At 30.3% G+C, this 72,089-nt stretch overlaps 5 protein-coding genes, 2 long non-coding RNA genes, 1 other non-coding gene and 1 pseudogene across 10 annotated transcripts in view; 5 read left to right on the top strand and 4 right to left on the bottom strand.

The window, feature by feature from the left end:
- The window catches only part of LOC112728058 (uncharacterized protein At5g01610), a 1,937-nt gene extending 525 nt beyond the window's left edge, over nucleotides 1–1,412 (top strand). Inside the window, exons 2-3 of the mRNA XM_025778038.3 lie at nucleotides 515–569; nucleotides 893–1,412. Coding sequence (XP_025633823.1) covers nucleotides 515–569; nucleotides 893–1,263 — 426 coding nt within the window. The 3' untranslated portion in view covers nucleotides 1,264–1,412. The remainder of the gene's footprint in view (nucleotides 1–514; nucleotides 570–892) is intronic.
- Nucleotides 1,413–1,514: 102 nt separating this feature from the next.
- On the bottom strand, nucleotides 1,515–1,585 carry TRNAG-GCC (transfer RNA glycine (anticodon GCC)). Its single transcript has one exon. It is a non-coding gene; the product is annotated as a tRNA-Gly (tRNA).
- Nucleotides 1,586–14,419: 12,834 nt separating this feature from the next.
- LOC112728057 (ferritin-2, chloroplastic) lies at nucleotides 14,420–17,142 on the top strand. The gene is made up of 8 exons (XM_025778037.3): nucleotides 14,420–15,215; nucleotides 15,366–15,449; nucleotides 15,538–15,598; nucleotides 15,902–15,989; nucleotides 16,126–16,187; nucleotides 16,298–16,363; nucleotides 16,574–16,637; nucleotides 16,797–17,142. Exons 1-8 carry the CDS (start codon nucleotides 14,911–14,913, stop codon nucleotides 16,844–16,846), a joined length of 780 nt encoding a protein of 259 aa, XP_025633822.1. The 5' UTR covers nucleotides 14,420–14,910; the 3' UTR covers nucleotides 16,847–17,142.
- A 2,194-nt stretch (nucleotides 17,143–19,336) lies between these two features.
- LOC112728056 (ferritin-3, chloroplastic-like) lies at nucleotides 19,337–24,071 on the top strand (annotated as a pseudogene).
- A 1,918-nt stretch (nucleotides 24,072–25,989) lies between these two features.
- On the bottom strand, nucleotides 25,990–26,931 carry LOC140177207 (uncharacterized). The gene is made up of 2 exons (XR_011869023.1): nucleotides 26,649–26,931; nucleotides 25,990–26,200 (listed from the first exon to the last, which is right to left on the bottom strand). It is a non-coding gene; the product is annotated as an uncharacterized lncRNA (long non-coding RNA).
- Nucleotides 26,932–34,875: 7,944 nt separating this feature from the next.
- Nucleotides 34,876–39,769, bottom strand: LOC112728055 (protein TIC 56, chloroplastic). 2 transcript variants are annotated; one of them, XM_025778036.3, is made up of 6 exons: nucleotides 39,312–39,769; nucleotides 38,544–38,992; nucleotides 37,573–37,770; nucleotides 36,545–36,827; nucleotides 35,927–36,089; nucleotides 34,876–35,354 (listed from the first exon to the last, which is right to left on the bottom strand). In XM_025778036.3, the coding sequence occupies exons 1-6, from the start codon at nucleotides 39,560–39,562 to the stop codon at nucleotides 35,178–35,180; spliced, it is 1,521 nt and encodes a 506-aa protein (XP_025633821.1). In that variant the 5' UTR covers nucleotides 39,563–39,769; the 3' UTR covers nucleotides 34,876–35,177. The 2 variants fall into 2 exon arrangements, with proteins under 2 accessions (XP_025633821.1, XP_072066279.1); XM_072210178.1 differs by having other exon boundaries at nucleotides 38,544–38,988; nucleotides 39,308–39,709.
- A 14,895-nt stretch (nucleotides 39,770–54,664) lies between these two features.
- Nucleotides 54,665–58,789, top strand: LOC112728054 (gamma-interferon-responsive lysosomal thiol protein). 2 transcript variants are annotated; one of them, XM_025778035.2, is made up of 5 exons: nucleotides 54,665–55,037; nucleotides 56,863–56,928; nucleotides 57,117–57,254; nucleotides 58,211–58,303; nucleotides 58,494–58,789. In XM_025778035.2, exons 1-5 carry the CDS (start codon nucleotides 54,720–54,722, stop codon nucleotides 58,629–58,631), a joined length of 753 nt encoding a protein of 250 aa, XP_025633820.1. In that variant the 5' UTR covers nucleotides 54,665–54,719; the 3' UTR covers nucleotides 58,632–58,789. The 2 variants fall into 2 exon arrangements, with proteins under 2 accessions (XP_025633820.1, XP_025633819.1); XM_025778034.3 differs by having other exon boundaries at nucleotides 58,461–58,789.
- Nucleotides 58,790–59,907: 1,118 nt separating this feature from the next.
- LOC112729371 (uncharacterized) lies at nucleotides 59,908–61,360 on the bottom strand. Its single transcript, XR_003166506.3, has 2 exons — nucleotides 60,891–61,360; nucleotides 59,908–60,353 (listed from the first exon to the last, which is right to left on the bottom strand). It is a non-coding gene; the product is annotated as an uncharacterized lncRNA (long non-coding RNA).
- Nucleotides 61,361–65,781: 4,421 nt separating this feature from the next.
- On the top strand, nucleotides 65,782–69,365 carry LOC112729370 (gamma-interferon-responsive lysosomal thiol protein). The gene is made up of 5 exons (XM_025779600.3): nucleotides 65,782–66,180; nucleotides 67,377–67,442; nucleotides 67,600–67,737; nucleotides 68,429–68,521; nucleotides 69,069–69,365. Exons 1-5 carry the CDS (start codon nucleotides 65,869–65,871, stop codon nucleotides 69,147–69,149), a joined length of 690 nt encoding a protein of 229 aa, XP_025635385.1. The 5' UTR covers nucleotides 65,782–65,868; the 3' UTR covers nucleotides 69,150–69,365.
- The last annotated feature ends 2,724 nt before the right edge of the window (nucleotides 69,366–72,089 follow it).

Here is a 72,089-nt window from a genome sequence, read left to right as displayed (position 1 = left end):
AGGTTCTCAGAATTGGTGAAATTGTTTATTAATCTGTGAGAATTGAATTTTGTACTCCTTTTGAAATTAGTCTATTCTATCATTTTGGATCAACAACGGATTTTTATTTGATGACCCTTTATTGGATTTGGATGTCTGAAATTTTCCATTAAATTAAATCCATAGGTGTAATCATGCAGAATATTTGAGCTATAAAATCAATTTTTCAAACAATGTATTTTCTTCTGTTGTAAGTAATCAAAGTTATCTTTTACTTGTAAAAACTAAATTATGTATGATTGATTTAAATATACAAGTTATGGTTTTGAGAAATTCTGTGACTTAATTAGGTTCACGAATTAAGATTATTTTCCTCACCCGCTGTTAAAGAATGCAGCTACATCATAATTGAACATTGAGTTTTCCTTTTTAATAATCCTATTACTGTTTCCATTAGAATACAACAAATGTTTAGGATAATTTTTTTGGCTTGAAGAATGCTTAAATTGACACCTCTTTTTTCATTGATGATTAGTCACTGCAAAGCAGTATTGAAGGAGGAGCAAAATGGTTGGTTAACAAAGTAAAAGGTTTGTAACTCTTTACTTGTTTGACATTAATCATATACACTTGATAACCACCAATAGTCCAATATTTTGATTTTGATGTCTAATTCTGCACTTGTTTACAATCTGATTTTCACAAAAAGTATGTCAATTTTTTCGAGATCCTATTAGATATAAAGGTGATTCTAGTTTTCGACATCAGATGGTTCTATTTGACATAGCACTATTGGTATTCTTCAGAACATTGTTGCATAGATTTAGAATATATATGTCTACTATTCCCATTGATGCTGCAGAAATTCAATTTAAGATTCCTGATTTCTATTTTGATAACATTGCTTCCACAGGATCGGTTCAAAAGCCATTGCCGGAATTGCTAAAGGAGTATGATCTACCAAGTGGACTCTTCCCTAAAGATGCAACAAACTATGAGTTCAATCCAGAGACAGGAAAACTAGTTGTTAACATTCCTCAAGTATGTGAGGTCGGTTACAGGGATCAAACAGTCATGCGATTCTCCACCACGGTGATTGGTCAACTTGGAAAAGGAAAACTAGCTGAGATAGAGGGAATGAAGACAAAAGTAATTATCTGGGTTAAGCTTACCATGGTTTGGACCGACGAATCGAAACTCTACGTGAGTGCTGGCCTAAAGAGAACAAGGAGTAGAGAGGCATATGAGGTTATAAGAAATGGTATTTGTGTAGATAGGTTCTGAGTTACACTAGTTTACTAAAAGGGTTGAGATTATGTAAAAGAAAAAAAAAAAGCATGGTATGTTTGTTCTTGAGGATCATCTTGATTTTCTTTTACATAGATTTTTATTGTAAGTAGGTTCCAAATATAATATATATACATTTCAGATACTGCCCTTGGATGTGAGTGTTGCTGTTTGGTGAAAAACTGAAAATTCTCCTATGGTAAGTTTGTTGGGTTGGAAGGGGGAAAAAACAATAAAGAAAAAATGAATGCACCAGCCGGGAATCGAACCCGGGTCTGTACCGTGGCAGGGTACTATTCTACCACTAGACCACTGGTGCTTCTTGTTGTTAGGCTTGACATTTTAAAATTTTATTGTTTAACTAGTTTGGTGAGAAATTAACATCACTTAATTATAAATAATATTAGAACTTATCTTTTGACTAAACTAATAACTTTTTATGAATTTTGAAATCATTAACCTAATTGTTCAATTGAGATCTTTTGCGACATATATACAAATGTTTTGGACATTAAAAATCAATCATTATATATTTGTTTATAAATATATATATTATTTAAATTATTTTTAATATATATATAATACTTTAATATATATTCTATTTTAGTAATTAATTTTTTGTATGTATATAGTATAACACGGTTGTTTATGATATAAAAAAATTATATAAAATTTGAAAATAATGTGATATTTTAGGTTCATTATTAAACACTCGTTAATGATAATTAGATAAATTAGTTTTTTATTTATTATATTTTATAAGAATGATTCTAAATTTAAAGTTTAGAATTTAAAATTTATGATTCAGAGTTTTAAGATTTAGAGTTTAACATTTAAAATTTAGAAATTAAAATTTAGGTTTTATAGTTTAAAAAATGCTTTTTTTTTTTTGGAAATACATTAAGATTCAATGATATTTTATTATATATTTTGTATAATATAAATACTTATCTATAACACTTTAAAAAGAATATAGTTACATGTTAATTCAAAATAAATAAATAAATTTTGTAGAATCCTGTAAGATTGGTTCAACCGTTTATGTTTTTGATGAAGCCACCTAAAGTCTAACAAATGGGAGAATAGGAGATAAGAGAGAAAGTGAAAGTGGATGAATCCAGAAGAGGAAGATGAAATTATACATGAATGAAGAAATTTCTACAGCATTTTTGAAAGTACATATAATATAATAATAAGAATACAAAAACACTAAAAGGAAAGCTTTGCTGTCACAACCAAAATCTGCGTGCTATGGACAAACACTTGTCTGACCCACTTTTGGCGTTCTTCCACCCCCACTCGCTTACTTTTCTCACTCTCCCAACTTCTCACGGGTTCAATTATTGTGGCCCTTGTATCCTTAGCCTTTTTTTTTCAGAAATTTTTATTTTATGTGGTACTATTTTCATTTCTTAATGTGACGAAAAAATAACCAATTTAAATTACTATAATAATTAATTAATTTAAATAATATTAACACTTTAATTAAATTGAATTTAATTTAATAGTTAATTTATTAATTTATTTAAATAAATATTTTATATCAAACAATAATTTATTAATCGTCAAATTAAAAAATATCATAAAAAAATATCAAAAATTTAAATTTTATTTTATGTATGTAATAATTTATTAACCGACTACAAACTTTAAATAAATCTCGTGAACCCATTGGACTTGGAAATTTGGTGGACAATCAGAAAAAAATATACAAGAGATTATTATTACCATATACAATGATGAAATAATATAGGTTAATTAATTTGTAACACATAATATTAATATAATTTTAGAATATATAATAAAATTATTATTATTAAAGCTTTTTAAATTTTTATTTTAAAAAATATATAATAAATATATTGAAAACCGAAACAATTTTTTTATAACAAATTTTTTCGTAAACACTAAAAAATAATGACAACATATTTAAAAACTTAAACACCAACTTTATTGGGATTTTAAATTATAATGATTAAATTAATTTATTATAAATTTCAGAAATTATAAAATTATAGAAACCAATTTCACCCTTTAATTTACTCTCTTACCTATTTAATCAAATACACCTGGTGGTTATCTTGTCGAAAAAGAAACTATATGTTGCTTGACGGTTCTTAGTTGCTAATTATGGTAGAAAATCACAGAACTTAAATAAGATAGATTTTGACATTCATGTTAGTTCTATATATATCTTTTGCTAGACAAATAAAGAAAATTCAGATTGACTCGCTGCAAATATCGTCCCGTTTAACAATTACTTATCCATTAAGATAAGCACGAAAATGTCTTTTAGATGGTATCGCCAGATTTCTGACAAGGTCGTTGTTTGTTTGATTTAGTCTTATAGGAAGTATGAACAAGTTTTTTTGTATTTTTTTTATATGTTATGTTTCCAAAATTTTATTAAGATATAATGAAAATAATAATAAAATTATTTTGTTTGTTTTTAATTTTTTATCTTCTAATTTTCCTTCGTACTTCATAAAATCTTTTTTAGAAAAAAAAAAAAAACTAATGCAAATGATTCTTTATTTAGATTTTCAATTTCAAAATTCATGTTCTTAGAAAAACATAAACTAAATGACACAAAAAGGCATATTAGTGCGTAATCGGTTGTTTATTTTCATATTCTATTTTTCACTTTGTACTTCATAAAATCTTGAAGAAAACAAAAAAAAACCATCATTTTCAAAATTTGTGTTATATAAAAACATAAATTAAATGAAACAAAAAGACAATTTAGTGAATGTAGAAAATTATATAATCAGATAAAATTATCTAGAAATAATTTAACTAATACAATTAAGGCTCACTCATACTCTTTTAAAAGTTAAATAGTTATTAATAGTAAAAATTGAAAAATAATTTAATACAACTTCAATATTATAAATAAGACAAATATTTTAAACTTCAAAAAGGTGAATAAAATAATTATTCTTAAACAGAGAAAATCTGTTTCAGCATTATATTTTAGGTCTCGCTAACAAATTTTCAGAAAAAAAAAAAAAACTTGTTAAGAACACAAAAAAACAAAATTCTCCTCGAAAACAACAACATTTCTATATTTTTACAAGTGTATATGTATAAGTATTTTTGTAATTACGTTCAATTAAATTAGTACAAGTTTATTAGTGAAAAAAAAAATGCATGCATACATCATCTATCTCTTTGTCTTTTTCAGTCTTTTTTTTACAAAAAATTTTGTATAAAACACAAACTTATGGATATAGGACTTGTCTGAGTGAGTTTTTTAAAAAATTATATTTTTAATGTTTTTTTTATTTTTATAAAAATAAAAATAATTTTATATTTAAATATCTTATTTAAAAATATTTATTTAAAAGATGTTATTGTTTAGATACAAACATATAAAAATACTTTTATAATAATAAAATTATTTAAAAAGACATTCAATCATAAAAGAATTTATTAATAATAATAAAAAAAAGAATTAACTATACTAATTCATTTGATATGATAATTGATCTTTTATAATGTTTTTTATTTTTTACATTGTCCGAACATCTTTTTGTATTAATTTTTTTCATTCATTAATTTCAGAAATTATTAATCTATTATTTATAGTAGTAGCATCATCTTTGTTGGTTTGTAATGAAACAATATCTTTAAATTTTTGTAAAATATTTATGTCACTAGAATCTATCATTCTTCTAAAAAATTATGAAGGATAAAACATGTAATAATGATATCACATTGTGTTTTAAATTTGGCTTTTAATAGCACATTTTATAGTAGGGGCCTGCTACACATACAAGTAAAAAGGCCGTACAAGTTTTACAAGTTATCAGCCAAAACTTCATTAACACGCGCATTAACTCATTTTGAATGGAGCGTAACTACACGCGCCCCACTCAAACGGTTCCTCTTCGTCTTCTTCTTCTTCTTTTTCTCTTCTTCTTCTTCTTCCTCTTCCTCTTCCTCTTCCTCTTCCTCTTCCTCTTCCTCTTCCTCTTCCTCTTCCTCTTCCTCTTCTTCTTCTTCTTCTTCTTCTTCGTTTTTTTTTCGATTTTCATGGTTTCTAAAATTCTTTTTCTTCTTCTTGCTGCACGTTCTTCTTCCTCTTACTCTTCTTCTTCTCCTTTTCTTTCGTTTCTGCACGTTCTTCTTCCTCGTTTTCCTCATTTTCTTCTTCTTCATTTACGTCTTTTCTCTCTATTTTCTCTTTTTTTTTTCGATTTTTCATGGTAAAATCGTTTTTGAAGAAGAAGAAGCAGCAGAAGATGAGGAGGAGAAAGAGAAAGAGTTCTGAATTATGCATAAGATGTACTTCAACGAATTTTGGTTTGGGTGAATTCTTGTAACCGTTTGGGTGTATTTTCTGTAATCCTTTGGGTGTATTTTTGTAATCATTTGGGTGTATTTGAGTGATATCTGACTGATATCTATGGGTGTATCTGACTCATATCTATGGGTGTATCTTACTGATATCTATGGGTGTATTTTTCATTTCAGAAAAAATGGCAGGCAGAAACCAAGCTGAAAAAAATGTAAGAACAAATATATATCTTCGATCAAATCAGTTTTTCATAATAGAAATATATCTAACTCTAATTTTGCTTTGTTTACAGCAAATCAAGGACCTAAAGTGTGCAACCCATCTGTTGAGTGAGAAATTCAGAAATATGAGCGAGGAGAAGTGATGCAATAAGACTGTCCAGGCCATCCTCATTGTTATTGAATCCATTTTGTCAGATAGATTCTAATGATATTGTCACTGATTAATGTAACTGTTATATACTCTTGTAAGAAATTGAACACATGGTGTAAATATATTTGATCCAATTATAAGTAAATTTTTTTTCCATAATTAAACTCTCTCTGGTGTATTCAAAATGTCTGATTTACAGGTACTATAATATGAAGTGGTGATCCAGATAGATTGGAACCCATATATAACGGTCTGCATAGAGATCTGCATAATACACCCAAACACAGACTATAAATACACCCGATAAAAAATTAAATTTACACCTCTGCTGCAGATTTTAACCCAACACTACCAGAAAGCCACTTGTTGTCCACAAGACCAAAATTAATTAAACTCTCTCTGGTGTATTCAAAATGTCTGATTTATAGGTACTATAATATGAAGTGGTGATCTAGATAGATTGAAACTCATATATGACGGTCTGCATAGAGATCTGCATAATACACCCAAACACAGACTATAAATACACCCGATAAAAAATTAAATTTACACCTCTACTGCAAATTTTAACCCAACACTACCTGAAAGCCATTTGTTGTCCACAAGACCAAAATTAATTAAACTCTCTCTGGTGTATTCAAAATGTCTGATTTACAGGTACTATAATATGAAGTGGTGATCCAAAATTCCAAATAGATTGGAACCCATATATGACGGTCTGCATAGAGATCTGCATAATACACCCAAACACAGACTATAAATACACCCGATAAAAAATTAAATTTACACCTCTGCTGCAGATTTTAACCCAACACTACCTGAAAGCCACTTGTTGTCCACAAGACCAAAATTTAGCAGAAAATCATTCCAATTCCTATCAAATGAGTCTTTGCTATTAGGGTTTCATTTTTCCTCTTTGCTACATGTAATCAATTGATTCTTAATCTCGTTTTCCTTCCTATTTGTGCTCCACTTCGCCCTGATTCAGCTGACAATCTGAGGTTGAATCATCTATTATCTTCAAAACGAGTTCAAACTTTGATTTCAGAAACCAGAAAATCGAAAAGAAAACGAAGCTGGAGTTACAGATAGAAGAACTAACGTCAATGACGAAGAACAAACCAATGAGAAAGGAGAAGAAAAGAACGATCGAAAAACCAGGGGAAGACGCGCGAGAAGAAGAACGATGAAATTTGGAAAGAAGGAAAACAAAGAAGGAAACAAATCTTTTAAATTTGGTAGTTATACAAACGCGGGATCTTTGTATAGCGCGTGTAAGTGACGTAGGAGTTGCAACGCGTTTTAGTGGATTAGGCGTTAATGAACTTGTAATAGTTACAAGCCCTAATCGCTTGTATACTGAGCTTTTTCCTTTATAGTATATTCTATCTTACTTTGCATACTCTAAAAGTCTTGTCCTTAAACTTGAATGACAATAGTTAAATTTTTCATGGTTTAATTTAAAATTTGGTACTAGTCTAAATTGTGGAATATGATAATTTGTATGACGATAAAATCTTAAAAATTCTTTAAAAGTTAGATCAACTAAATAATATTTACTTGAAACACATTAAAAAGTATACAAAAACTAAGTTACATATTAAAGTGAAAATTAATGTAACCTCAAAATAAATTTAAATGATATAACTAATCTCAGTTAGATTTAAAAAATTTAACTTTTTTATTCGAAGAGCCTCCACAAAATTTTTTGTATCATGTACAAAGTATTTCTAACTAACTCATATAAATTTAAAACACATTAAAATTATACAACTATTATATTTGTTGTAGTATTTTTTTTTTATATCAATAAATTGCACTTGCTCGTCTTGATGAACATAAATTACTCCATGCATGCTATTTATAATCTCAATACAATCTATTTCCTTTTCTCTTGTTTGACAACATATCATAAGTAGTTGTAATTAGCAATTCCACAACTATAAGAGCTGACTCATAATCTTTTTCATGTCCTTTATATTTAATATTATTATTTGTTTCATAATCATTTATTTTATATAATTTAAATTAACATAAAAAATAAGATAATAAAAAAAATAGTGTTCATAGTGTTATTATTAAGTAAAAATTTTAAAATATAAAATCAAAACACAAAATTAAAGTTCAACTATAAGAATAATAAAGATTCATATAAAAAAAATTTTAAACATAGAATTTAGAAACGATTTACGTCATTCAATTTGAAAAATTCTATTCCTCCAAGTTATTGATTGGAATCGTCACTCAACACAATAAGAGTTTTTTTTTTAATGTGGCTTATCCATTAATCTAACAACTATATTATATGTATATTAAAATCAGTTACTAAAATTAATTATTAGTATAAAATATATATTAAAATATAAATATACATTAAAAATAAATTAAATCACACATATATTTATACATAAATATATTAGCGATTGATTTTAAAATACAAATGACATTTTTGTTAATTTAATGCCCAAATAGAATTGTGAGCTATATAATTTTAGGCCATGTAATTTATGCATGCAACAACTTGATCCAATTTTTTATGGAATAATGATACACTACAAGGGACACGCCGAATAGCGGCGGTTCTTTTAGCGATTTACGGCGGTTTTTAACCGCCACGAAATAAAATTCCAACGGTTCCACAAGCGTTGCCTATTAAGGGGTGGAGATTTGATTTAAATTACTCAATGCAAAATTCAAGGACTTCATCAAAGTTTCTATCTGCTTAAAAGGGCCAATTCGTTAATTAGCAATTAGAACTGAAAAATAGTTTTCTTTTTTTTTTTTAAATGTTACTATTATTACTACTCAATGCATGCATAATGCATGAATTTAAAAGAAAGCTTAAATTAGGAAGGAACTATATTGATTAAAGATTAAACTAATAGAAAGGCAATAATAATAATGTCAAATATTTTCATTAAACTTAGAAGTGGTAAATAGTATATATGATGACACACTTTTTTGAACAGAAACAAGCCATTTTCAAGTATAATTATAAACAAATTAAATAAAGGCATAACCTCATCTCTAAAAGCTTCAACTTGATGCTTTCCTAAGTCGAGCATTAAGGCCTTCAAAATATCTTCTTCTTTTTCAATGAGGAAACGACGCAACCATTTGAGTTGTGATTCTTTCCATGATACTTTCTTTGTCTCTCCACTCCCATAATACTCCTTCATATCATTCATAAAATATTGCATTAAGCATAATAATGAATAAACCAAGCATAATCAATCTTTTGATAAACTCATAACCACACCATCAATGATACCCTTCAACATATACTAATTTCAAATAAAATAAAACAATCAAACTAAAACTTTGAAAGAGAAAGAATCACGCAACTGCTTATTAAATCCATGAAAATAAAAGGTTGAGCTCCTCCGCTTTTCACTGAGGAAAACTATCAAACAGTTTGTATGCATATTCCATAAAAACAACAAAATGCACAAGATAACAAGTTTATGCTATATCTAAGATTCTGGGAATAGAAAACAGAGTCAAGGATATGGTACTGTGAGCAGGTGGGAACTGCGCGGAGGATGATGGTAGCTACAAACTGCATAGAGGGCGATTGCGACTGTGACTGCGGGGAAGACCATGACTACGTGAAGTGAGATCTGTAACACACAAGACAACAATGGATCAATGTCGGCAAGAAAGGGCAAGAGAGAGGAAAGGAGGGCAGAGGGTACAGGGGGATGAAGAGCTCACAGCGCACAATAGGAAAGAGGGAAAGGAGGCACCGACTGCAAGAAAATAGAGAGGCAGAGATGAACTAAGGCACTATGGCAGGGGTGTGGGTGGGTGGGAGGAATAAGGGTGATAGAGGATCAAGAAGGGCACAATGAGGCTGCGGCGGATGATGACCTTGCAGTGCAAGAGGGATTCAGAAAAGAGAGCCGCGCTAATGCAAAGCAATGCAGAATCTTCTGGGCCTTCCACTTTTGAGCTTCAGAACACACAACACAACAACACTACAACACTGCACACAGAGCATGTTCGTCTTTAGTTTTCTGCTTCATGTCAGCATACCCACCACTCATTTGCTCTTATGCCTATTCATTTCAATCTTCCAATGTTTCTTCCTTTCTGTTCTCTCTGATTCCGCTCTGAAAAAAACCAACTTTGGCAGATCAAAACTCATCTGGGTCATGTAAAGTTTGAGCTTTTTTTAAGGAACTTAAAAAGAAAAAAGGGATAATAAAAAATAGAATCTAGTGGAGCTAATAACCTGTACTCAGTTGATGATGAGTTTAGAATTGGACAATTCAAATCGGACAATTCAAATCGGATAGAATGCAGGAATATATTTTCAGCAAGGAAACAACTAATGAACCATTTATCTTGAGGTCAACAACTAAGGAAGAAGCAGAGTTACCAGTGAATCTGTCCGGGTTTCGGCAACGGTTGTAACTGGTGGCGGCGTGTTTGACGGCGACCTCCTCTCCCCTTTCGGCTCCTCCCAACGGCGGCACTATCAATGGCAGCAGCAAAAAACCCTAATGGCGACTGGAACAGGGTGCGACGGCGACGGCCTTGACCCCAATCGACGGCAGCCACGATGACAGAGAAGGACGGTGCGAGAACAGACCTCCTCCTTCTCCCCTGGGTTCATCGTCTTCTGCTTCTCCTTCCCTTTTCGTCGTTCTTCTCCTTCGTGAGCGCGCGCTCTCCCTCTCTTCTCGAACGCACTCTCTCTCTTCGGCTTCAATGGCGACGACGGCAAGCTTAGTGGTGGCGGCAGTGGCAAGACGCGACGGTGTAGACCCGTGATGAGGACGACGACGGCGCTGGCTTCGCGGTGAGCTGATGCGGTCTCCCTCTCTCTTTGCAGTTCTTTCTCTTGCGGTTCTGGCTTTCCGACGGCACGTCAACGCGACGGTGGCGGCGGCGGCGAACTCAGCAGCGCCGGCCCAACTCCTTCCTCCCTTTCCTCTCCTTCTCCGTTTCTCCCTCTCTTCTCTTAACATTTCTTTCTTTCTTTTTTTATTTGTTGAAGCTGCTGAGTGCTGAGTGTTGTGTTTTTGGGAAAGAGGAATTAAAATATCGCCAAAAAAATTAGGTTAGCAGCGTTTTTTTTTTAAATTTGTGGCAAAATCAAATCAAATAGCTGCTCTTCCCGTGTTTACTATTAAAACTGCTGGAAATCCATCAGATAGCGACTATTATCAAAACAGCTGCTAATTGTGTGCCGCTATCTTCCGCTTTTGTAGTAGTGTGACCATCTTTCTTAGTTACAGCTTTTGACTCCACACCAACTAAAATAAGATCAAGCAAATTCTGTAATTTAGATATTATTCCAACTCATTTCTCAATTTTTTTTATCAGAAGTCTTTCTTCTTTTTTTTCTAGTAGGACTTTGAATAATTGTGTAATTAGTAATGTCTTCTTCGACTAATTTATTTGTACAATTAATGTCACTTTTACTTTTAAAATTCTCATTATTCTAAGAGAAGTACTAGAGGACAGCACTTTTGTTAAATTCAGGCCAACACTTAACCATCAAAAGGAAATTGAATGATTTTACACTATACGATGCAATCTCACACCATTAAAAACATCATTGATGGCTAAAAACCACAAAATCTACTGGCTCCTAGACTTTCTCTTATTCTAATTATTAAATTATTTGGGGTCGAAATCTTTTGATAGTGTCCAAGCACCATAACCAATAGCTATGATGTCTTTAAAACATTGTTTAAGATTATCTAAAGATTTAAGATCTTCATTATTAAACTTAACAAATTTTGGATTAGTTTATTTAAAATATTCAAAAGAATAAATATAAAAAGATCTCTAATAAATTTCAAAAATAAAATTAACTTATGAATTATTTTATAACAAAATTAACATACCTTAATTTTATTAGTTCACCAAAATTCAAAAGTTGACTTTTTTTTTTCATAATTCCAACTAAGACTAGTCTATTATCCAACTAATTTAGTTTATAATTAAAAATAAAATTTAAAAATATTTCATCTATATTTTTTAATTGTCTATGCACATATTGAAATTTTATTCTTTTTCTATTTTTTTTAGATTTTTTAATTAATTTTATTGAAATATTTATTAAGCTTATTACCCATTCATATCTCTTCTATATAGATAGTCAAAAATATTTAAGTGTTTCAATTATTCCATTTTTCTTTTATATTTTTTACTTTTTTTTAATTTATTATATCTTTATTTTTAATATTCACTTCACTAAGACTTCTTCTTAAATTTGATTTTAGAGTTTTATTATTTAAATTACAAATTACATTAAATTTTATAATATATAAAATTAATGGAACAAATTATACTGTAAATAATAATAATGAATATAATAACAAACTAAATAAAAATAAAGTAATATAATAACAAACCAAATAAAAATTGTGAACAATAATAGCACATATGATAACAAAAAAAAGTAAAAGAAAGAACAATAATAGTAATGTGAAGAATGCTGCATACTGTATATGTAAATGAGCTAAAATGAACTATAGTACAAGAATGAGGATTTTTTTATTTAAATTAAATAAATATAATATTTATCGATTTAAATAAACGTGAAAGAATTTACTAAAATGCGTAGTTAGTCATATTTGGAATACAGTGGATAACTTCTAAAAATAGTCACATTTTGGATGCACTGTAATACGAAGTCTGAGAGTCATATCTCGCGTGCATCCAAGATATGAACATTAGCGCATTTCGAATACACTGTATCTGAGATATGTTTATATTCTAATATGGAACAGTGCATCCGAGATACGTGCGAAGATGCAGGAAGGGAGCAATACATCCTAGATATATAAAAACTGAAAAGTATATTAATTTAAAATAATAAAAAATTAATTAAAAAAGTTTCTTCTCTTTATTTTAAAATAATTAAATATTATATTTTATATATATTTTTAAAATTAATTTGATATATTATCAATTTAAAGAATATTAATAGGTAGACAATATTCTTTTTTGGAAAAGTCTAGGGGCCAGGAACTTTTGTGTTTTCTGGCCAGCACTTAACCATCAAAATAAAAGTGCGTGATTTCTCACCATTAGATGTAATCTCACACCATTAAAAACACTATTGATGGCCAATTGATGGTTACAAAACACCAAAATTGCTGGCCTCCTAGCATTCCTCTTCTTTTTTATCTTAACCATTTTTTTTAAAAAACTAATAATTTTACTTATATTTAGACAATTAAATTTGGTTATTTTTAAAAAATATATTATATATGAATATTTATTAATGTTGATTTGTTTATTTATTTATTTTTATTTTTGATATTTATATTAAGATAAATATTATTTCATGTTAAATTTAATAATATAATTTTTTTGTCATAAATTTTAATGAAAATATTTTTTATTTTTTTAATTCTTTTATTTTTATTATTAGAAATTTATCAAACACACTAAAAAATTTAAGATATTTATTAAAAAAATATTTTTCTATTAACTTAATAATACTCAAACAAACACATAATATACAAATTTTTACATATCACATACAAATTTTTGCACATAACATACAAATTTTTGCTGTAAATATATTTTGTTAATTAAGTAAGTCAATGTTTTAGGTATATGGTCTTTCAAAAATATTATGTGATGCACATCAAAATTTATGTATTATGCACTAAGATTTTTGTGTTGTACACCAAAATTAATGTGATGTACATATTTTTTAGTATAATATACAAATTTTTGCATATTGTACACAAATTTTTGCACATTACACACAAAATTAGCTGCGAATGTAATTTGTTAGTTGGGCAAGTCAATATTCTAGATATATAACCTTTTAAAAATTTCTATGTTGCACGTCAAAATTTCTATGTCATGTACTAGAATTTTTGTGTTGTACACTAAAATTTATGTGATTGTATATTTTATTGGTTAGGTATTAATGTTTTGAATATATATTTTTTTAAAATTTTTTGTATTGTATATTAAAATTTGTGTATTATACATTAAAATTTATGTTTTGTGTATAAAAATTTGGTGTTCTAATTTTTTAAATATTTATAGAAAAAAAATAAAAAGATGATAATAATAATAAAAAAAAAGAGAAGGAAAAAGAAATGTCCAGTATATAAAAAAAGAAGCGCCGGAAAATTTGATTAAAAATTTAGTTAAAAAAATATTTGGATGTCTAATTTTATTATATTTTTAATATATTGAAATATATGTAAAAAAAACCTACAACGGTTATGATTGTGGCATTAACAAGTATTTTTAAAGAATTATTAATTTTTCTGATAAACTTTAGAGTGGAAGAAAAATTCTGTTAAGTGTATACTAAAAATTAATTATATATTGTGATAAAAAAACATATTTCGTATGTCTCATATAATTTCTTTTATGTTACTGTTATTAATAATTTTATTATGTTAAAATTAATTATTCTAATAATTAGTTAATTATTTAATTAAAGATATATACATTTTTTCATCTTAAATAATTTGATAGCTGAATTTTTTTCATGCACTTAGAATTTTTGTCGAAGAGATAATGCTACTTTCATTTTTTTTTTCCTTTAGAGAAGCATTATTTTAGTAGTATACAAAAAAATTGAACTTCAAATCTGAAATAAAAAAAAAAGCAAGAAATTGTTGAGCCGTTGAGAGCGCGAGTGAGATAGAATAACCCGGTGGAGCGCGTGGAGGTCGCTGAACCGAACATTTGATCTGTTTCGTGGTGGCAACGTGGAAAGGATATTTCCATTGATTCCACATTCACACTGGATAGGGCCACGAGCCCGCCACACGCCCCAACTCCCCAACAAATCTCAACCCTCCACGTGTATCTCAATCCAACGGTCCATAATTATTCATATTCCTAAAACGCCCTTCAACACCACTACTTATATCCCCTTTACCCCTTCCCCATTTCTTCGCACCACAGAATCTCTTAGAAGCCGCCATTACCACACTCTTCTTCTTCTTCTTCTTCTTCTTCTTCTTCTTCTTCCCGAAATGGCCCTCTCTTGCTCCAAAGTCTCTAGCTTTTCTCTTTCACCTGTTTCTAGTGGTTGCGATGTTTCTGCGAACAGAAAGATCGCAGCTTTGAGCTTCTCTTCTTCTTCTAAGAGTAGGAGCTTCAAGGTTGTTGCAGCCGGGGGCGGCGTTGATGTTCCTTCTAAGCCACTCACTGGTGTGATTTTTGAACCTTTTCAAGAGGTTAAGAGGGATGCTTTTGCTGTTCCTATAACACCAAATGTTTCGTTGGCTCGTCAGAACTACGCTGATGAATCTGAATCCGCTATTAACGAGCAGATTAAGTAAGAATTCTCATGATTTCTCACTTTTGTCTTGTTTTCTACATAGAATTATAGATCTTCTATATTTTTAGAATTTGTACGGCTATCATAATTTGTTGTTGTTATTAATTATTTTTATGATGAGATGATTTATTTGGTGTATGAATGCAGTGTGGAGTACAACGCTTCCTATGTGTACCACTCTTTGTTTGCATACTTTGACAGAGATGACATTGCTCTCAAGGGATTTGCAAAGTAAGTAACTTACATCTGTGAATTCACTTCTTCCGTTTCTCAAATGGGATTTAAATTTGAGTGTATTGTATTTTGTTGAAAATTGCAGGTTCTTTAAGGAATCAAGTGAAGAAGAAAGAGAGCATGCTGAGAAGCTTATAAAGTATCAGGTTGGTGTTGGAACTCTTGGCTTTAAGGATGATTATGTTATGTGTGTTATGTTTTAAATACCTTGGTGGTCAAAATTTTATTGAAAGATCTTTAGGAAAAGGGAGAGAAATGATTATTATCTAACAAAAAGTAATTGATGTTGTATAGTCATATGTCCAAACCATTTTCCTAATGCTCAATTAATTAATTAAGATCGCATACTTAGTGCCTTGAGTGAATTGTTTGAGTTTGCTAGTGTTGTTGGTTACTACTTGGCTCTTAAGATATATGTGTAATGAGATGTGTGATTCTGATTGGTTCAGAATGTTCGCGGTGGTCGGGTGACACTGCATCCCATCACCGGTCCTCCCTCAGAATTTGCACATGCTGAAAAGGGTGATGCACTCTATGGTAATGTTCTCAATAGTCATTTACCTTGATTTTTCTCTGTTTTCAGATTGATACAAATAGTGCTATTAGTTGTGTTCTGCAATATAATTTAATCTTATTTTGTACTTGCTCATTTTCGTTTTTCTGTTTGATACAGCCATGGAATTAGCTTTGTCTTTGGAGAAATTGGTGAATGAAAAGCTTCTTTCTCTTCACAGTGTAATGCCTCTTGTGCCTTTTTGCTCTGAGTTGAATTGTTTTTCAATATGCTGTCACATTATTTTTAAACTCTAGTTCTTAAGGTTAAATCTGTTCTTCATGAATCATAGGTTGCGGACCGTAACAATGATCCACAACTTGCCGACTACATTGAAAGCGAGTTTTTGTATGAGCAGGTATAACTTTGCTGAATTATGTCTACTTGAGATTTCAGGTTAACCAGAACTTGGATCCATAAAAGCACTAGATTTAGAACAAGAAGTGAATAAAATGAAAAATTCTTACATGGGAACAAGCAGAAATTAGGGTGGATTATATTTGCATCATTACAAAGTGTAAAAATTAAATAAGGGTTTGTGTAACATCTTTTGTTTTGGTTGGTACAGGTTAAATCAATCAAGAGGATTGCAGAGTATGTTACTCAATTGAGAATGGTTGGAAAGGGTCATGGTATGCACATAACCTATATAGATAGCTCCACTCACTTTTAAATTGCTTCTAAACATTTTCACACCAAACAGTCTAAGAAGAAATAAAATGTCTAAAGTGAAAAATGCTATGGTGTTGGGTTTCTGACTGAAAGTATGACTCTGCTTTTGTTGCTTGCAGGTGTGTGGCACTTTGATCAAGTTCTTCTCCATGAGGAAGCTCATGTATAATCTTGAACAACTTGCTCTCCGCAACTTGGCACTGTCTAAACTCAACGTTGTGTGTTGTTTCATAGTTGTACGATAGAACTAGTATTTGACTTGCGTAGATGCGTGTGTTATGAGATTTGCTTAAGATATTGATTAGCTTAGTGATCTTTGTATTAATGTAGGAATTATGTGGTTGCTAGTGTCTGTCTAGAAGGCTAGAGAGCCTAGAAGTCAATATTGTGAAAGTATATCTACTTCTACTTTGTAGCTTGCAATTTCATTTTGTTGGAAATAAAAGTGATGTTGTACCGAAAAAAGAGCTTGTTATTTGTATGGTGCAAGTAGAACTATGAATTATGTGATGATTTTTAATTTTCATTCAATGCCAATGATTAGTACATTGGTCTTATCATTAAGAGTATCTTATGAAGACAAAATGATGATGGTGAGATTTGAGAAAGAGATGTTAAACATTAGTAGAAGCTAAATGTTAATTTCTAGTGAAACAGTATTGGGAGAGAGAAATGTCCCTATAGTTCATGAGATGCATAAGAGTGAAGGATTGATCAGGCTTCTTGTTGCATGAGAATTTTCAGCAAACTCCATTGTTGATTCCATATTCCGTGTATTTTTAATATTGAATATCATTGCTATTTTTTATATTATTTACTCTACTATTCAACCTTCAAGTAACTCCTAGCGAAAGTATAAGAAGTTTAAAATTCTTAATTTTGATGGAAAATATTAAAAGCATTTATCTTTGACTTTGTAATTTTCGAATCAAGAATTCTTTGTCTGACCAATTTTATTAATTTACAACTTCTTTACTTAAAACTTAAGAGAATGAAATTGGCCGTTATTATTATAATAAGGCTTTATACTTTCACTCTTACATTTCAAAAATACAAGAGCAAGATATTCTTAAAACTTATATCCATTTAATGAAAAAATTTAACAATCTTGCATTTTAATCAAACATGTCGCTTTTGTAAAAATGTCTTCAGATATCATTTTAACAAGAATTTTTCAATTGAATCCTTTTCTTCTTTTACAAGTTTACCGTAACAGAAACGTTATTTTAAAATATATAAACGCCTATATTCTTTGTCCATATATTTTCTTTGTACCCACGAAGAAGGAGCTTGCATGATCTGGGGGTTGAAGTTTCTTCCACTTACCTAGGGCAATAGATAAGACTAAGGGTTTATGCTCATTCTTATTTGTGGGATGAAATTTTTTTAAAATTTAATTTAATTTTATTTGAGAGTTGAGAATTTTTCGATCTTAATTCTAGTCTCACTTTAAAATTCTCAACCCGACTCAATGTAATTTTATCCACAACAAAATCATTTTTTTTAACCAAACACAATATTTAATTATTTTATAATTTCATAAATATATTAATAAAAAATATATATAAAAAATCTAAATTAAAATTAAAAGTAATAAAATTATAATAAAATTCATGTTTATTCCAAAAATTATTTTAAGTAAGATTTATGAAAAAACAATTATATTATAATATTAATTAAAGTGATTGACTTAGTAGATCTATATATATATTAGGAGTATAAATTTAGGATAAACCTACAATCTTATATGTAGATTAACTAACTTTATTCTAAGCCAATGAGTAATAGCTCAAATGGCATAGTCTCTCCATACTCAATTAAGAAGTTGCAGGTTCGAGTCTCCTATCTTTGATAAAAAAAAAAAAAAAATCTAACTTTATTCTAAATTCAATCTATTTGTAGATCGAGTTACCAATTCTATCCAACCAAATCGAATCGGATTGAATACCCGTGAATAAGACTAGCCTATAACATCATCAAAAAGCATAAGTGTAGGATACATTGACATTAATTAATTAGTAAACAATAATTTTCATATGGCTAACAGAATCTTAGACCTTGATTATGCTTATAAAAAGACTTATAGAAAATATTTTTTTATCCTTTTAAATAAGTAATTACGTAAAATTTTTCACATTTTGATTCTTTATAATTTTAAGAGAGGTCAATTTTTTATAAATTCTCCTTTTATTAGTCTACCTTTTTTTTTTCTTAATATTAGGTGATTGACCCCCCTTAACATCTTAGACTTTTATATCAAAATCTATACAAATTAATCATAAAAATTCTAATATTATATTATAAAATATTTTTTTTTCAAAATTTAAACTAATAAAAAATAGTTTTATTTCTAACATTTTGCTCTGTCCAATGTTACTAGCCGCCCACAACTCTTTTCAACTTGACCATCTCCAACTACCACCTTCTCATTTCCAGGCACATCATCGTCGAGTTATATTCCATTTCCTACCTTTTTTTTCCGTCTAGTGTGCCACCTCCTCCTCTAAACTCAACCTTACCCTAAACCAACAATAATGAAAACAATGACATCAACTCATCTATCACTCCTTAGTTTTTCAATTATTTTATTTTATTAAAATAATTGAATAAAATTTGTCTATAGATTACAAAAAAATTTACTTTACCAAGTATAAAAATAATTTCTCAAAACTTTTTATTTACATTCCATTTTCAAAATGTACAAAAAGAATTATAAGATACCTTTAAATCCTCAACCAAATAATTAGCTGTACATAATCAAAGTGTGTGGTGTTCTACTACTAAACATAAAATAGCATTGCAGCCATTGGCCAAAAATCTTGGTATCCACCACAATCCACAAAGGTCAAAAGATTCCATCTTGTAAAAGACACAATACTTTTGTCTTCTTTATCACTGTCTTTGTTGCCACCACAACATGGACCAGAGATTCTCACTCTTTTCGCTTTCACACCACTTAGACCACGAGATCGCCACACGCCCCTCCCAAACAACCAATCCCAATCGTCCACGTGGCCCTCAAATCCGACGGTTCACATACTAATTCTATTTCCAAAAATGCCCCTCGCCATAACTACTTATATCCTCTTTACCCTTCCCTTGTTCTTCGCCCTCTTCACAGTTCAGACTTCAGAGCTACCTCCATTACCACCCTATCTTCCATTTCCTCTTCCTTTCTCTTATTCAAACCCATTTCCCAATACCCTTTTCATTGTTCTTTCCAAAATCTCCCTTTTTGTCTCCAAAGTTGCTTCTTTTGTTGTTGTTCCCAGAAAGCTTTCAGATTTTTCTTCAAGCTTTGGCTTCTTGAGGGTTTTCGGTGGTGCTGATGCACCTTATGCGCCACTCACTGGTGTGATATTTGAGCCATTTGAAGAGGTGAAGAAAGATGCTCTTGCTGTTCCTCTGACACCAAATGTTTCGTTGGCTCGACAGAACTATGTTGATGAATCTGAATCCGCTATCAATGAGCAGATCAAGTAAGTGATTATTCCCCATAATCAAATCCATCATATTTGTTCTTTTAAGTTTTAATTTTTAGTGTTCTGTTGCGGATCATGATTTTATTCTACTTATATATATAAAATTGTTATCTTACAAAGAGACAATTTTGGTATACATTATAGTTTGGTTATTATCTATTTTGATTTATAATTTTGATTTTATTATTATTATTTTTTTGCTATTTTTCGTCCTGATTTGCTACTAAAATTTTCTCCATTTCAAAAGTAAATATATATTTTTTTTGATACGTTGTAAAATGAATGTAGTTAAACATAAATTTTATGTAAATATATTAATTTCTCAATTCATTAAAAAAATAAATAAAGTGAAGGTTCATTTTTGTCTCTGGATGCAGTGTGGAGTACAATGTTTCCTATGTGTACCACTCCTTGTTTGCATACTTTAACAGAGATGACATTGCTCTCAAGGGTTTTGCAAAGTAAGTAACATGCATCTCTCTGCGTTCACTTCTTCCATTTCTCACATGGGATTTAAATTTGAGTGTATTGTATTTTGTTGAAAATCGTAGGTTCTTTAAGGAATCAAGTGAAGAAGAAAGAAAGCATGCTGAGAAGCTCATGAAATATCAGGGTGTGTTTGGGGAATAGAAAAACTCGTTTGAGCGTCTTGAACGTTCCATTGTTATGTTTGACAACTTGTTGGAATCTCTAACCAAAAAGTGTTTTTACCTCTAAACGTACGTTTATGTGAAGCTAAAATTTCAAGCTTCTACGTTCACGTTGGTAAGAGTAATTACCGTTGGAGGAATTAGGTAAGAAATTTATTCTATATCTATTAATTGTACCCTTCATTTCTTCTATAAAAAATAAAAAGGATGCACATAACTACATAATTTTACAGTAATTTTCTGTATATTCTTTTCTGTACGTTTTTTGTTACAAATTTTTTTTTCAAATTTGTTTTCATCACTGTCAAGGTAAAGATGTTAATTTTTTTATTATTTTTAGTTCTTTCTTTCATATTTTGATTTTTATGTTTTTTATTGTATTTTTTATTTATATGATAAATATTTTTCATATCATTTTTTTTAGTATTCTGATGTTATTTTTTTTAATTTTCTATTGTTATATTTTTATTGTATTTTTTTATTTATATAACAACTATTGTTGATATAAATTTTTATTTTTATTAATTTTTTTGAAATTTTTATTATTTTTTGTTTATATAAATTATTTTTTTCTATCATTTATTGTACTATAATTTTTTTGTTCATATAATATATGTTGTTGGTTGTGATTATTATATACTATGTTTGTATGAATTTTTTTTGTTTTTGTTTTTTATTTTTATTGTACTTCTTACTGTACTTTATTTTTGTTTTTGTTATATACTAATTATAAGTAACAAAAGAGTTATAAATAATAAAAATTTATAATACAAAATGATACTAAATTAAAGAGTACTAACGATACTAAAATAAATTATAAAATATTTTTTTGTTTAATATTATAAAATGTATAGTACTTCCTTTTATATTTTTATTTCTTATTGTTTTTTAGTTCATATGAATTTTTTTATTATTTACTATTCTTTATGTTTAACATGTAAAGTATCTTTTTTATTTTTATTTGACTTTGTTCTTTTTTTATTTTTTATTTATTTTTATCATTGAATTTTTTTAAATATTTTTTTAGTGTTCTAATCTCTCATGTATGTTATTAATTTTTTTATGGTATTCTTATTATTTCTTGTTCATATGAATTCTATTTTTTTCTTTTTTATGCACTGTATTTATATCTTATACGAAGTTTATTTTTATTTTTTTTATTTGATATAGTTCATATAATTTTTTTTATCTTTTATTATATTTCTGTTATTCATATGACATATATGGTTGGTTTTATAAAATTTTTATCGTTTTTTATTTACGTGAATTCTTGTTTTATATTTTATTATATTTTATATTTTATTATACTTTATCTTCCGCAGAAATGGACCGTGTTCGAGATTCAATTAAGGATCAAATTATTAATCACATACAGTAGAAATAATAGTGTTCTTATGTACTAATTTTGTATAAGATATTATTTTTTATGTATTTCATTAGTGCTTTATCTTTTAATTTAATATTTATTAGTGTTTTTATGTATTAAAATATATTTTGTCAATTTTTATATATTACTTTAATTTAGTAAGTAAATATTAACTTTATTATAAAATAAATTAATAAGATTTATTCAAATATCTAAAGTAAAATAATAGAATAATATTTAAAATTATTTTAATTGATGTCTCTTTTAGTAATTTTTCATTTAAAAGTGATTTTGAGTAGTATAATCCAAACAACATTTATTTTACTATAATTCATTTTCACATAAAGATTGCCAAACATAAATCACGTTAACACAAACTTACTTTTCATCAAAATCAAATTTACAAAATCAATACTATGCAAACTCCCATTTGCAAACTGTAATCTAAATACATACTCAGGTTATATTCTCTAAAGTGATGCACTATTATATTGATTCTGGAATGTACTATATTAATCTACTGAGTTTATATAGCAACAGACTAAGAGTAATAAACTACTATACTAGTGTTACATACTTTCTAACGTGTTGAATTATTGAGTTTGATAGTGCCTATAAAACACGAACACTTTTCTGATTTCTCATATTTGCATGTTAGATACATTTTAGATATAATATTTATTAACACTCGTTTGATACACAATGTTTTTTGTCTCCAAACTGTATCTTGATAAAAAAATAAAAAAATTTTTTCCGAACGCTTGAACATTCCTAAATATCATCATATATCATTGTATCCAACCTTATTTTTAACCTATATTCTTAAAATGAGAATTTAAAAAAATATATATTATTAACACAAAAAATATTTTATATAATTAAAAATTATTAAAAATAATAATAAATTTAATTTATATTTTAATATCAATAAAATATCAAAATATTATTATAATTTATCTAAAAAAAAACTTTATATTTTATATATATTCTTCTCTTATAAGAATTTTAAATTCACTAGTCCTCCCTCAGAATTTGCACATGCTCAAAAGGGTGATGTATTGTATGGTGAGTTCTCAATTTTGTTTGCAGATTGACACAAACAATGCTATAAGGTTATCTTATTTAGTTATCCGAATCATTATCTATGCTAATTGTTGATTGTTTGTTTTGTTCTCGTTTACGCTTTAATTCAGCAATGGAATTAGCTCTGGCTTTGGAGAAGTTGGTGAATGAGAAGCTTCTTTATCTTCACAGTGTAAACTATTTTGACCTCAAGCTTTGGTTGAATTGTTTTCTAATGTGAATCACATTATCTTAGGTATGATCAAGTGACTAATGAACTCATGAGTTATACTGTTCTTTATGAATTTATAGGTTGCTGACTGTAACAACGATCCACAATTATGCGACTTCATTGAGAGCGAGTTTTTGGATGAGCAGGTAAAATTCTGCTGAAGTGAAAGGCAATGAATTTAGAACAAGAAATGATGAATAGAACTGAAAATTGTGTTTCACATGAAATTCAGATATGTTGTGGTTGCTCTTGTTTTACTTTTAAGTTTCAACCATTCAGATATGATGTTAATATGATCATATGACTATTTTGAAAATGAGCATGGTTGCATCACTTTTGATAGAGTATATTAAACTAGTGTTTGTAACATCTTTTGTTTTGATTGGCACAGGTTAAAGCAATAAAGAAGATTTCAGAGTATGTGACTCAACTCAGAATGGTTGCCAAGGGTCATGCTATGCATATATATTCCTAGTCAATATTTTTTCTTTTTCATTGAATTTCACTGGCTATTGTTCATTAAATTCCACAAGTTAGCTTCTAATTTTGCCAATAGAAGATGTAATTGAACGAAGAATAAAAAAAAAAATTATTTGTACTTATTTCTGTCTAGTATACTAAATCGACACAAATTTTTTCATTATTCCGTAAGGCGTAAATCATTAAATGCGGGGCTAATTTTTGTAATTATGGAAGTTTAAAATGTGTTATGTTTAATTATGAAAAATTGGTGTGTTTTTTATGGATATGGATATCAAATTTTTTTTAATTGAAATTTTATTTCTCAATATACGCACCGTTAGAAATGGTTACCGAAATGAGCATTGCCAATTCTGAGATGACATCCATGAATTGGATTTACACTCCAAATTAAGGGAGGAGGCCACGAAATGGCATTGGCAGCAGCACGTAAAAAAAGCTGTGCTCTCATTGCGCGAATGGCATACGCGAAATGGAGCATCACCTCTGGCGCCCACGAGTTGGGAGAAATCAGGGCCGGTGGCAGCCAATTGGAGCCAATGCGCAGGAGGAGAATTGAAAAAAAGAATTGAAGATGCAACTAAATTAAAAAGAGTAGCAAGTGAAGAACGCTCGAAGCATAGAGAATTTTTTCAGTGAAATTTATATTCTTCTCGACTTGACCATGACACAATTCTTCAAGTATAATAATATAGTAACATTTATGATACAACTTTTTCTGTCGATTAATTAGGTGATCATTTATATGAATTAATTGATTTGATCTTGTTATGCTAACAGATAATACTGCATAAACAGGAGCCGCATAATTTTAAAGATGAAGATGGGAATTATTTGCTAACTCTTGTGTATTTGGCTCGTGAGAAGAGATCCCAACACCATCACAATTTCAAAGCTGGAGCCATGAACTCCTTGATATAGATTTTTTATAATAATTTCAGTCATCTAATAAAATTCGTGTGTTTAGATAATTTTTTAAGTAATAATTTTAAAAATTAGTTATTTTTATTGATGTAATAATACACGATTAGTTATCTGTCTGTATTAAAATTAAGTGCTAATTTTATTAATCCATAACTATATATATGCTACATTAGTACAAATGATACCAATTTCATTAATGAAACATATTAATTCTTCTTATATTGTACCTAATTAATTAATTGTAGCTAAGGGTGTCATCAGTGATAAGCAATGCGAAGATCGTTCTAAATGTAGATTGTCACATGTACTCAAACAGTTCAGAATCAGTGAGGGATGTTCTTTGCTTTTTGATGGATGAAGAGAAAGGCCATGAAATTGCTTTTGCGCAGTTCCCTCAGAATTTTGACAATATTCTCAAACATGAGATATATAGCAGCACTCTATTAACACTAATTGATGTGAGTCACTCCATCTTCACTAATATAAATAAATTGAAAAACATTTAAATGATTCATTTTTTTCCTGTATTGATTATTATTTCTATTATTATTATGTGAAGGTGGAGATGCATGGTATGGTGCGGATGGTTATGATGCCTTTTGTATATTGGAACATGCTGCTTTCATAGGAGGAATGCTCTATGTGGGATGAAGTTTAGTGTTGAATACAAGAATGACTTATTAAAGAGTGAGATAGACAATTGCATAAAAGTAAACTTGAATGAATTAGAAGTAAAATCAAAGGCTCTAGCAAGTTGCACCTACGAGAAAAACACATTTTGGGGAAAACACACTTGAGGAAAACACACATTGGCTCCAATTCGCTGCTGTCGGCCCTGATTTCTCCCAACTCATGGGCGGCAGAGGTGATGTGCTCCATTTCGCGTATGCCAGTCGCCCAATGAAAGTGCAGCTTTTTTACCTGCTGCTAGTACCATTTCGTGGCCTTTCCCTTTGAGTTGGAGTGTAAACCCAATTCGTAGATGCCACCCCAGAATTGGCGATACGCAGATAACCATTTCTAGTAGTGCTTATGTTGGGAAATAAAGTATTTTCAATATTTATTTATATAAAAAAAGCCCCTTCCATGCCCATATTCCTATTTTGGACCATCTAGAAAAAATTGTATCACTTCATTGCATTCAAAATTCAAGTTGGCCTAAAACATAGAATCAAATATGAAGACTTATTATTGTTCCTTTCCTTGTTGCTACTGCCATACTGAGGAGAGGTAGATTGAATAATTTTCCACATAACTTGTATATCTTCATATTCACCATAAGATTCCATGTCCTTATACAAATTATTAAGAATCCCTTTTCTGTGCCCTGCATGGAGAAAATTTAAAGGATCAAAACTAAATCAGAAATCAATAAATTGGAACAAAACTTTCTTGTTTTTTTACTATTCAAGTTGTCATGTGTACAAAAAAGGTTTTTAAAGTTGTGCTCTTACTGAAATAAAAAATATTTAATTTTACTTTATACTATCTTTTTAGTCTCTAAAATTTGACCATGTACAAATCAATCTCTCTTACATCATCTAATGGTATAGATTATCTAAAATAAATGTATTACTATATTCCATTGAAATTTGAGTTATGTGCAAATCATTCCTTCTTAATTTTCTTGAATATGCAAATTTTAAAGTTTATCTATTCATATATATATATTGCCAACTGAATTATGAGTCATATCTAACAAGAATTCATATGATTATACAAAGTTTCTTTAAAGATGCATAGAAATTTCACATCTAAAGTAACTTGTTGCTTACTCTGAGGTTTGAACCTGAAATGTGAAGTGAGTTTACTACTTAGGATGATAGTCTTTGTTGAAAAGATAGAGAAGCACTTGTTGAAGCAGCATAACCCTTTCTTCCACTTCACCATTTCTTTTCAAAGTACCTACTAACCCTGCTTCTCTTCTTTGCATCTTGACGCCACCATATTTATATTTATATGCACAGCATGCCCTTCATGGAAATATTAATCAAAGGTTATGAGATGAATATAATAAGACAAGGCCTTCATGAGCTTGCTGATTTTAATTTTCGTTTTTTAGCCTTATCAAGTTCTTAAACAAATATTGGATCCTACTATATAGCATCAATTATCGTTAAAGAACTCTGTTGGTTTCGACCATAATAAGGTAGTGATTGAATTTAAATTTATCCATGGCATTTGAATATGTTTGTTGCAGGGGTTAAAGTAAACTAAATAATAAGTAGCATCTAATTTGGATTTTGTTACTTCTTCTTATCTATCTTACCAAATATTCTCAATTTAATAGTATCTAATAGGAATTAAAAATGGGAACCCTGATCAAGTAGTTGGTTGATTTATCTCCAATATGTTTCTACTTGGTTCTTTCTCTATAATATATACTCTAGTGTGTGGCGTGTAACAAAACATACTAACAATTAATTTAATCATGGTAAGTGTATACTAAAATTAATTATTAAAATATATTATAAAATATATATTAAAAATAATTTAAATAATATTTATATTTGTATATAAATATATAATAATAAATTTCATTAATAATTAATTTTAATATATACATAATATTTTTATATTAATTATGGTATGTTAAGAAAGATAATATTCACAGTCATGTTATTGAAAAGAAAGAGAGGAGAAGTACAAATTTAAAAGTGACTTAATTATTATGTTAACATAATCGTTGGTTTAGGTAAATACAATTGGGAGAGTCAGAGTGAGACTGTTCATGAGAACTGTTTTAGGTGAATGGTTTTCTGATTTCTCAACTGCTCACTACTGTGTAGATCTGGCATCTGGGGGTAGAAATGTCAATTTTAATTGACATATAAAACTACTATTATTATTATTATTATTATTATTATTAGGTAGTAGCTTTGCGATTTTTAGCTTAATATAACTATCGATTAAAATTGTTATAGTATCTATTTATTCACATATATATAATATTAGAACTATTTATTATTTTATTAATATTAATTAATATTTTAGTCTAATATTTTTATGTTATATTATTAAAATTTAATATAAAAATATTTTTATTGACTAAATATTTATAAAAATAATAAATTTTATTGATTATTTAACATTGTAATATAATATATATATATATATATGACGTGTTCTAAAGTGGATACCTTTAGTGTGACTATTGTGACTATTGTAACTATATTTTTTGACTCAATACTATTGCAACATGTGACTGTTCTTAAAACTAATCTTGGTAAATGTTTATCTATGGTTTAGAGAAAATTAATCACATTAAGAAAAATCTAGTGAACATAATGAATTCTTAATATATTATTAGATAGTTTTTAATATTATCAGATGTATTTTAGTAAAGTTTATATTTTATAGTTTTTTTATTATCGTATCACTTTTTATTCTTTTATATAATTTTTAGCTTTATATTTTTATCTCTTTTAACTCTTTATTTCTATATAAATCACTCTATATAAGTTACTTTTTATTCTTATTGTTATTTATATTTATTATATAAATCAGTAGTTCATTTCATACGTCTTTTTTATCATTTCTTTCACATAATTTTATGTCTTTTATTCTTTCTCATTCATTTTGCTAATGTTTTATACAATTATTTAATAAATTTAGTTAATGACTATAATTCTTTATTTTAGTTTCTAAACAATTAATTCATTATATATTTGGTGATAAAGTCCTAAAACCTAAAATATATGATGCTGTTACAAATTTTTAAGTCTTTTTTTTTTAAATTTTTTTATCTAATTATGTTCATTAGTTACATATTGTTCTTGTCGCTTAGCTTATATATAGCCTTTTTTCTTTCAATAATTTATATTTTTAATATTATTTAATTATTACAATAATAATAAAAATGCATGATGTTATAATAATTCATGGAAAAATAGATGTTATTTTTAATTATTAAAATATTATATTCATATTTGTATTGCATCTAATAATTTTTTCTTGCATTATAGTATTTAAATATAACAAAGAAGAAAGACAAAAAATAATAAACAAAAATGACTACTTAGAATAAATTTTAATTGAATATATTCATAATTTTATTTCAAATTAAATTTATTTATAATTTTTTTAATTGCATAATAATTAGATTTTATATCAATTTCTATATTTTATAAAAGTACATATTTAATTATTTTATTTTTATGCAATGCTTGGGTATAAACCTAATATATATTAAAAGTAAAGCAAAGATAATTAATTATTAGACATTTGGCATTTTCTAGTTTAAGGAATAAGATTTTTTTTTTTTCTAAACAGCATAGTCTTTTATTTTTTATTATGTTATAATTTTTTTTTATCTCCGTATATATAATTTTCTATCTTTTTTATTAGAAAAAAAACTTACTGCCCTACAGTTATCTCGAAAGATAACGAGGTTCTCAACAAAAAATACACTTTTCGTCTCTTGATATTTATTTTTATAAGACTGATTAGCTCCTCTATTAATATTTTCTTTTTATATTAACGGAATAAGCCTACATAACATGTTAAACTGTTGATTTATCCATTAAGAACTAACTAGAATTGACAAATTCTTTTTTGTTAGGAGTCTCGTTATCTTTTAAGAATAATTGTCAAGACCGTTTTGTTTTTTATATTTTTTGTTACCTTTTTCAAATACATTAGCTAAATAATTTATGGTGTAAAACTAAAAAATATTATTGATTTTTAAATTATTTTTATTTATAAAAATTAAATGAAAAATATATTAGTAATTAACGTGTCACATAAGTATGTTCTGAAAAGAGATCATTGATAAAGGAATTAATCAGTCCCACAAAATTAAATATCAAGGACCGAAAAATGGCTTTTCTTTGTCGAGGGAAAAAATTATCAAAGATCATGATGGATATTCCCCTTTTTACTATGTCAAAGGATTTTTTATTCTCATGTTCTCTAAAGATTTATTTCCTTTTAAATTACTCTATATATTAAAATTTTAATATTATTTCTTTATTTTTTTATAAGTATAAATGTCTCCTATAAGAATTTAATAGATTAGCGATAGGCTTTTACGAAAAATATTTTTTTGTCACTAATTCATCATTAACTAGCAAAAAATTAGTGACGCACTAACAACAAACTTAATAAACGGTCACAAAATAACCGAATTTGAGAATAACGATCGATTATCGAGAGATTCACAAACAAGTTTTTTTTCGCAAATTGAGTTATGTAGCTAAAAAGAGAGCAGAAAAATTTTCTCGCTAATTTGTCACAAAATAATTAGTGAGTGACAATATTCTATCAAATGAGTCACTTGGGGTTTAATCGAATAAAAGTAAAATAGCAAAGGATATTGTTGTCATTGTTTCGTCGCGAGTGTTTGATATATAATTAGCGAGAAACAATTTACACACTAGTTCGTCACTAAATAAAATTTGTGAGAAAATAAGATTTAGTGAGGAACAATCTTCCTAGCTAATTCGTCAAAACAACTTGAAATGCATTTGCGATGGACAATTTCTTAACTAATTTGTCACCAAAGTTTTTATTTTTTAGCGAGCAAGTAGTTTCTCGCTAATTTGTCACATAACATTGTAAAATTCAAAATTAGGATAGCGACAAAAAATAGTCGTCGCTAACTCATCACAAGATAAATCATTCAGCTAGGGAAGTGTTCCTTGCTAATTAGTCGCTAAAGTGGAAATATGGATATTAATGCCTTGGATCTAAGTAGCGAGATATTTGCGACCGTTTAACAACTGACACACTTCGTTCGCTGATTTTAAGTCGCTGATTAGCAGGCGCAATACATTTGTCGCTATGTTGTTGCAATTTTAATTTAGCGAACGACTTGACAACTGCAATCTTGTCGTAGAACAAAAGCTATATCCTACCTATTTTGTAGCAAATTACTCGCTAATCTCATTGAAAATCCGTTGCAGAGTTATAACAAATCCAAAGCTAACCAAGAAAATTTTAGAAGTAACTGGTCGCAATTAAGTCACTAATCAGAAGCTTATTTAACGAGGAACTAGCGACCGCTTAACAACTGATAGACTTTCCTCGCTTATTTCATGTTGCTAAATCTAGCTTCCTCGCAAAGACCCTGGTATATATAGCTCTCTTTAGCCTTCTTTTTTAAGCCCTCCGCCATGGCACAAGTGGCCTCAGATTGCTTCACCCTCTCCCAAGCCTTGGCGAGGTTGAAAGCAAGCGACTCCTTTTCACCCTCCTACTTCTTTTTGACTCCCTCAAAGATGCCACTTCAGTTTGTAGGTCAGCCAAAGTGTATCGAGTGGAATTAAGGGGAGTCTTCTCTAATACCCTCAATAAAACAATACGGCTGTCCAAATTCCACCTCGGACAAGTACTTGAAGATGGTTCTTTATGAAAAAATCATCCATACTAATAAAGTTATGTGAAAGGATGTGTTTTTCACAAAATTCTATACCATCAAAGTCCGGTTCATAGACAGTTGTAGACTCAAAAGTCTTACGCTTTTTAGGCTTAGGCTCAGGAGTAGGGGTGCCAGAGAAATTTTTTGACTACCAGGAAGAGTGGCAGGAGGAGTTGGATCGGGAGTAACTTTAAGGGAGGCAGATGCACCCAAGTCCGACTTGGAAGGAGAAGGAAGGGCGCCTGACTCACCGACTTCTTTTAGTTGAATAGTTCGGGCAACAACATTCTTCCTAACAAAACGAAAAATTTTCATAGCAGCCGGCTTTCCAGCCATTGTTTCTACATGACATCAAAGTCGGATCACATTAGCCCAACAAAACAAAATTGTATCTACAAAATGAAAAGAATGCTACTTAACTCTAATTGGATTTGGCTTGGATTTTCTAAGTATTTATTGGTATTCATATAAGGAGCTCGACCTCAACACTCTTGGAATAAAGCGACTACACTCTCCTCGACCTCATCCAAATTATCCAATTATTCTTAACAACTACATGATTTTTCTCCCAATACAAGCTAAAAAGGGGCTTATCTCTCTCATCCAGAAAGAAAAGTCTGACACCTCAACATATCGAATTTTAAAGAAGTAATTTTTAAAGTCGTGGAAAGAATCATCAAAAAATAGCAAAGACCTTCCTCCCTTGAACAGCCCGGAAAGAGACCTAGCCTTACTTTTTGGAACTAAAAGGTTTGGTAAGAACAAAAAGGTAAAAGAAAATCTTAGAAAAAAGAGGGACGTCAAGTTCACAGCAAATAAGTTGATAAATTTTTAACAAAACCCAAGAGTTAGGGTGAAGTTGGGAAGGAGCAACATTACAGAGATTAAGAATCTCGATTTCAAAGTCGATAAAAGGAAGACTAACTCCCAACTTAGTTAAAAAACAGTCATACACAGACATGAAATGGCACTCTGATTTCTCAAGTCGGAAAAAAACAAATTCTCTCTTCAGGATCGGCAACTACAATTTCGTACTTCCTCTCATCCTCCCGATTTATACACAACCTATGGTGTCTACGAAAGGTCTCAGCATACTCATTATCAATAACAAAAATGACAGAAAGAACAGATACATCTACCCAAGTTAAGTCAAACGGGGCTTTAGACGACATGTTGAGAATTACTGACGGGGACATAAAAGCTATACCTACAATATAATAAAAAGAGATCACTACAAGTCGGCAGGCTAAGTATAACAACATAAACACTTACACAAAATCAAAAGGTTGGGTCGTCATCAACTAAGAACGTTACAGTTCTTACAACCCTTCGTATGCCAAGCAAACATACAAATATGGAAATGGTGTCATCTTCAATGGAAAAAAATGGTACCATTTGGGGCAACATAAAGTGAAACCTCACTCAACTTCACAGTGGCAACAACAAAATTCAAGAAAGAAGCAAATTTTCAAACGAATACGACACATAACCATCAAATGAACGATGAATCATCGCCAAATCAACAAAAATAAATTCCAAATAGAAGTACATTACCAAAAGCACAATCACAGAAGACCAACCTTAATTAGAAAATGAAACGAAGCACAAACAAGCATCAAAACACGAACGTTTCTCTCAAAAGCACGAGCAAAGCTTTCTAAGTCTCATGATAAAAAAATCTTGAACGCAAGAATGGTTGCACGAAAGAATTTGAAAAGGTTGAAAGCGGAAAATTGTTGAGTGCAAACGTTTCAGAAAAAAAAAAGCAAAAAAGAAGAAAGAGAAATGAGTTTGAGTATTTATAAGACACCAGGGACAAAAGAGTAATTTCATGATCCCTCATTTATGGTGCACGGTTACCAAGGTAACCATAGAGTAACGTGCGTGGAACTACGAAAAGACGTAACGTCTCAAATTTTAAAATATGTCGAGTACCCGACCTAGACCCAAGAAAGGCGATTTGTCCGAGTTGATGTTTTAATCCACAAGAAAGCAGTCTGATCTACAAATGCTTGAGTCCGACTTCGTAAAAGCTCGGACTCCAATAGGGGGCACTGTTCATACCCTGGCCCAAAGATATAGCCACACCCAAAATGAATAAAAGTCCACCAAAGAGCGTTGGCCCTATCTACTCCTACCCAATCTCATAGAGGTTAGGCGCAACAACGAACAACTCATTACTACTTATTTAAACAAGTAACTAACTCCTAAGATATCTCCCATTTATCTAGAAATGATATCTCAACAACTTCCTTAAGAAAATGGAACGGTCATCCACCATCAAAGGTGGAACTACTCTAAAAGGTGGTTATCTACTTTACTAGAAATATATTGACACCCTCAGTATATTTAGGACCTGTTCATACCCTGGGTCGAGATGACCGAGCCGGGATGTTCAGTAACAAAGCGATCGACCTCTTTAGGTCAAGCGGACCGAATTCTTTACGAAGAAGTCGGCCAAAGCGACAGGAAAAGCCCAAAGAAGGGCCCAACTCAAGGAATACGACCCAGATCCAAAGGCAGCCCAAGCCGATAGAGACAAGGGCGGTTCCACGGAAGATAAGCTGACCTCAACAAAAGATAAGATAAGATAAGATAATCCAAAGAAGGTCACATCTCACTACTATAAATACACTGAAGCACCCAGGTATAACTCATACTCTGATTCTACAATAAACCTGTTTAATACCCGTGCTAACTTAAGCATCTGAGTCTCTTGCAGGTACCCCCCACCCTCCGGTGACCAAGGATCAGCAGTGCAGCAAGTCCAACAAGTCGGACACAACAGCTCCGGCCGCCACCAGCCAACCGGACACACCATCTCCGACCAATACAGAAGATCTCATCCAAGATCAACCTCCAGTTTCAGGTAACCCTCGGAACAGGACCCAATCTACTAAAAAACCTGCTTTAAACCTTTGTTAATTTAAGCATCAGAGTCCCTTGCAGATACTACACCCCACCTCCTCACGAGAAACTCAAATGGCGGCACCTCGACACCCACGGAAATCAAACGTGATTCCAAAAAGAGTTTGGACCTCACGTTCAGGCCCAAAAGTAACCCCATCTCAGATAAGCCACGCAACATATAATGTGTAAATATATCACATTATATCGAAAATTCGCAAGACATAAATTAATTACAAAGTACACAATATTATATATATTTTATTTGAAAAAAATAATTTCATAACAGTTTTATTGCTAAGAATGATAATTCAAAAAATTCAATTTAATTTAATTATATACCTTGCTGAGAGTAAGCCCTAAAGCTTAACAATCTAAATCTAAAAACCAAAATTTTCCAACAATATCATAATTAAATTTATGGAGAAGTTTGTTGTTGGTGGACAACTTTGGGAAGAAACAACCAAGGCTTTGTTCCTTTGCCGATGATGAATAGATTCCCCATGCAGTCGCAAACTCCTAACCAGTAGCATCCTGGACATGGATGGTGTCAAAACTTCCCTTGTGCTTCTCACGATTCTTGATGACACCAACTCGGTCTGTTGCCAACAAAAGGACCAATATGTTCGACGACAGCATAAAAATTTATTAGAGACCAAATTGTCTGATCTAAAATTCTTTGGAAATTAATTTGGGTGTTTATGCATTTCTCAATTAAGACGAACCATTCTCGTGTATCACTTGCAATGGCTTGACCAACCATCTATATTAAGACATAACATTTTAGAGAGAAATGAGGGAGAGAGAGAGAGAATGAGCATGGCCTCATATCAATGTACCAAAGTATCATTTCAGGTTTCAGCCGAAGCTACAATAACTGGTGACAACTTACACTTTGATTTCCCTTTCCACCCAATATTTGCCTTCTCATTCATGAACTGGGCAAGTGAATTGTTTTTAGCTAACGACCTAACCAGAATCTCTCAAATTAATATGTCGATGTCATGTGAGAGAAGAGACAAGAAGCGACCACTGCAGCTCATCTGCCAAGCTGCCGCCGCCGCCTTTTCTCCGCTTCTCTCTTCTCCAACAGTTTATTGATTCTTGTAATAAAATCTCTCTGAACCTTCTCTGCAATTTTATCAAATCCCGGGAGGTTCCTCACCAAGTTTTCGTACACCTCGTCGTTGAGATCTTCGAATATCTTATATAACCTCTGCAAATAATAAAGCGAAATATCTCACGTTTGAGTAGAAGCTAGTTATTGCAAAAATAGGACTATAGAGATACCAAGACATCACCACAGTCAGGTAATTCAGTAATTGTTCATACAAAGGCAACTAACCGTGATTTTGCATTCTACGGGTTCCAACATTTTGATTTTAGTCCCTATGAAATTTTGTATTGGTTTTGGTCCTTTTATTATATTCTACTTTCTTTTGTTTTTAGTCCTCATTATAAATGTTATCATTATAATTGAATTATGCCAAGACCTTTTTTTCTTGTTTGACATGCTTTTCTATGGATATTTGAATAGTTGATTTTGAAGATGCATCATGCAGCGAAGGGATAGAGGTAACAACCTTCCAAGCTATGAGGGTAGAGAAAGGGAAAAGTTACATTTATGCAAGAAAATATTTTACTTAACCAAGAAAGGATATGATATGAAACACACAAAGTTTGTACTTGGTAAGGCAGGTATCAATCTATAATCATAGTGGGGAAAAGAGTGAAAATACATCAATGTAGATTACTGGCGACTCAAGAAGCTCGGATTAAGATGCATACCATCATGTCCTTATTCCAGTGCTGGATGTATGGCGGACCAGTCTGGAATGAGCCGAGTGGTTCACGGTACCACTGGCCATTAAATGTTATTTGATCCATTGCTTGTTCTATACTCAGAACTTCCCATGGCCTCAAACCTGGAATAATTTTTGCCAACTGCAACCTGTCTCACACAATTATCCATTGTAACCAAACAAATAAAAGACAAATTTGGGAGGCAAGATTTAGCCACAAATTAGTTCGAACCAAGAATTGATTACTATATCCATCTATAATTGATAGAGAACATAGTAAAGTTTCTCGCATTATCTATGACAAAAGCAAGTAAGAAGAAAGATATTACATCATCACTTATTTACAGGCTCATTTGTTTTTGCCTTTTCTGGACCAAAAAATCAATTTCTTTTACAGGGGAAAAATTTTTTTAACCTTTGCCATATTTCTTTAAATTTTCAGCATTTTCGAAAAAGCTAACTAGAGTAGTTTCTAAGAAATATCAATATTCCGTTTTTACTTTTTACGACTATATATAAAAATCAAGTTATAAAATCACTTTTTTTTTCTTTCAAAATAAAAAACGAAGGCACCCTAAATCACATGGTCTCAGCATATGCATACCTAAGATGTCTAGGAATGTACTTGTTGGGCATGTGATCCTCTTCCAAAATAGTGGTGAGTTCAGAGCCACTAGCCCAAAGAAATAGGGCATGACTTGGAATTCTAACTCCTGGCCAAACACCGTCATTAGCTTCTAACACCGCTAAATCACGTCTCTTGCTTTCTATAGCCTCTTCTTGAAGCTGCTTATAAGTCTTCTTTTCAAATCCCTTGAGAGGAACCCATGGCGGTATGCCCTTCTGAAGTTTGTGGAGAAGAGCCGTTGCTGAAGCAGCAAGTCTAACTGAAAAAACAAAAAAGAAAAATACAAACCAAGAATCATTTCCTGTTTTTTAGATGCAAAATGTGATCATTATTCACATGATTGTCTTCAATAGATTGTTCACTTGAATTAGATAGTGAAACCTTTTTAGGAGTATAAGTCAACAAAATCTAGGATAGAATCTAATAGTAAATCAGTTTTACTGGTCTTTCAGTAAAGTATTAAGAAACAGTTATCAAGAAGACAAGAATTTTAGCAAGAGCTAGTTTTAAGTGAGAGCTCTTACTTTAGGGTCCTGAAGCAAACAAGTTTGAAATTCATAAATGGTTTTGGATAACAGTAACCTTATATTCTCAGTTTAAGACACCAATAACTGAGGGACGATAAGACCATCAAAGATAGAGAGGTTGAAAAATAATTGCTCCAATACCGTAATTTTTTTTCGTTTTTCTCTGTGTATGAATATCTGAGAGAAAAAGTCACCACAAGTGTCATTTCTTGTGCTCTGATTAAAATACCCATACAGGTTCAACATCATAATATACATCAATCTGATATCTTTCTCCTAGTGCAAATACTTTACCATGCAGGAATATGTGTTGCACTTTCTACTTCACTAAATTCATCATAACACATGGTGCTACTTTCTTAGCATGCCCAGAAATGGTAAAAATAAAACATACTGATTGTTCACTTTACAATTTACATAATAAACGAGTAAAGGATATATCAGATAAAAGAAGGATAAAGATCAAGACTGTCAGACCTTCCCATGTAGCAATTGCACGCTCCATTCCATAAATCATGTGGATTGGAGCCCACTCATCCATATCTTCGCCCCAAATGAAAGTGTTCTTATCAATAATTCCAGCACCCCAAGCAGTTTTAAGCGTAATTAACTCCAGAGGCCCTCGTGTACGACCTAGCCGGTCCTTATAGTACCATCCACCACTCCTCATGATAACTACATTAAATAGAAAACAAAAAATACAACAAACAACCAACATGGAAGCAATGAGTTGACACACCAATTAAATAATTACGTACAAAGTTTAGAGTTGCATCACGAAACATTCAACAAACAAAAATAGTGTTAACATTATATTCACATCCAACCTTTTTCCATAGCAATTAACAAAGAAAAAAACACAGACAAGTATCTTACATAGTCCTTGTCACTTTTTCGCCAAAACGAAAGCATATAAGGTGGATAGACTTTTCCACAACCAAGGCAAGGTAAACCACAATCAGAGTTTTCCTAACAAGGGATCAACAATTGGAACTGAACCAAAGACCTATTCCTACCAATCAATTTACCAAACCCTCGTTGGCAAGTAGCTTATATATTGTAACACATGCAGGTCCAATCACATATTTCACTAGCAAGAGCAATACTCTGAACCTTATCCAAACCCAAGTTTTGGTTCAATGCTATTTCAACATCATTGATAGTTGCCTAGATCTAAACATATGAATACATGCATAAGCAAATATTTCACAAACACAAACAAAACCCAGAACCTTTCAATCAATGCTATTCAATCCAGTCAATTCAACCATCACTTATTCACAAGCCAAACTTTTTTAACACATCTTTGACTATCTAACACAATCCTCCTCTTTTAACTGAACTCATAACTAATTATGCAAAGATTTGCAATAAAACTAAGATATGTAGAGCTTCTTAGTCTTTTTTACACTACAGAGTACAAAAGTTCCAAACTTTATAAAACTTACAATCATAGTATCGCCTCTCAAGGTTCTTGTACCCAATTGACTGAGCAGCATCACTAGGCCTCCCAGGTGGGTAAGGCCGCTGCCTGAACCCCCACAGCCCAAAGAAGAACTGCCTCGCAAAGTCCCAAAACTTGTCATCGGCCTCGCTATCGGTCTTCAGTGCCTTCCTAGGCATTGGTCGCCCATCGGGGCCAGTGACATGCGGCACTGCCTTCCACACCTCCCAATCCTCCTTGTGGTAAGGTCTCTTGTTCTCCTCCAAATCAAGCTCGTTCATCTTGTCCCTGATCTCCTCGGCTCTCAAGAGAAACTTCATAACAGGGCTATTCTTCAACTTCTCAATCCACTCCTCGTTCTCCCTTATCTCTTCCTCAGTGGGATTCTCCCTCTCCTCCACGTAGGGGTTGAGCTCGTCTTGTTTTAGAATCTTTTCTACTTCCGGAGTGTGCCTATACATATTATCAAACAATGACACTTAATCAAAATTAATCTAAAATTAAAACCATCCATCATTTAACAAAATTAAACTGTTATCAAACAATCACCTTGAGACAGCTATTGAAACAAATAAAAAACAGATTAGTCAGCCAAAATAATCTCCATCCAAACATGCCTCTAACTTAACCCTAAGCTGTCTGAACTAAACTAAGTTAGTTTTACAAGGGTTTAATGCAAGTTACAATCAAAATGTTCCTACACATTCAAACAAAAATGCCACTATTGAGAGAAGTATCTTGAAAATTGAATGAGAAGAGTAAGGGAAGATGCCTGTAATCAGGGATGTTCTCGCATTCCCAGAAGAACTGGTGAGCCATCTGAGTGAAGTGGCCAGGTTCTCCATTGTTGGGCTTCTTGGGCCTTCTGCGGAAGAACCTCGGGAGCCCAATGGCGGCGAAGGGCGGAGAGTTGGCGTTGTGTTCGAAGAATCCAAGGATGTTGAAGTTGACAGCAGGGAGAGGGTTTTGGGGTTTGTTGAACCAGTTGCCACCGAAAGGGTTGAAGTTGTTAATGGAAGCCATTATTATTATTATTATCAGAAGAAGAAGTTTGATTTGATGTTACAACTTCAACGTTACAAATTTGGGAAGTACCATGGAAGAAATGGAATTAGCGCAGAGTGAAGTGAACTAGTGCAGTCGAGACCTGAGAGAGAGTGAGGAAAAAGATTGGATGAAAATAAAATTTAAGATGTATTTTTGGATGAGAAAAAAATAAAAGGAGCGACATCAAATTTTTTAAAATAAAAAAATTAGATAAATAAAAAATAAGAATTTAATTACTTTTTAATTAAAATAATAGAATTTACGCTTAATAAAAATTATAATTAACCTTTTATTTTAAGGGAGACACTCACGTAAGAAAAAATGTCTTTTTTTTAGACACAATCATTCCATCAATTAATGTTTAACATATACAGCATTAGTCAAACTAAAATTTAATAACCGATTAAACTATGTTGTTTTTAGTAAAATTAGACGAATAAATCGATTCGACCAAAAAAAATTAATAAATTAAATTTTAAATTGATCTAAATTAATATTTTTTATAAAAATAATTATAATATTTTTATTATAAAAAATAATTAAAATATTTTTATTATATATTTTAAATTCAAAATACATATTAAGATTTTTAAGAGTTAAACCTCAAAATGATTTTTGAGATTGGAGTTGTGCACTAAACTCATTATTGAGATTCTAATTACACTAATTACATCTCTAAGATTGACAAAAATGCACCACATTAGTCCCGAACTCATTTTTCATTAACGACGTGATGACATGGCTTGATGACATGAGCAGTGACACGTGTCACTCCATAGTTTGACCACGTGTAATGATATGATAATGTGATAACCAGTGATATGTGGCATGCTCATGTGGATGATTGTGCCATGTGTCATAATGTTATTTGGCCGCATGTCCATTTGTGCCACGTGTCGCAATAGTATTCGTCCACGTGTCGTCTATTATGTCATCATTGTAGATGTACCAAATTAGTCTCTCACTTTGCATTAAGTGACTTATTTTATTTCTTGAAATTGAATGTCGTGCATTAAACTAGTCCCTTCACTAGTTTTTTTCTCATTTTTCTATGAATTCAAAATTCTCAATATCTTTGAATGTATTAATTTCAATTATATTTTTTCACACGTTATCCAAATACAACTGTTTTTATAAAATAATTTTTCTTTTATCCTTAACCGCCATCTTAGAGTTGATGCGAAGGCATTTCAAGCATCCTCACTACTATCTCCGACCTTTTTCGTCTATTTATACACAACAAAAACGTGTATTTTGTAAGAACAAAAAAATGTTTATTTTAATTATTAATTTCTTATTAAAAACACATATTTTTTATGAATAAATGTGTCTATTCAATCATATAATTCATTTTTTATAATAACATACTTATATATTACAAAATTTACCAATGTTAAATTATTATAAAAAAATTATATAATTAAAACTAAAATTTTAAAAAAATTTATCAAAGCACTTGTATTAAACGATATATGAAAAAATAGAATTGAAATGAGTGCATTCAAAATATTGAAAATTTTTAAATTTTAAAAAAGATAACAAAAATCTGGTGAAAGAGACTAGTTTGGTGCATGACATTAAATTTTAGGGACTAAAATGAGTCATTTAATGCAAAGTGAACTAATTTAGTGCATCTACAATGATGACATAATGAACGACACGTGAACGAATATTGTTGCAACACATGGCACAAACGGATACGTGGCCAAATAGCATTGTGACATATGGCACAACTATCCATGTCAGCATCCCACATGTCACTAGTCACTAGTCACCATATCATCATATCATTACATGTGGTCAAACCATAGAGTGACACATATCACTAACAACCCACATAATCAAACCATGTCATCAGGTCGTTAATAAAAAATGAGTCAAAAATTAACGTGATGCATTTTTATCAATTCAAAGATGTAATTAGTGCAACTAAAATTTTAGAGACAATTTTAATACACAACGCCAATCTCCGTTACTATTTTAGAGTTTAACTTGAATTTTAAAAAGAAAAAGTTCAGGGCCATCAATTTTTGTATTTTCTGGTCAGCACTTAACTATCAAAACAAAAGTGAGTGATCTTCCACCATTAGATGTAATCTCACACCATTAAAAACACTATTAATAATCAATTAATAATTACAAAACACCAAAATTAGTGGCCTTCTAGCATTTCTCTTTTAAAAATAATGCTTCATCCAATTCATTCGACCCATTAGCCAAAGAGCACAAGCATGCATCTTTTCCATCTTCATTCTACGAAAATTCTCGTCTAAACTGGCTCTTTTGGCATCGCCAAAACAAGGAAGTTACTATAAACTCCATATGCAACTATTATTCAAAGATCCACACAGCTCAGTAAACTCTTATTCAATTAAAATAATCATTACATCGACAGTATCAGTATCCTTACCCATAAGATCAATATTTGACAGAAGTTCAAATGTCCTCTTTCCTAAAAGTTTTGATAAATGAGTTAAGCCAAAGAGTACTAAAATTATTTTTAAAAATAACTCAACTTCAGCTACATGCTAATCCTATCATCCAGTCATTTCTATTAAATTATGAATAAAAAAGGCCAAAACATTCAAACATTTCGATATAAGCAGTCTCACAAATATTAAGATTACTCATAAAATTAAAGTGCAGAACTGTAATCTTTTGCAGAATCAAGATCTTTTACTCAGATAAATCTTTTAGTACACTAATTTTAGCAAAATCAAAATATTTTATAATATAAAAGACAGAGACATTCATTTTATTAAAATTAAACGATAAAAGATAAGGTACAAAAAATTATTGTAGCAAAAAAAATAATTCAATGTGATCGATTGAAATAAAGTAAAACAGGAGAAAAAGAGTATGCAGAATGGAAAAGCGAATTTGTCAGAAGAAGATGACTGCTCTTGGGGTTGGATATGGGTTTCTTGAATCGTTGTAGTGGATTTGCAAGTTTTGTTAAAAAAAAATCGTTTTTTTTTATTTTTAAATTTAAGTTATTAAGTTTTTTTAAATAGTTTAAATAATAAATATTTATATTAAAAATAGCTTATTTATAAGTTATTTTGTATTTAGTTTTTTAATTTTAAAATGCTTATTTTAAAGAAATGTGATAAAAAATATTTTATTATGAGACACATCATTTTTTTTTAATTTTTTCATAAATATTGAAATAGCTTCTTAAAAAGTTATAATTTAATTTTAAAAATTGCATCGAATATTAATATTATTATTTTTATAAATCAAAAACTAAAAAAAATAACTTTTAAAATTTCTCCAACAAACCCCATTGATTTAAGGGCAATGTTACGGCGATGATGCTTATTTTTTTCATCATGTGATGAACTGAGTTGGCATGGTAATAATAAAGACAGTTATAGGGTGAGTACAGGTTGGTTTGGTTTGGATTTATGGTAAAATTAGAACCGAACCGATCAAAATGTAATTGGTTCAGTTTTGTTTGGATTTGCGATTTTTGTACATGTACCCAAACCAAACCAAACCGATTAACAACAGATTGGTTCGGTTCGGGTAATTAGGTATCCGTTGATTTTGAAATTCATAAAAAAACCAAATTTTAATCTTAAAAAATCAACAAGTACAATAAACATGTAACATCAATAGAAATAATTCAAACATGTTAAACACCAAATACATTAAAAACTAAACTCATTAAAATTCAAATATGTTAATAGTGAATAATCATTGTCTAATAAAAAAGTTATATATATTTTTAATTTTTTTATTTAATTAATATATGATCGAATTCGTGAATTTGTTCGGGTTCTGCACTCCCCAAAATCGATACCCGAACCAATTGCTAATAAAGACCATTGGTTTGGTTCAGATTGGACCCAATTATTCGTTAGTTCCAGAACTAATTTAATTAATTCGATTCGAATTTGGACAAATAATCAGATACCCGCTATCCATGTTTACCCCTACATTAGTATAATATCTGATAACATTTATGTTGCTATCAAAGATGTGTCAGGTTAGAAAATTTTTATCTGATTTGACTTTCTTTCCTAACTAGATATAATTGACAACAATTAACTTAATTAACAGTGTTTGTTTGACCACTTTAGTTAATTATGGGGCTGATGGCCCATTATTGATGAGTTCTGAAGATGCACTTATTTATTGGCAAAAAATGTGGAGCGGATATTATAACCCACAACAAAATAAATCACTCAAGAACACGTAATAATAATAATAATAATAATAATAATAATAATAATAATAATAATAATAATAATAATAATAATAATATAGAAAAATAGCGTAGCATACGTAATTGTTATTAATATTATGAATATTGGGGATCTAACAGTTATTATTATATCTTATTTAACTATTTTTTTATTATTTTAAAAAAATCATATTTTTTGAATTGTAAATTTGATGTTATTAAATAAAAATAAAAATAAAAATTTTATAAGTTATTTACCATTTAGAATGTATGAAGTAAAAAAATATAAATTAAATAAAATATGATTAAAAAAATTTAAATTACGTTGTTAAAATGTGCAATAAAAATATAAAATCAAGATAAAAATTTATAAAGTAGTTATTTATAAATAAATGTTATTAAATTTATTTAACAATCAAAGATATTTTATTTGAAAATATTATAGGTTATTCTATTGTGCTTATAATTGAAAATTTTTGTTGAAATAACTTTTGTGTATTTTGATTTTTTTTGAAAAATAAATGTAAATTGTATTGAATTAAATTTTAAATTGAGATAAATATTTTTTGATATTTTAAATTCATAAAAAATAAATAAGAGTGTAACCAGCTATAGAAATGCAATGATAAAAATATACAATATTTTTTTAATTTAAAATATCAAAAAGTATTTATCTCAATTTAAAATTTAATTCAATACAATTTAAATTTATTTTTCAAAATATTCTGAATACAGAGAAGTTATTTTATTAAAAATTTTTAATTATGAACACAATAGAATAATCCATAATATTTTTAAATAAAATAAGAGTTAATACATATATTTTGTTCCATGTATAAGGAGGATTTTTTATTTTTATAAATTAAATAAATGTAATAATTACTAAAATAAATAATTTTAAAAATATTTACCGAAATAAATACCCCTCTTATCTCGTTTATACTGTAAACCAGATACATTATCTAGTTTACAGTGTAAACGAGACAAGAAAGATGTATGTTATTTCGTTTACACATGAGATATATGTATTTTTTTTTAAAAATTTGAAAATAATAAAAAATATTAATAATATTAATAATCCAAACTTTTAGCATGCAATTAGTACATAAAAAAAGTTGATAGAAGAGATTAAAATGGATATGTTTGATCAATTTTAGTCCATTTTAAATGATAAAAATTAACACGTTTACTTGGAAACCATTAAACTACCACTATTAATACGGTATTCACTGTTTAAAATTTTAAAATATAAGTTAAATATACATAATTTATTTAATGACCTAATTAATGCATGTCACTATTCTATTGATGTATAATATAAAATCTTTTTTACTTTAAGTTATATTTTAAATATTTTTATGTACTCTCGTACAACAAAAAAAAATTTTATATGTACTCCCGCACAAAATTATCTCGTTTACAGTGTAAATAAGATAAAAAAAAATATTTATTTCAATAAATATTTTTTAAATTATTTATTTTAATAATTATTACATTTATTTAATTTATAAAAATAAAAAATCTTGGATGCGATCAAAATAACTTTCTAAAAAAATATACTCAAATATGAGTTACTTAAACCACATTTATTTTTTACTTACAAAGATTACTTTATTTATTTTACAATCATGATTTTTTGTCCATCTTTTATTAACCAAGATTGGCACACAAGTTTTATACAAAACTTGTCGGCAAAAATAATTATACATGTAACTTTACAAAATAAGATAAAATATGTATGGACATATACAAAGAGTTTGATTCATATGAGCACCGAATAAGTAAAGTAATTATATTCACATATTACTAATTAAAAAAAGTCCAGAAAATTAACTACAATTTAAGCTAATTTAAGTTAATTTGTTGTGTTTTTAGTTTTAAAATTCGAAAAATTAAAGTTGTTGGAAGTTATTTTTTTTAATAATAAATTTCCTATTTTTCAACTAACTGACTTTAGTTGATTATTTTTTAGTTGGTTTCTTAACAAAACCGAATTAATTAAAATCAAATATTTGAACCAATTATTTATATCATTAGTGAAAAATGTAATATAATAACCACTTTTCAATTACGTTGTAAAATTAAATAACAGTATTGAAAAAAAGATGTGAGGGGGTTGTGATAACTACATATTATGATAATTAATTGATAAGCGTGACTAACAAAAAAATCATAACAGAAAGAGTACGTACTCCGTACTCAAAGAGAATGAGAGAAGGAGAGAGCGGGAATGAGTGTTTGAGGGTAAAACACAGTGAGAATGGTGGCCATGCCGTCGGAAGAAATAAGGGGAAAGTGTAGGTGGGGTGCATCCGGTGCCAAGGAAGGTTTTTCATGAGAGAATTTTTCAAAGTCTACAAAGGTCTCCTTTAGAGATAAAGTCATTGATCCAGAGAAATCGAAGGTCTTTGCACTTGCAGGATGTAGTATAGCGACGGTGGTGGGCAAGTAGGGCGATTCCCAAACTCCATGTGTAAATTTCACACTGAAGAAGCCAAACTTTGCTTGACAGAGCCTTATCGAGAGGCTTTAGTGATCAAGATTCTTGATAAAAATTATAGTTACACAGCTCTTTCACACAAGTTTCGGATGGTTTGGCGCATCAAAGGTGGCTTTGATCTGCTTGATGTGGGGTGGTGAAGATCGTGAGAAGGTTATGCTTGATGGCCCGTGGTTGATTGAGGGGCACTATGTTGCTGTAAAACTGTGGGATATGGATTTTCGGCCATGTGAGCAATCCTTCGGATCTACGCTTGTAAGGGTTCGGATTTCGGGGACTCCCAATCTGGTGCTATCAGGAACAGGTCATGATGCGTATTGCTTCTGCAATAGGAGAGTCCCCATCAAAGTAGACCTAGCCACTAAGTTGGCTGAGAGAGGACGATATGCTCGAGCATGTGTTCAAATAAATTTAGGACTGAGCATATCATTGTGGAAGGCGTAACTCATGTAGTGGAGTATAAAAGTTTAAATTTAATTTGTAATTCTTGTGCACATTATGGTCACGATATGGCACAGTGCTTGGGTAGAGACTCAAGGGAAGGAAAGAGCGCTGATTCCGATGCCACCAAGCCCTGAGACAGTACAACGGCAGTGCCACATCCTGAGCCCAAAATTCATAATTTAAATGAAGTAGAACCTGATGTAGTAGGTGGCGTTACTGGCAAGAATCCTGCACCGAGTTTGCAAGAGGATTTGGAGGCTAATAATTTGAAAGGAAATAACGTTAAGGATGTTTGCATGCATGATGAACCAGGATGGGAGCAAGTTGTGAAGAAAGGTAAAACCAAGTTGGGCCAGAAGCAATCTAACAAGGTCCAAAGAGGCACTCAATCCAGAACCAATTCGGGTAGAGTAATCAGGCCCACCATCCACTTTTCTCACACGGATGGATCCAGCTCCTATCGCGCCGGGGTCGGGTCACGAGTCAAGGTTGGACACATCGCTTCCCGTGTTGGTGAGACGTCGATCTCCTCAACTCGACACACCACAGTGCCTTGCGACTTCTCTCTCCGAAAACGACCAAGGCCGACGTCCCTACAGAGCTCGCATGTTGAGAAGAGTGGAGCCACATCGGGGGAAGCATCGTCATGTCTTCTTGAAGCCGTGAAGGAGAGTGTTACCGTGGCGGTTCCATTGGAGAAGGAAGGCGCATTGCCGACTGTTGCTGCGTCGGTAGGCGGGAATAAGGAGATATTTCATGGAGATCTGGCAAAGACGAAGGTCACGGGAGTCACTTCCGCTGGGCAAGCCTCGGTATGAGGTTGGTGAAGCACTTTGATTTCCTTGTTTTATATTTTTATATTTTATATTATGGATAGTTTAAATATAATAGCTTGGAATATTAGGGGTGTTTCTAATAAGTTAGCCCTGGTGAATTGTAAAGAGCTGGTTAGAAAATTCAAACCTGTAATTTTTATTATGGTTGAAACTCACTGTCCTTTTCAACACTTGAAACTGTTATGGGAAAGACTTGGTTATCACCCTATCAGTATAGTGGAGGTGTCAGGACATAAGGGGGTATCTGGTTCCTTTCTGCAATACAGGGTGTTCACTGCAAATGGGTTGATGCTTTTGATCAGTGTGTTACAGTTGAGATTCAGGTAAATAATGTGATTTGGAGGTGCAGTGGTATCTATGGTAGTCCTTAGTTTAATACCAGAGTTCTGCTATGGGATTATCTTGTTACTCAGTCCTCGTCTTTCTGTGGGCCATGGATTATTCTTGGTGATTTATGAAGTACTATTCTCACATGAATCTAAGGGTTGCCTCTTCTCGAGTCGCCATGCAGATCAGCTTGCTGCCTCTTTAGGAGATAGTGATCTGTTTGACTTGAAGACTATTGGAAGACGATTTTCTTGATACAGAAGGGTTAAAAATGGTGTTGAGGTGGCGAAAAAACTTGACCGGGTTTGTATCAACAATGGATGGTTATCTCTCTTTCCAGAGGCTTATGCAGAAATTTTAAATAGGTTTCAGTCTAATCATTGTCCTATCCTAGTGCGCTGTACAGGTCGTCCCCAACCGAAAAAGAATAGACCTTTTCAGTTTATTACGGCTTGGGCAACTCATCCGGGGTACAGAGATATTGTGAACCAGTCATGGCAGGTTGGCTACAGAGAGATGCATGGCAAGCTTTCAGAAGTGCAGAAGAACTCTTTGGAGTTTAATTCTAAAGTGTTCGGCAACATTTTTATTAGGAAATGCGAATTAGAGAGACAAATTAATTTCCTTCAGAAGCGACTAGAAGTAATGGAAGATTTGTCTATGCGGTAAAAAGAACAACAACTGATTGAGGAATTTAATAACACGCTTGTGCAGGAGGAACTTCTATAGTTTCAGAAATCCAGAGAACAGTGGATAAAATTCGGGGATAGAAATACCAAATTCTTTCATGTCCAGACTCTTGTGCGGAGAAAACATAATAAGATTCATGGTCTCTTTCTTCAAGATGGGGTGTGAGAAACGAACCCAGATATCCTTAGAAGGGAAGCTGAATCCTTTTATAAACGCCTATTCTGCCAGTCGGAGGATGTAGATTTAGGTTGTCTTGGTGATGTGCCGCTGCCTTTCCTGAATGATGAAGCCTATTGTAGCCTCACAGCGCCAGTTACTCTGGAAGAAGTTAAGTCGACTGTTTTCAGTATGCATTCTTTTAAGGCGCTGGGCCCTGATGGGTTCCAAGCTTTCTTCTTTAAAGAATACTGGGAGATTGTTAGTTTTGATGTTTGGACTTTGGTTCGTCATGCGTTTTCTGGTTTGGATATGGATCCAAAGATGATGGAAACTCTTGTGGTTCTTATTCCAAAGGTAGAAAACCCAATTTTCATGAAGGATTTCCGACCTATTAGTCTCTGTAATGTGGTTTACAAAGTTATAACGAAGGTTCTGGTCAATAGACTTCGTCCCCATCTCAAAGAGATTGTTGGGCCCCTTCAAGGAGGGTTTATCCTGGGGAGAGGAACTCCAGACAACATCATTGTAGCATAAAATGTTCTCCATTTCATGAAGAAGACAAAGTTAAAAACAGGCACCCTGGCCTTTAAGATTGATATGGAGAAAGCGTACGACAGAGTGGATTGGGAATTTCTGAAACAAACCCTTGTGAGTTTTGGCTTTCCTCATTTGACAATCAATCTGATTATGCATTGTGTCACTGCTTCCTCCCTGTTTATCCTCTGGAATGGGGATAGATTAAATAGCTTCACTCCGAGTAGGGAGCTTAGACAAGGAGATCCTATATCACCGTATCTGTTTGTGCTGTGTATGGAGAGATTGTCATGTTCTATTAATCAGCAAGTTGATAGGGGCTTGTGGAAGCCGATTGTAGTTTCTAGAGGGGGTCCAAGAATTTCTCATTTGATGTTTCCCGATGATTTGCTTCTTTTCTGTAAAGCCGAAAAACAGCAAGTTCAGACTGTAATGGTAGCTTTGAAAAATTTCTGCAAAGCCTCTGGGATGAAGGTTAATGTGGAGAAATCTAAAGCGCTATGCTCCAGGAATGTTTCAGCGACAAGAAAAGAGATTTTCACTGGAGTGTCCTCCATCAGATTCGTCCAGAACTTAGTCAAGTATTTAGGGGTGAACCTTAATCACTCTCGGGCAAAACGCGCAACTTTCAACGATGTTCTGGACAAGATTCAGGGAAGGCTAGCCAGCTAGAAAGGGAGATTGCTTAATAAGGCGGACAGACTCTGTTTGCTCAACTTGGTAGTGACTGCGATTCCTACTTACCACATGCAGGTATCTTTCTTCCCTAAAGGGGTAACTAATAAGATAGAATCCATGATGCAAAACTTTCTATGGAAAGGTCAAGCTAATGGTAGAGGCTTGAATCTAGTTAACTGGAAAGTGTTGGTCATCCCTAAGAAGTTTGGAGGTCTGGGAATTAGAGATCTTTTTTGTGCTAATATTGCTCTTCTTGGAAAGCTAGTTTGGTAACTTTTTCACCATCCTGACAAGCTATGGGTTCAACTGTTGACGGAGAAATACCATTCTTCTAAGGATGATTGTTTCAGTTGGTCTCGAGGAAGGGGATCTTATGTTTGGAAGAGTATATGTTGAGCTTGGGATATCCTGAAGGAAGGTTTTATTTGGTGCATTGGGGATTTAGAACAGAACTTTTGGTTTTCTAAATGGAGAAGAGAGGGGCGACTGTGTCAGGAGATGGATTATGTTCACATTTCTGATTCGAATCTCAGAATCTTAGATCTTTGGTCATCTGGACAGTAGAACCTTGAGAATATCTATTCTCTTCTACATCAGTCTCTGCAGATAGGGGTGGCAGTGGGGTGGGTAGGGGCGTGTTTTTGCCCTACCCGACCCCGCCCCGCCGTCCTATTACTCATATACTACCCGCCCTGTCACTACCCGCCCCTGTAAAAATTAAATAACATTTTAATTGTTACATATTCATATATAAATTAAGACAAAAATTTAAAATTCATGCATAAATTAAAATACAAACATAAGATTTATATAATGTCAATAACTTAAATTAAAAAAAGCTAATGTTTGATCACTATAAATTTAACACCATTATAAAAAAATTACAACATTAATATAAAAGAGTATTCGATCTTTATTTTTGATCATTTTTCACCCTTCTTGTCCTCAAAAGACAATGACAATCAAGGCATACTTTCCAATCCTTTCTTAAAGGATTCTTCTTACTCATCAAGAGGTATCATCACAATCTCAAAGCTCTCCTCATCTGACCTTAACTTGTCATAAAACTCTAGATCGAAAGTAAAGTCAGTGCATCTTTCATATGAACTCGATGAGAAATAAAGCCCAACCATCTTGCTCTTGAATTCAAAAACAGCTATCTAAATGAATAAATAAATATACACACAATCACATTTGAAAACTGCTAGATATGTTTTAGTTTACAAGTTAATTAATTAGTAGCTTACTTTATTTTCATAATAAGAAATCACAAAGTCACTAGAAGAAGATAGCAAGAGAGATTTCAAGGATTGATTCCTCTTAGCTTCCTCTTCAAGATTCTTCAATTCTTGAATCTTTGCTAATGTAAAAGTTGGAAGTACTTTGAAAACTTTACAAAGAAGCATTATAGCATAAGTAAGTATTAGATTGTAAATACTAGTATAAACTATAAAAGTACTAAATTTTTATTGTTCTATTGATCTAAAGCATGAATATGATAGTCTCATTCTCAATCTAACATATATAACTAGTTGCAACATGCCAACATCATGAAAAATAATAGAGCCGATAACAATTTAAAATGAAAAATAAAGAACTGCAATCAAACACATATAAAAAAAAATTGTAATTACAATGTCTCTTATTCTCATTCAAAATAAAAAATTAAAAAATGCAATTAGACACATAAAAGCAAAATTACAATCACAAAGTCTCAAATGCTCAATCAAAATGAAAAATAAAAAACTACTATCAGAGACAAAGAGAAGGGGCTCAATTAACAAATTTACAACAAAATTTTCAATAAACAAATTTACAACAAAATTCTCAATCAAACACATATAAACCCACTTCAGCACATACATTTACAAAATTGAATAAAAAATTGTAAAACTTACAGTCACAGACACAAAGAGACAAAGAGAAGGGGCTCCGGTGACAGGCTCACATGCAATGGCGATGGCCAAGCTCACAGCGGCGGCAACCAAGAGATGAATCTGTGGAAGAACAAAAAAGAACTTAGATCTCACAATATGATGGAGAGGGAGAGAGAGGGAGAGAGAGAAAGTATGCACGAGAGAACAAGAGAGAGAGAGAGAGGAACTTACGGTCTTACGGAGCTAAAAACTGAGCAGCGACGGCAGGCTGGAGCTGCGGGCTAAGTGGCGATGGCGAGGAGCTGCGCGCTGAGCGGCGACGGCGAGGAGCTGCGGGCTGAGCGGTGACGACGAGGAGCTGCGGCGACAGCAAGGAGTGGGCAACGACAGCGAGGGAATGAGAGGCTGAGCAGCGACGGCAAGGGGGTGAGGGACTGAGCAATAGGGGTAATTGACTTTGGCTTTGGCGTCAACATGTTCCGAAAAAGCACAAATTTTTGGCCTGGCTATGTCTTTAGGAGGCTCTTCCTACTGCTGCATTTCGTTTTAGGAGGGGCATTTCGCATACGGATAGCTGTCTACGATGTTTCTCAGGTCAGGAATCGGTTTTACATTGTATTCCGGATTGTCCAAAAGCCCAACTATTTTGGTAAACTTTAGGGATCTCCGAACAACTAGTGGATTTATGAGTTGGTTCTTACATAATAGCAAACAACGTCCCTTTAGATTCTTTTCTGGTCTCTGGTGGATTTGGCGTTCGAGGAATAACGAGATCTTTCATCCTCACGAGCATTGGACCACAGACAAGGTGATTGGTATGGCTTTGTCCTTGGAAAAAGAGCTCCGAAATATTTTTGAGTTGCAACGACTATCTATCCCCTTCACCATTAGTGGCTCTTGGATTCCCCCCTCAGTGGGTACATTTAAGATTAATTATGATGCTAGCTATCTTGACAATGATGCTCGAGTTGGTTTTGCTTGTGTTAGCAGAGATTGAAAGAGAAGGTGACAACGAAGCTGTTTGGGAACAATTGAGAGTCGTAGCATTTTGCAAAGAGAATTATTTGCTATTTAGAGAGACTTTCTTTTAGTATGGGACTCAGGACAAAAAAACATTATATGTGAAATAAATTGTGTGGAGATTTTTACTATTATCAATAATTTCCGAACTTGACATATCTTTGGCAACAACAAAAGTATTATTAGATATTATATATTAAGGTGTCTTTATTATCACTATGCCAACTCAATTCATCACATGATGAAAAAAATAGGCATCATTACTATAGCATTGGCCTTGATTTAATACGTATATCCAATCACATTGTAACACCTAAAAATCTTTATAAAAAAGGTTTTAAACTCACTTTATGTGAGTATCCGCCTAATTTTAATAAAGAAAACACATGTTGGGAAGAGTTCATTTAGTGTCATTCATAATTCTCATTTCTTTTTAGGCTCTGAAAATCCAAGAGAGATTTTTTTTTTCTCTCCCTCCTTCTGCTTTGTCTAGGAGAATTTACATCTAACCCCTTCCTCTCAATAACAAGATGCACCTCTTCTAGATGATGGAAGAGCATTAAAAGACCATGGTTAGTCAACGAGGCATCATGCGCCACCAATTACATTCAGACACAATATATAGAAGGACTTGAAAGTGTAAAATAATTGTAAAACGAAAAAAGAAAAAATAATATATAAGATTATATTTCCAACTAATTAAAATTTGTTAGATTACAATATAATAACTAATTACATTTACTTACCAAAAACACATGTTTATCTTAAAAATAAATATTAAATGACTAATATTTTTTCTCGTATTTATTTTATATTTAAATTTATATTAGCTAATAATTTCTTTTTTGTCACAACAAATATTGATTTCCAAATATTTACCTATCTTTAATGTTTTTAAGAAATAGAGAAATTTTATTAATTCACTATATAAAAAAATTTCAAAACCTTATTAGCAATTTAGCATATAGGATTGATGTGACTTTTGTATAACTTTTCCTCTTAAAATAAAAAAAAATTAACACAATAACAAGCATAAAAAAATATTAGACAGATAAAATAAAATAAACTAATTTCTAATTATTTTTGACAATACCATTAATAATTTAAAAGATTAAATATCATTCAATTTTTTGTAATTTTTAATCGATTTGTTGACTATTTTTGCAACATTTATTTTTTTATTCCTGAAGATTCTATCATTCCTTTTTAACTAAGTACGCCAAATGATAACAATACGGTTTTGCTAGGTAGACAATGACTTTTGTAAACAATATAAACAATGGGCTCTAAAATTGACCCAATAAAATAAAAAAAATACTCCACCCCTAAATTATCTCCTAAATCTTAATATTAGGATAACCATTTGCACACATAGTGAATAGAACATCCAGTCATTATTAACTATACATGAGTAAATCGAATAAAAAGAAAGAACTATCTAATTAAAAATAATGAACATAATCATCTGTATATCTATTGAATTGAACATCCGACATATCCATTATTCACACTCTTTAATATTCTCATTGTCTATCTATACTTTTCCTAACAATAAAATCAAACTCACCAACATTCTATCAATTGTATATCAAACTTTTACTTTCAATATTTAACATTTGAACTCTTTCATACATTGTTTTAAGTTTTTATTGTTCATATTGTATGTAAACTCATCACTAATAAGTTTAACTTTTTACTATATCTTTTTTCTTATAATATTTTTTTTCAAAAAAAAAAAAAAAAAAACTGTTGACCTTTTCAATGATAGGGCCATAGAGTAGATACCTTACTTGCATATCATTAATGAGAGAGCCAATAATAATGATAAAAATAAAAGTGTGGAGTGTATGAATCTTAGTTTGTTCTTGTTATACCAAAGATGATGAAGATGCCTTCTTTTCTTCATTATTCCTTGCCTCCTCCTCGTTCATTCTTCTACTTTTGCTTGCTTCTTCTTCTTCCTCTTTTGCTCTTGCTACTACTCTTTGTAGCACCCTCTTCTTCATCATCATCACAAGACAATAATAATAAGGTAACATTGTCACTATACTATGAGAGTCTATGTCCCTTTTGTGGTGACTTCATAGTCAACCATCTTGTGAAGCTCTTCCAAACAGATCTTATCAACATTGTTAATCTCAGATTGGTGCCTTGGGGTAATGCTTGGCTTGCACCTGATGGCACTTTTCTTTGTCAGGTTTCATTTATTTATTTATTTATTTTTTATTATTATTATTATTATTATTATTATTATTATTAAGGGTTAAATATAATTTTGGTCTTTTAAGTTAAGTTAATGACGATTTAAAATCAAATTAAATTTCAGGTACGATTTTGTATAGAAAAAAAAAGTTCAAGACAAAAAATTTTTTCAACCTACTAAAATCATACTTAACCATTACTAATTAACTATCTACTTATTATTATGTGTATTCCATTTATTTTAATTTCTTTTTTATTTCATGTTCTAACATTGTTGTTGTGGCTCATGAAGTATGATTTGTGTCTATTCTTTGAATCTTTTCACTTTTGGCAAGTCTTCATTTTAGATGGAGAAGTATTTTTATATATATATATTTTTTTAAAAACAAAAATGCTATGTCAATATTCACTTTGTTAATTATCATTTAAATTTGAGTATGATTAGACAGATTTTTAGGTTGTATTTGGTTTGTATTTTTATTTTTTTAATATTTTTTATTTTTAGAATTTTATATAAAAATAAATAAAAACTATTTTTTAATTTTACTTTCTTTTATTCATAAAATTATGAAAAAGATTAAAAATAAAAAAATAAAACAGATATAAAACACAACCTTGTGTTAATAAATACTCATAGGTTAAATGTATAAATAATACAATTCCTTTGGTTTTCTCATATATTTTCTATCAGAGTTTTCTTTTGTTCGAAAAAAAGTTGTTGATAAGATCAAATTGTCACTATTATGATGGGGTTATTTCTCTAAGGAAAAAAAATGCTGGTTAACAAGAAATATTATTATAAAAATAAATATTATGATTCATACTTTCATCTTGTTCTAATAACATTTTTAATATTATCATGAATTAATGGCACTGCCCCTCTAATAAATTCTTGCCCCTGCTGTCTTCTTGCCCCATCTAATTTCTCCAACAATCCACCAATCGGTTAATAATATTAAATATTCACTTTTAATTTTATCAAGATCAATAATTCAATATGCCCCCCTTGTTACCAAAAACAAAAAGAGAACACATGTCTCTTCTTTTACTTCATTTTCAGCTTTTTTACTCTTTTAGTCAGTTTTTTACTTTTTACTCTTTTTAGGTCATCGCTTAATTACTCGTTTTTTTTAGACATTCTTTTTACTCTTTTCTATAACTGTACAATTTAATGCGGGGCCTGCAATACAAAACTAACATTTTGGGCTCACAGGTACACAAATTCTACACTAAAAATATTTAAGTTTTCAATTTGGGCCTATTGGTATTTCATGTTTTGTGGATAAATTAGAAGAAGATAGGCGGCTCAAATTCGCGACGGATTAGTCTTTAACCTGTTGGGTTGGGGGATACTGTTTAGGTAAAGAAAAAGATAGACTAATTCTTTATGTTTCTATGGGAAAAAATAAAACATGTTTTCCATTTTTCAACCTTCTTCTTGAGAGGCACGCAACACCATATAGTTAGAAGTAGTGAAATTCTTTGGATTGCAATAACTGCATTTAATTAGGTTCGAAATTTAGTTAATAATAAATAAAAAATTTTAATAGTGTGTGTGTGAATATATAATATAATTATATGAATGAGTGTTGTAATGTTGTAATATCTAGAATTAAAAGTTATCTAATCCATCTGAAAAAAAAAAATACTACTTTTTAAGAGGACATAATCATTAAAAAAAGGAGAAAATAATGTTTCTTAACAATGTCTTCAGCTTATTATTTTTGTTGTAATGAAAATCGTTTACTTTCAGATGGATGTGTTTTAATTTGTTTTGTCTTTATATCCAACATGTTTTTTTTCTTTCTTTGTAATTGCAGCATGGAAATGATGAATGCTTTCTGAATACAATTGAGGCCTGTGCTGTTACAGTATACCCTAATGTGGTAGGATCCCTAATATATATTTAACAGTTAGTTTTAACAGCGAATTTAAATTGTGTAATCTGCATAAGTATTTTCATATAGTTAATTCATAAAGCATTTTCTTTTTATTATTAACTGTGTCTACTTTTGAAAGCTATATGAATTGTGCTATAGTTCTAATTGACTAAGAATATATAGTTGTAATGCAGGCACAACAATTTAGATTTATACACTGCATAGAGAATCTGACCTTAGAGGGAAGGCAAAACCAATGGGTTAATTGCTTCCAAATGACTGGATTGGCCAAATTACCCTTGGACTGTTATACAAATGGCAATGGCAAAAATGTTAGTTATTTTATATCATTTTTATTGCTTAACTTTCATTTGATTATGGCATCCATCACATGATATTTTCAGTTATGTCTTACATATTTATTTTTGTCTTGTATATCAGTTGAAATGCCAATTTGTTAATGGCTACTCTATAAATGACTAATAATTGTTGCATCAAAGGGAATCCACATTTTATTCGACAACTAGTATTTTTATAGTATTGTTATTACGGGAATATAAATCTTTTAAAATTACGTCGATTTTGTTATGATATTATAGATTATAATACAAAAGATTTATAGAATTAAACTATTTTTACAAAAAGATCATAAAGGTCAAAAGTTCCGTCGACTAAAAAAACTAGGATATCCGTAAATAAAAAAAAATCAAATAATAAGATTTTTAATTATTATTTTTCATGTAAAAAATTTTAGCAATAATTAATTTTAACATTCATTATCTAAAATTTAAAAGAATTTAACGTATATACTTTTACATTTGATTAGGTATTAAGTATGTTGCACAAATAAAAATAATTAATTTTTATGCTTACTATTTAAAAATAATATTTTTTCTCTATGTATATAAAAATATAATTAGATATTAGCATAAAAAAATTATATTGATAATAGTTATAAAATTAACTCAAAATTATTTTTTTAAAAAATAATTGAATCTTGATTCTAGTTTTTAATCACAAAATTAATATTCTCTCTAAATTATATGTGATAAATATTTGAAGAAGGAAGAAAAATAAAAATACAGATTAAAAAGATAAGTAGTAAAATTTTAAAATTAAATAAAAAAATATGTATATAATAATATCTTTTATTTAAATTATATTATATTATTAATTTCATTTTTTGCAGAACTGAGAGGTAGAAATGAATAAACCATGTTATTTTCCCTCTCTTTTATTCTAGCTTCAATGTTCTTAGCTTTTGGTGCTAATTTTTATTATTTTATAGATTGAACAAAAGTTTGCTCAGGAAACTACTCAGCTTAATCCACCCCATAGATTTGTTCCATGGGTAGTTGTCAACAATCAAGCACTTCAAGAGGTTTGTGATTGTTAAGGAAACATTATTTTACAGTAAAAACTCACGTACAGTCATTTGGCTAAATTATTATCTAACGATTTTCAACTATTAATTGCAGCTAGTTTTGGACTTGTTATATTATTAATTAATTCCCTTTAACTTGTTGTGGTTGTTTTAGGACTACCCTAATTTTGTGAACTATATTTGCAAGGCTTACAAGGGCAAGTCAAAACCAGTTGCTTGTAGATCACTTTCCACAAGAACTTATGATATGATGAATGATGGAAACAATTCATTTCAAAAACCGGTTTGTTATGTAGGTCATGTCAAAAATCTGACACTACCATAGTGACTGCTCAAAAGACCAAGCAGTAAATAAATCTCCATGAAAGTGATGTTGGAATTTTGGTTTGATTTATGTACTTCTTGTACAAGAATATAGAATATTATCTCATGTAAGAATTCATATGATCTTATATATATGTAGATGTTGAATTTTATCTTTAATTAGACTCTCTCTTTTTTCATATATTCTATATATATTTAGCCTCACCTTCTTAATCAATAGTAAAAGGTATTAATAGTACACATTAAACAAAAAAATATAAATTCTCTTTTGTTGGTTTCTCAACATAAACTACCCTAATTCCATCTTTTCTTCTTATTACATACTATTTCCTAATTTTAAGGGTTTTTAGTATAATAAACTTGAAGAATATTTATAAATTTAAAAAAAATTAATATTATTATTAATACTTTTTAATATTAATTAATTATACGATTATTAACGGCTTTTAGTTTTCTTCAAATATAAAAATGTTGATGGTTATAAAGCATTGTACCCTTTGACTGAAAGGCACGTACATTAAAAAGATTATTGTATGTGTTCTTTGAATATCATCTGAAGTATTTTGTATGCAAATATATAAAGATATCCTTGCTTATTATTTTAGATGCATATAAGAATTAAGTGTGATTCATATTTTACTTGTTTAAAAGAGTAGAGAATTTTTTATTACCACTAAGTAAAAAATTCATAAATTTTAATATATTTTGAGAGAATATTATCATCAATTCAATAACAACCAAGTGTAAATAATCATTTAATCGTGTCTTAAAACTATAATAAATTCAAGTTCTTACCATCTACTCATTATATATAAAATTATCTTTGTGATCTATTTCAATTATATTTTTATGTGTGCTATTTCTGTTTTTAATGTAAGTCATTAATTTAATCTGTCTAATCTCTATATAGAATGAGGTTTTTTTTTTTTTTTTTTTTTTCAAATTATGAGTGGCCTGGAAAGACATAATCATGTATTGAGAAGGAAAAAAATGAGGTGTTCTTTACAACTTGCACTTTTGCTTTTCAATTGTAATTGAATGAGCAGAAATATTGGAATATTCAACGAAAAAATATAGGGGCAATTTTTAAGTAGTCAATGTTAATTATATTTTATTATAAAATTATTTTTTAATTTTTATTTTTGAAGAATTTAAATTTTAATATTAAAATTTAATATTTATGATTTAAACTTAAAATAAAAAAATTAATTGATGATATTGACTAAAAAAATTTAACTCCCTCGTCAAATTCTATCCAAAAATAGAATAAAAGTTGATAGGAAAAAAATGACCTATATATATATATATATTCAAATGTCATTGGTACATAGCAAGGTTGTGAGAACCAGATCGGTCAATAAACCGATGAAGTAACTGATTTACTAGTTCAATAATTCAATTGAGGTTCAATTGAGGTTTAACCGATTTAATTAAATATTAAATAAAATTACGTAAATGGAACACAAACTTAAAAAACAATCTATAACCTCTAGAGCTCTGGTGGCTTCAATTCCCTTTGAACTTTTCCATTTGTATTACTCATTGACTATCCTGCCTGTTGCATTTTTCATTGCTCTTTACTTGCCCTTCTGCTATGTTTTGCACGGTTCATCAAGAGCCATTCCATTCCCATCTTCACATTCGTCATTCTCTCTACAATCTTCAGGTGGAGATGCATGAGGGACATTCTCCTTGGTAGGTTCAGAAGCATCACTTTCAGATACTTTCACCATCAACATAATATAACAAAAATCAAGCACATAAAATGCACCAAAAATAGATAAAATTCAAACTTGATAAATTCTTATGATACAGCAATGAAGTGATTAAACTATAACAAAATTCAGAATGACAACAATTCAGAATCCAAATGATTATTATCAATTCATACAATTCGTACAGCATTCAACATAATTAAATTCAACAATTTATACAGTTAATTCACCAAAATTCAACATAACAGAATTCAATAGAGCAGAATTGAACTTATATAGCAAAATTCAAAATTCATAATCCCAGAATTACAGAATGATTAATCCATATAATTAACAAAATAAAAAAAATTGAAAAGCAGAAGAACTCAGAAGAAGAAGAACTCTGCATCTGAAGTTGTGAACTCAAATTTGCCCTTCATTGAATAAAAATTTAATTGAAAAAACCAAAAATCCATGAACTCAAATCTATCTAATTCATACAGTTTTGTCACCAAATAAACAAAATTAATTGAAAGAAGGAAAATATTGAAGTACTGAGTACTCACCGTGGGAGAGGCCGAGAGCACAGAAGGTCAGAGCCAGACGACGACCAACGCTTCGGTGACGGTGACGCTTCGATCCACGAGAGATGCCTCGATTCGCGACGGTGAAGCTTCGACCCGCGACGGTGATGCTTCACTACGGCGTTTGTTGGAAGTGATGGTGGAGTTTGTACTTTGTAGGAACTAGGAAGAAGGTTGCAGAGAAACGGAGAAAGTTAGGGTTTGGGAGGTGACTAGAAGTCTTCGAAGAGAATCTGATGCTCCAGCCTTTTTTCCCTTTCTTTTTTTTTAATAGCGCCAAAACGACGCTGTTTCGTGGCTTTGGGAAAAATCGATACTTGCTAAAATTCGGCTAGTTCGGCCAGTTTGCTGGTTAATCACCGATTCGGCCAATTTTTTATCGGTTTTTTACAGTACGATTTTATAGGTGAATCGGACCGGCTACCTGATCGGTTTCTAATTAATTTGGTTGAATCGGTCGGTCCGATTCGATTTTCATAACCTTGGTACATAGCAACCAAAAGGCCTTTTCCTCAATTGATAAGAAAAAAGCTTATTCAAATCATATCTCATTGGCATAAATGCTCTCTAAATAAACTTGTATAGGGAGAAAAAAAATTATTTGATATAAATGGCTAATTTTTTTTATATGAAAAAAATGTGGAGTTTGATGTTGAAATGGATGTGTATAAAATATTTATAATATTGATATGATGTCAGTATAAAATATAAGTAGCGATTTGTTTTTTTTTAATTTTTTAAAATTCAAAGCATGCAAAATATAGATTACGTTTAGAGTTTTAATATATTTTTTTATAAACATGCAACCTACAAAACGCAGGATGTGTTTTACCCATATATATATTTTTTTGAAACTACAAAATGCAGCTTGCATTTTAATTAAAAAATATTTTAATCGAGAACCTTGTCTATAAATATTATTGTCAATTCTTCTGTCTTTCATATATACCTTAATTCCATTCATCTGTTTTTCTTACTTGTGAGTTTTTTTTTTACAATTAGTAGTGTCAAAAAAGTTGAGTGAGGTGGAGTTGAGGTTATGGAAGGTATTATAAATTTGCGTGTGTATTATAACAGTAGGATTATATCAAACACACATCGATCAAAGAGTGATTTTTGTTTGTGAATGTCCGTTTCCTTTGCTATTCCATGCACCATGAGTTTTGTAGAGTTGCAAAATAGTCGTTGTGAGAACATACAAAGTCACATTTCAAAAAGGGTGAGCAACATTTTATACAGGAATCCTGTACAAGTATTTGGTGGACTGATACAGTTTCAAATAATGTCCATCACTGACGACGCATGTCTGCAGCAAATATTCTATATTTATCAACAAATCCGATTTCACGTGCCAACGATAGAGTTGTACGTTGAGTTTAAACAGCATATGGGGCAGGACGCGGTTGGTGAGGAGGTGAATATGGATGAGTTCGGAGATATAGATTGAGAAGAAGATAACAACAATAGTGAAGAGGAATTCGAAACCAATTATGAAGTCGATGACAAAACGAAGATGGAGACGCGGCAGGCAATCTCGCGGTGCAAAATGAAACAGCTACACTTGTCAACTAGCACCCTTTTAGTGTTCCGTCTTTTATGCAAACTTTGGATCTCGCAGCCATGCATGTCTCAGAATTTCTTAAATATGCGAATATGGGTATATTATGTTTATTAATTAAAGTTACCATTACTATTTCTTTATTTAGCCTTGACCGGCTAATGGTGGTTCGGATTTCATAGGAGAAGACAATGTTGCGGCGATATACGGTTGCGTATCACTTTTATGATTTCAAACAACATTTCGGTTTTCACGCGATCAACTGGTTTCAATGCTTGCAGCAACGATTCAAGGAACTGAAGGCACTCATTGTTGATTAGCTTCTTGATCTGATTTTCTGAGAGATCAAATTGAAACAAGATCTTAATCGCAGTTTCAGTCAGAGCTAGTTGTTCTTCTTCGGCACTATTGTTCTTCTTCATCATGATTGTAGCTAAGAGCTCTATTATGTTGCACCTGAAGAGATTTATAACGAGAGAGACAGCGACACTAATGTAACGAAGCGACAGCAGTGAGTGCGGGAGCAGTGGAACGAAGACGGTGCAGCGAAAGTGGAGAGAGAAGGTTGGTGAAATGACGGAGGTGAAATGGAGAAGGCGAATTGGGGTTGATTTCTATAGGAAAATGTGGGTGAAACGAGGGACGCGGGAAGCAAACGCGGGTGTAATTTTTTATTGATAAAAATCGACGGCAACTTCGTCAATTTCAGTTTAAACAAAAATCAACCTCTGAACCGTCTATTTTATATAATAAATCTACACCATCTATTTAATTTCGAAGAGGAATCTCCACTGTTTAAATTTATCGATAAGGAAAATCGTCGATATTACAAATATTAAAATAAACGACTCATCCATCAATTTAAAAGAAAATATAAAGTTGTCAAAATAATAGACGACCTGGTCGTCGATTTTAATATTTTGTTTCAAATATTTTTTTTATTTTATTGACGACAAGTCGTCGATAATTACACTATTTCTTGTAGTGCTAAAGGATGCGGGTATCACTTCTTCTTCCTTCCTTCGCTTACAAAACGCAGAAACAAGCACTTCCTCTAATTCCTTCACAATCAAACGCAAAACATAGATATAAAGACCCCCTCACATACATGTGTCCAACATGTAATCTTGCATCTTGCAAAACGTAGTTTACGCTTTGCGCTCATGAGAATTTGCAAGATGGAGGTTGCATTTGGCATCTTCTAAGGTAGTCAAAGTCCAGGTCTTGTCTGTAGAAGAATATGTTTCACATTGTGGTTTCACCTCCCAACAAAATGCAGGTTGTATTTTGCATCAACTAATTTACTTTTTTTTTTCTTTTCTGCTAAACATAGATTGTGTTTTTCAGACTTGTGAATTTACATATTTACATTTACACATAACACACTATATACCAATATATTTAAATTACACCACTTTTTACTCTATTATTAAATTAATTTCTAATATAATTGATAACTAATAAACTCATACTTTATATAAAGACATATATAGTATCTACTATAGCAATGTAAAGTTCTTTTATAAATAATTCATCAATATTTTTATAGTTGCTTGAATAATATAAAAATATTTCATGGCTCCAAAAACAGAATCAATATCAAATTTATTGTATCATCCAAGTATCCAACCATTACCATAAATTTCACCATCACCGGATAGGAAGAATTGGTGTCATAGATAGCATAAAATATTAAAATCTTGTATATATGCTTCTACTTGAACACGATATTTCATGAAAGCCAAAATGGAAAATAAAAATTAAACTAACTGGGTAATACTAGGAAGACAAAAAAAAAAGTCAGAACTTGCTTTATTTAACATTTATTAATTATCGCAACAATTAATAAATACTAAATAAAGTAAATTATGACTTTTTTGATTGATTTTCTTTGGTTACCAAAACATTTTCGAAACTAAAAACATTGTGAAGGACAAAAAGAATTTACGCAATTTGCGCGTTGTAAGATGAGCCAGAGAGAAGAGCAAAGGAATATATAATAAAAGACAAAATTTATATGAAGCTAACAACATAACAAAAAAAAAAGGCTTTTTATGACGTTTTAGCTTCTATATCCTTAGAATTTGTTTTATTGTATTTATGGCCCTCATTCTATAAAAAGAAAACAGAAAAAATAGGCCTTTAGCTATATTTATCAAACTAGTAAAACTTAGGAAATGAACCAATTAATTTACTAACACATCAAATTGTTAGGTTGAGTATTATTACTTGTGTATAATGATGATTTTTTTTTTGAATACTATCATAAAGATTTTGTAATTGTCTTTGTATGAAATTTTTTTTTTTGATGATGGATTGTATGATTAGATTTTAATATGATATAAAAGTGTTGTCTTTATTTAAAGTGTGACTAAATAAATAAATCACACTTTTAAATAAAACATCTTCATAAAAAAATATTTTTACTATTTTCATTTGAATAGTTGCTTTTTTTTTTGGTGCTGCTGTGTATAATGATGACGGATACCCTTTTTGAAATATAAGTTATACAGCTAATGAATATATAAAATAATGTTAAAATTATATATTAGTAACTATACTGGTCAAAGATTTAATATTTAAATCTATGAAAATATATTACTTCTTTTACTTTTTACTTTTTTTTTTTAAATTAACTAGAAACATTATAATTAGAATGTTGGATTACTTATGTACCGTTCTCATGGTAGCATTCCATTATTGTCTTTAGACAATAGAAAGAGAGATAATGAACACAAAAAACATATACAGAGTAAAAAAAAACAATTAAAAAATGTATTCTTTTTCTGAAACAAAATTTTAAGATAATTTTATACTTCGAAAATAGATAAGTAAAAAAAATGTGTCACATGATTTTCAATTATTTCTCTATAATTAAAAAAAACCCCAAAAAACTAAAAATGAGCTCTACCATTTAACATTATCTCCCCTTTTCTATAGGAACCAAACAGTACAGAAGAGGCAGCTAAAACCTATATAATGTTTTTTTCTAAAAAAAATCAATTATATTAAATAATTTTTTTCCAAAACTAATTTGGGTTGGCATCCATTTAATCAACCATAGAGAATTTGAATTCCGCCTTTTGCATGCAACAGCACATTAGTTAGCGGCAAATCTTTGAATGAAATTCAGATTTGCGACAGATTAGTCATTGACCTGTCGGGTTGAGCCATATATGCGCAAAGAAAAAATTTTTCTCCAAGATTCAAAAAAGGAAACTCTGTACAGCAAGCATCTCACTTCGCACAAACCCCTTTGCTCTCATATATAAGAGACGTGTCAAACCAAATATTCTTCCAAATTTCACAGTTTACACACTCTTAAACCTAAAAAACACTGTACCAAATAAGTCTCTAACTTTTCATGATCAAGAGAAAAGAAAAAAAAAAAAAAAAACAAAGATGGTTTCTGTTTCTGTTTCTCCAAAACCAGCAGCAATAACCATTGTGATGGCATTAGTCCTTTTTTTCATCTTCATCTATGAATCAAAGGGTAGTGATGAGATTATTAGTCCACTTTTTGTTGCTGATCAGAATAATAATAAAGTTAATCTCTCAGTGTACTATGAAAGTTTGTGCCAACCTTGTGCTACTTTCATAATCAAGAATCTTTATGAGATATTCAACACTAATCTCATCAGCATTGTGAATCTCCAATTAGTCCCTTATGCCAATTCTCATGTCAATGTCACCAACAATTCCATATCATGCCAGGTTCTTGTTACTTTTAGCTCTAATTATATTATCTTCATTAATTTTGTGTGTTACCGGGAAAATATTGCCATTATTGATTTTAGTTTTGGTTGCTCTAGAGTGGTGATAGTTGATTACTTAATTGCCAACAGCTCAATTATATGAGAGAACTTAGAACTAAAAGGAAATGAGTTTAATTTATTTCCTTCTATTGATTCAAGAATTGATGATAACAACAATGTAATTAATCACTGATGCATTGCCACTCTTCCTTTTCACTTATTTTTCCTTACATAAAAAACTGAAGTAGACAAGGAAGTACAAAAGTAATTTATTATCAAGATTCAGGAGACTCAATAATGCTTGACTCATATATATGTTTACTATCTCAGTAAAAAACCATGACAGTTTTGTTCATTTCTAAAAGAAATTCTTATAACCTATCACATTTTGAAGAGGAGAAAGTGTAAGAACTAACTTTTGGTTAGTCAATATCGATAAGTAAAGTTTTGGTCTCTAAGATTTGAGATCAAAATTAAAATTGGCTTTAACATTTTTTTTTGTTTAAAGTGATCTTCAATGTTATATTTAATATTAAAATTATCTTTTTTGACAAATTTACTCTTTATAAAATTTAAAAATAAAAAAAAAAACTTTAATTATAAAATTATTATTTTTTAGAATATTTAATATTTATAATTTATAATTTAAAATAAATAAAATAATTTAAAAAATTAAGTGATATTGACATAGAAAGTGAGCTTTCTAATATTATTTTTATAAAAATAAATTAAATATTTGTATTCACTATTTTTCTTTAAAAAAATGGTTTTCCTTTTGAAAAGGGGGTTAAGCGGTTAACTTTAACAAGACTTTGAATTTCTACTTTTTTTTTTTTTTAAAAAAAATAAAAATGTGGACACCAGGCTTTGTTTCTGTACCACATTTTTAGACATGACAAAATTTCATTTTCATGTCAAGACTAAGGGACACCCCACATTACAATCCCACATTATAACTAGTGCAATCCATAGAATATTTATAAAATCTTCCATGATTTCAGCCATTGTTTATTTCAATATTTTTAATTTGTTTTCCTAAGTTTCCATTCGTAATTGGTTTTAAATTCTCTTTGTATTTGGACAAATATCTAACAAGAATACGATGTATAATCTTCAATGTTTGATTCACACTAATTATGCATGATAATTTGGCAGAATGGACAAGATGAATGCATTCTAAATTCTTTGGAATCATGTGCTATGAATCTATGGTCTGATGTGGTGAGTATAAGGTTTAATTTCTTCTCTAATTCTTTAAGATAAATAACACCTTAATTTCAAATGCTTTAATAATTTTCAATCATATTAACTGTATACTAAAATTAATTATCAATATAAAATATATATTAAAATACAAAATATATATATTATGATGCAGGGCAAGTATTATGGATTGATTTATTGCTTTGAGTTTCTAGCAATTGAGGGAAGAAGCAATAAGTGGCAGGATTGCTTTGATCAATTGGGTTTGCCTCTTGCATCTATACTCAATTGCAGCAGAGGAAATGGAACAGAGGTTATTTTTACATTTTTTTTAGTTTTTTTTCAGGCTAACTAAGATAAGATAACATAGCAATGTGAATTGGGAGTTTGTACTTGCTATGATATTCTATTTGGTTACGAGAAAACTAATATTTATCCACAAAAGTAGTATAAGAAATCAATTTTTAAACAGATAATATTAGTCAAATTTTGTTATTATAAACTATTTTTTTAGTTTTTATTTTTTGTTTTGTAGAATTTAGGATATAAAATTTAAGATTAAAAAATTATTTAATGTTAATTTAAAAAAATTAACTGTCTAGTTAATTAGATTGTGAAACTTTTCTAGTATTTATTTATTTATTTTCTATTTGACTACCGTGATTTATGGGCACATATTTGTCATTTTTCGTTTCCTAGCATACAGCTACACCTAAGTATGATTGCACGTTTCAATCAAACACTGTACACTATTATGGAAATTCATATGCAGTTAATTTTCATGGAAAGTTGATAACTAAGAATTTGTTAAATAATTTGATAAGTTTAACTAAATTATCATTTAACAACTCTCAGTTATCAATTTTACATAAAATTAACTCCAGGTGAGTTTCCACTATATACTAGAGTTGTAGATTTTTCTAACTTCTAAAGTCTTTTATTATTCCTCAAGAAAAAAAGTGTTATATTATTTTAACATTGAATTTGAATTTAATTATATGCAGCTTGCAAAGAAGTGCATTGATGAAACCACAAAGCTTAATCCACCCCATTCATTTCTGCCATGGGTGGTGATTAACAACCAGCCAATTGCCCAAGTTTGTCCTTTAATTTATCTCTCTTTTTCTTCTCATTCATGAACATATTGGTTTACTTAAAAAAATTAGTACATTTATAAATCAATATATTTGAGTAATATATATTATACTTGAATACATTTTAAAGTAGTAAATGAATTATTGATGTTTTTAATAAAACTTAGAAGGTAAGAAGAAAATAGGTATTTTCTGTATGTATTTTTTATTGAATGATTATAAAAGATAGTGCTACACATATATACAGCAGTGAGTATCTTTACAAATTTGCAATAACAATAAAATTAGTGAAAAGATTTTATAACTAACTTATTTTATAGAAGAAATACCTATAATATGTAAAATATAAAGAAAATGTGATGTAGTAGATTAATTGATTTTTTCGTTCTGATCATTTTGAGTGAGCTAATTTAAAATCCTTTTGTTGGAGTCATGGACTGATGAAGGTGGTTGGTTTAATAGTTTTGATTTTGCTAGATCATAATTAATTATAATTATGTACACACTCATCACAAAGACTAATGATGTTTTTGTGTTAATTCATGATCAGGACTATGCAAATTTCACGTACTTTGTTTGCAAGGCTTATAAAGGCATTGCTGTTCCAGATGCTTGCAATCCTATTCGTTAGAAATGAAATGAAGGATTCAACTTTGTTATCTTTTTTCCACTCTTGTAAATTGAGAGCTATATAATTAAAGAAAATACAGATTCTCTTAAATATTAAACAGTTATAAATTTTTTACTATTGAAAAAAATAAGATATATAAATTTTTGTGTTGAAAAATTAAAAATATGATACTGAGTCTCAGTCTCTCAGTCTCTATCCTAGTACTTCAAAACAAACGCTACCTAAAGACTTGTGTGTTTATGTAAGAAATATAATGCTAATGCAAATTACACAGTTTAGTGTTTTGCATTTCCAATCATTTTCATCACCTTTTTAATATTCCTCATCTGCTCAGTGGTGGTTTCTGCAAAAAGAAACAAATCATCATCTGCAAACATTAAATGTGAAATGACGCTGTCTCTTTCTTCTTACTTTCATAGGTTTTATATATGTTTTTGAATCTGGTCTTTAATGAAGTGGGAGAGTTTATATAACAAAAAGGTATACCAAAATTGAGTCCTCTTATCTCAACCCTCTATATAGTACAAAATCCTCTGTCCTGCTTCCATTCCAAATGATGTTATAGAAGACCAAACTAATGCAACTCATGACAAGAGTAAATAAGCTTTGAGAAAATTTAAAGTTATGAAGTCTATGCTCAATGAAGTTCTAATTAAGTTTGTCGTAAGCTTTCTCAAAATCAATCTTGATGGTCATAAATTATTTTTTTCCTTTCAACCTCTTCATTGTATTTATCATTTCTTTAGCTATCAAAATATTATCTTGGATTTTTCTTCCAAGAATGAAGCTCGATTGATAGATAGCTATTCTATCATTAAGGTGAGGTTTAATCCTTTTCTTTAGAATCTTGGTTATAATCTTATAACTCACGTTGCATGGCAATATAGGTATGAATTGTTTGATGAGGTTAGGATTATTTAGCTTCGGCACTAGTGCTAGTAAGGTTTTGTTGCAAAGTCCAATGAGGCTTGGATTTCTTCTACAATTCTAGATGAAATCACAAACTTTTTCTCTCATGAGCTCCTAATTTTTCTTGTATATAAGGGTTGGAAAACCATCGCTTCTTGAGGCTTTCAGAGATCCGATGTTGTGAGTAGCATTCTTTATTTTCAATCCTGTTAGTGTAGCCATAAAATTCCGGCAATCCAAATCACAAAAATTAGGTTGATTTAAATGTAATCTCCCAATCGGAAGAATACTTACATGATCTTGGTAAAGGCTCTGGAAGTGGTTGATTATGTGTCTCTTTAGGTCTTCCTTTTCTATCTATTCTCCTTCAGAGTCTCTGAACTTGTGTATCTTGTTCTTTCCTCTTCTGATGATGATTTTAGTATAGTAATATCTAGTGTTCCTATCCCCTTCTTTCAGCTGTTGTTGATGGAATCTGTAAACTCTAAATGGAAGGTCCACATAGCCTCGGACCTAAAGGGTCTATTCTGAACAACAATCCTATCTTTATCCATTTTAATGAGAAGAGGGTGATGGTTAGAGTTAGTTCTAGGCAAGACTTCAATAATTACTCATAGAATCTGTTGGGAATAAGGAGTATGACCACAATCGAATCAATCATGTCTCAAATAATTTGTTATTATTATTATTATATTAAAATGTTAATATAATAAGGTCCTTAATTAAATTTAGAGATTTATCATTGTGATAGTGATCATAATATTAAGAGATAAATCTTTTATGATTTAATCTAAATTGTTCTTGGTCATAGGATTATTAAAAAGGACATTAATAATCCGGAAAGATCAATATATATATAATGGTCTTCATTGGATGAAGATTAATAGATCTCATTTATTAAATTATATATATAGATGGTGCATATAGAGATATGACCATTGAACTGACTCACTTTGAGAATTCCTAAATGGTTATAATTACCGTATATTTGTCAATAGGATATTCTTAAGATGAACATGGTAATAGAGTTTCCTTTGACTTGCGACTGTCATAGTAATTAACAATGTATTTATTATACTTTGATTCCGGACACCTAATACCCTAGGGTGCTAGTTGAATGGATATTGGGTATGATTTAAATACTTGTAAAATGAATGATTAGTCAATAAGAAATCCGTCAACTCTCGGTAAAGAGTTTGAGCTCTATGATTATAATGATTGAGATGAATAAAACCTTGGCCAAGGGAATTGAATGAATGAAGAAATGAGTTTCTTAGGTCATTTACAGTTCATTATAACAATGGTAACAAGTTAGAGTTTGACAATTAAACCATACTCTAAGGGTTAACCAAGAGCTGGAAAGATGGAAGGAATTATACTCTGTTCTTCTAAGGTTCTTAGTAAAAATATATTATTTCATACTATCGGGTCGTTGAGGAGTGTTGTTAGACGCCAACCTTGATTAGTAAATTTAGTATAACTAATTTACTACCCGCTCAGTATTGAACCTATGGGGTCACACACTAACGAGTGTTCTAATCTTTGCTGTAGAATTATTTAATTATTATTTTGATTTGATCAAATAAATAATTATATTAATTCAAATGGAATATTATTATATTAATTATATTAATTCAAATGGAATATTAAATGAGATTTGAGAATAATTAGTTATTCTATTTCTAAATTTGAATTATAAATTTGGATGAGATCCAAATCGATTATGTTTTAAATTGTTATGATATGATTCATAAAATTTAAAGGATTCAGATTTGGAATTTAAAGATATGATTTAAATTTGAATTGAGAATCAAATTTAAAATCAGTAACAAATTTTATACTATATATATGTATGTCAAGAGTAGAGGAAAGAGATAGATGAGAATAAAACACAATGGTTTTATTCCTTTACCTCTACACACATAAGTGTATGTGAGCCTAATTCTTGGAGAAGAATTTTATGGTGTGCAAAAGTTGCAAAGAGATTCTCAATTTAGATCAAATGTCTATTGGTCAAGGAGTTAACAGTAA

This window comes from Arachis hypogaea, chromosome 12, assembly GCF_003086295.3.
Source record: "Arachis hypogaea cultivar Tifrunner chromosome 12, arahy.Tifrunner.gnm2.J5K5, whole genome shotgun sequence".
NCBI classification, from domain to species: domain Eukaryota; kingdom Viridiplantae; phylum Streptophyta; class Magnoliopsida; order Fabales; family Fabaceae; genus Arachis; species Arachis hypogaea.
Note: the sequence above shows the minus strand (reverse complement) of the source record. Positions and strands in the feature narration are given on the sequence as shown.

Excerpts from the sequence above, each read along its gene's own strand:
- LOC112728057 (XM_025778037.3), top strand. The coding sequence starts at position 14,911 with ATGGCCCTCTCTTGCTCCAAAGTCTCTAGCTTTTCTCTTTCACCTGTT. Across the intron at positions 15,599-15,901 it reads AGAAGCTTATAAAGTATCAG|AATGTTCGCGGTGGTCGGGT; the intron begins GTTGGTGTTGGA and ends TGATTGGTTCAG. Across the intron at positions 16,364-16,573 it reads GCGAGTTTTTGTATGAGCAG|GTTAAATCAATCAAGAGGAT; the intron begins GTATAACTTTGC and ends TGGTTGGTACAG.
- LOC112728054 (XM_025778034.3), top strand. The coding sequence starts at position 54,720 with ATGATGAAGATGCCTTCTTTTCTTCATTATTCCTTGCCTCCTCCTCGT. Across the intron at positions 55,038-56,862 it reads ATGGCACTTTTCTTTGTCAG|CATGGAAATGATGAATGCTT; the intron begins GTTTCATTTATT and ends TTGTAATTGCAG. Across the intron at positions 57,255-58,210 it reads CAAATGGCAATGGCAAAAAT|ATTGAACAAAAGTTTGCTCA; the intron begins GTTAGTTATTTT and ends ATTATTTTATAG.
- LOC112728055 (XM_025778036.3), bottom strand. The coding sequence starts at position 39,562 with ATGGCTTCCATTAACAACTTCAACCCTTTCGGTGGCAACTGGTTCAAC. Across the intron at positions 38,993-39,311 it reads GAGAACATCCCTGATTACAG|GCACACTCCGGAAGTAGAAA; the intron begins GCATCTTCCCTT and ends TAATATGTATAG. Across the intron at positions 35,355-35,926 it reads ACTGGAATAAGGACATGATG|AGGTTATATAAGATATTCGA; the intron begins GTATGCATCTTA and ends TATTATTTGCAG.
- LOC112729370 (XM_025779600.3), top strand. The coding sequence starts at position 65,869 with ATGGTTTCTGTTTCTGTTTCTCCAAAACCAGCAGCAATAACCATTGTG. Across the intron at positions 67,443-67,599 it reads TGAATCTATGGTCTGATGTG|GGCAAGTATTATGGATTGAT; the intron begins GTGAGTATAAGG and ends ATTATGATGCAG. Across the intron at positions 67,738-68,428 it reads GCAGAGGAAATGGAACAGAG|CTTGCAAAGAAGTGCATTGA; the intron begins GTTATTTTTACA and ends AATTATATGCAG.